We start from the raw sequence: 72,089 nt of genomic DNA on the forward strand, positions 1-72,089 counted from the left end.
TAACCTCGCTTGTACCCCTCCTTTTCGGCCGCCTCCACGCTCTTTTTTAGTTCGCTTATTTCGGTGTCTTTTCTCTTCTCAAGCTTCACCAACTCCCGCAGATATTTGTCCTTCATAGCAATGGCCGCTTTCTGCCTCTCTGCCTCCGCCGAACTAACCAGATCGGCAAGATGGCCGTTCTCCGCTTGTAGCTCGGCCATTCTCTTTTCGGCTTCTTCTAGCTCGGCCGCCTTTGCCTCGGCTTCCGCCATTGCTTGCCTTGTGGTTTTTCTCAGTTCTTGGACTTTCTTGTAAGTAATATTGTTCTTTTGTAAGGCCTGGCAAAACAAAGATTTCCTTTGAGCCGAAGTAAAAGCTGGAAAATTTAGGCAGAAAAAACAGACAGAGCTACTTACCAAGATCATAGACTTCGATGTGGACCGGATTGACTTCATTTCGGTGTTTAATTGCTTTAAGTGGTGCTCCATGTCCTTGGGGAGGCACACACTTTTGGCCAGGTTAAAGGCCAATTGGTGATCTTTTTCAGCCACGACCGAGTCAGTAGCTTTGATGTCTCGGCCGTTGAAGGTCAGCGGCGGAGCCCACTTCGGAGATTCAGCTCGGTCAGTTTGCTCCGGTTGGGGGGAAGGTTGAGGACTTTGGGGGACGGATTCAACCTCATCGACAAGTTGCTGTTCGGTCGATGTAGATCGGGCGCGTTTGGAAGGGCGAGATGAAGAAGGCCGTTGAGAAGGGAGGGCCACAACGGCAGGCTGCGCCTCAATAGTTGGTGGTACTTCGGCCCTGGTTGTTGCGGTCAGAAGGGCCCTAACTCTGTTTTTCTTTGCCATCTCTTCTTCAGCAGTTAATGGGACAAGTCGTATTTCGGGTAAGGTTGGGTCCGGTTCTGGTGCTTCCTCGAGAAGGAAATCGGTTACTCGAGCCTTCCGACGACCGCTATATCGGTAGGTCGATTCAAAGTTTAGAAGCTTGGCCCAACTCCTTTCTTTACACCGTAGTGCGGCTCGCAAAATCGCAAGGTTGGGATAGCTGTATAGGGAACGGAGGTGGGCGAAATCTGCAAAAAGAGAAGTGTTAGTTCGGCTAATAGACTAAAAAAACCGAAATAACATACAAGGAAGAAGACCGAAGTTAAATTACCGGGCTCTCCCTTTTTCCAATTTATAGGTCGGCCAGGAATTTGGGCTTGAAAATCCTCAAAGTTCCCAGAGACCCAGAAAAAATCATCGTCGTTAAGATCTTTGTCCGGTGTGTTTTTAACTATCTTCTCTCGGCGGCGGCGAATCCTAAGGTAATAGACTCACCCAGCATCTTTTGAGCCGATGGAGTATTGATGGAAAATTTCGGCCAGGCCGAGGTTCAGTCCGGTTTGGTGGTTCAGTGCGGCTATTCCCATTATGATGCGATATGTATTGGTGGACAGTTGGGTGGGGCATAATCTAGTCTGCCTAAGAAATTCGCAGATCAACGGTTGGACAGGAAACCGTAATCCGGTTTCTATTATGGATTGAAGGGTAAAAGGGACGAAGCCTTCATTTTCCCAAGGAATAACATCTTTTTTGGCCAACGTCAGATGGACGTCATCAGGAATTTGGTAATCTTTCCTAAATTCGGCCATGCCACCAGGGGTCTCAACTAGATACCTATACTTACCCATCTGATGAATAATTTACTTATAATTTATATCGGTGCAAAAATCGTGCTCAGTAGCTCGGTTGAGCGCACGCAGGAGTGCCTGGGTAACCTAAGTCTGCAAAGTAAAAAACAGAGGGGGTTAAAGCACTGATCAATGGACCGTGCTACAATTTAAAAGCAAGGTATAAGAGCCCTACTTCGACCTCAAGAAACTGGTTCTATCTCGGTTCATCAAAAGGTTTGGTAGCTCGGTTTGAGCAGTTTGCTCGGTAGACCGGTTTAACATCTAGGGGCAGCTTCCTAGTTCGGTCTAAAAAACTAAGAAAGCTGGTTTAGCCCCAAGGCCTAAATAGGTTGCAGTGTGAATAAAGTTACTTCGGTTAAGCCTCTAGGGGCGGCTTTCTGAGTTCGGTTTAAGAACTAAGAAAGCCGGCTTGGCCCCAAAAGCTTAGTTCGGTTGAAAACCTAAGTTCCTAGTTTGATATATTCAAAACTCGGTGATCTTATTTCGGCTAAAGTGAGTCAGGCTCTGGTAACCCTTTGAAACTTTCAAGTTCTAGTTCGGTTATTGACTACAGTGATCTACCTATTTGGGGCAAACAGGATCCTAGTTCGGTTGCTACCTAGTTTTGGATCTAAGGCAAGTTTTTTTACAGGAGTTCATGCATATATAAGCTCTGCTATTGTTTTTTTCGTGAAAGTACAAAAGCGAAGCGTCAAAAATGAAAGAAAATGTTTGCAAAAAACATACAAAACAAGATATACAGATGCGAAAGCAAAATAAAGGAAGCAAAGTGAGTCTACTTACCAGATGGAAGAAGTGGGATCTGATGATGGGGAAGTGGCAGCAAAATCAGTTCTCAAAAGTGAAGGAAGAACACGAACGGCAAGAACACAGAAAGAGAAGATGAAGAATGGGAGGTGAATGATCCAAGAAAAAGAAGGGTTGTTTTGTGAAAGAGGAGAGAGAAAAACGTGGCAAAAAGGGGCGGGACTGTTCAAAAAGTTCGAAGTACGAAGGCGGCGTGATGACAGCTCACGGCCTATCAGAGCCCGCCACGTGGCAAGGGAAAGGGAAGCGTTACAGTCGCGATTGAAGAGACGTTTTGACCGGATAAAGCAGAGTTCGGAGTAAAACTAGCTCGGCTGGATACACTGAAGGGTTTTTATCTCGGCTGGAAAGGTTTGTAGAACTTCAGCTCGGTTGAAGGATTTGTAATCTCAATCATGCTATGCAGATGAAATTAAGGGGCAATTGAGAGGGTAATTTTTGGGAAAGAATTGGGCCGAGCTGTGAGTTGGGCCCTGCGGCCCAAAGTGTGAAGGAATCGGTAAGAAGCCGTAATGTTATTTCGGCCCAGTAGAGGTATAGGTACTCCGGCCCAGGAGAAGTGAAGTTATTCCGGCCCAGGAGGGGTGTGGTTACTCCGGTTCAAGAATGTGCAAAGCAACTCCGGTCCGATAGCAGTTTGGAGTGAGTCCGGCCTTGCATTTAGTCCGGTCGTGACATATTATGGTTAGGTCGGTCAGAACTTGCCACTTGGAAGTTTTATCTAAACACACCATGGTTGAACAGGGGAAAGCCGAGATAAGGAGTTGGAGGAAAATACCGAGCTTAGGACAGTTCGGCCTTCTCTGTGGCTCTGCATAGCCAAGCCTATTTCGGTCATATAGTAGTTCGGCCATGGTGAAAACCATCCCACTTGGTTTAAGCAGTGGGGGAGGGTGTAAAAGGATAAGCATTATCCTTAGGAGTATGAATCCTAGGAGGACTCTGCATGGAGAAATAAAAGTCCTACTAGGATTGTGCCACTTGAAACCTATAAAAGCTCACAAGCACCACCTTGGAGGAGGTAATTGAACATAATTCTTTCTGAGAGCATAAAACTTTGTCTATTTGTCAAGCTTACTGACTTAGGCATCGGAGAGGTTTCCGGCACGCACCCGCCGGCTAGCTCACTTTTGTGTTTTCAGGTTATAAAGCGACGTCGTACGGAGGAGCGTGGACTTGGTCAACAGGATTATACGAGGAGAATTATTTCTTCCCCGTACAGTTTCTATTAAAAATTCTGTACATGTATGATTATATATATCTCTTTTTTCATATATATATATATTATAGAATGGCTCATTTATGTTTTGATGGTCTTTATTTGTTAAGGGAAATAAGTGGAGCCCCAAATGGAATTTTTTACTTTCTTGAAGAAAATTTTCTTGCAAAACAAACAGAGCACGTTTTAAAAAAATCCGATCCACTTTCTTTAGTTTTGAAAAGTGACGTGTTTTCCTTTTGGTAATTAACTGAAGGTTTGCATTCTTCGGCTTCATTTGTATCCCGAATGCTTGATTGAACAGACCATGATTCTTTTTTTGGAGCATAATTCTTCAGCTAAACCATTTATTGAGTAAATTAAGGTTATGTTCGATTTATGTATTTGGTAAAAGATTTGAAAAATAAAAATAAAAAGGGATTGAAATATGAATTAAATATGATTATATTATATATATTTTAATTCGTTATCATCTCCTGGCAAATTAATTGGCAATCACTTTACTAAATGTGATCCAATTTATTAGTAATTATGGTAAATTTTAACTCAATTTAAAATTAATTATTTTGTTATATTTTAAGCATTTAAACTGAGGTGGTGACGGTGATTATAGGCTAGTGGTGAAAGTGGAAGGGTTTAAACAAATTTCACACCAGTAATAAGTTCAGTTTCAAATTAAATTATAACATAATATTTTATTCAATTTATTTATTAATTTATTATTTTAAAAAATAACTTCAAATAATTAAAAATTTAGTTTTATAAAACCACAGATATAGAAATTGCTAATGGTCTATATACCATACTGAACAATATTTTACTTACTATTTCATTATACATGATTTATTATTCAATCAAATTCTATTTAGTACTTAATGAGACTTAACTTACTAACAAACTTCACTTACTATTCAATAATACTCCATTTGCTATTTCATCTAACTACTACTCAATTAAACCTTACTTACAACTCAATGATACTCAATTTGTAGAGCCATCAAAGAAATTAGGTGTAGGCAAGCATTCATTCGACCCGTCACCAATTCGCTACAAATTGGGCGATTTCAATGGTCCGAGCGAATGGATGAAAAAGTATTTTTTTCAATATGTCTAAGTTCATATATGTTAGACTTATTTATTTTAATGATTTATTTAATTATGTTTTAATTTATTTGGAAGAAAAAAATATAATCAAAATTTATTTTGATAATTTATTTGAAAGAGAAAAATAGAATCAATATTTATTTTGATGATTTATTTAATTATGTTTTAATTTATTTGAAAAAGAAAAATAGAATCAAAATTTATTTTGTCTCATTATTTCTCACATAAACTTTTATCCTAAATGTTGTTAGAATGTATTTAATATTTATTTAAATCAGGAGTTCAAACAACCCAAAAACAAAGGTTCAAACAGCCCAAAATCAGATGTTCAAACAGCCCAAAACAGAGGTTCAAAGCATAATTAAATAGAGGTTCAAAGCTCCGGACATCCGGGTGGACATCCGGTCGGACAACCGGCCAGGCCATTTTTGCCCAGTTCTGTTTCGTTTCGAATTCTTCTCTCAACGGAATTGAACTACAATGACTATTTTTTTAAAATAAAGATGTTCCAGACTAACCTTGTCTCCCACAAGATCAAATCAGTAATGATGGAATGTGTTTTATTCAAATGAGACGGAATGGTAAGTGTTGTGTTTTTGAATGGTAATTAAACTCATTTAAACCACACTTACTACTCAAAAAGACTATACTTACTACTTTATCAGACTTGATTTACCACTCATTTGAATTACACTTACTACTCAATGAAACTCTACTTACTAGGTGGTAAAATGGATGGTAAGTGATAAGTTGAGTCATAAAGAGTTGCAAGCAGAATGAGAAGGAATGGTAAGTGTTGTGTTTTTTAATGGTAATTAAATTCATTTAAACCACACTTACTAGTCAATAAGACTGTACTTATTACTTTATCAAACTTGATTTACCACTCATTTGAATCACACTTACTACTCAATGAGACTCTACTTACTACTTTATCAAACTTGACTTATCAGTCATTTAAACAACACTTACTACTCAATGAGACTCTACTTACTAGTTTATCAAACTTGACTTATCAGTCATTTAAACCACACTTACTAGTCAATGAGACTATACTTATTATTTCATCAGACTTGACTTACTACTCATTTAAACCACACTTACTACTCAGTAAGACTGTACTCATTACTTTATCAGACTTAACTTACCACTCATTTGAATCACACTTACTACTCAATGAGACTCTACTTACTATTTTATCAAACTTGACTTATCAGTCATTTAAATAACACTTACTACTCAATAAGATTCTACATCATATTTATAATAAAACATTGGATCTTGCTCTTCTTTACCACATAAGTAAGCCAAAGCACCTTCTGCGTCACCATCGACAACTTACGCTCTACGCTCAGTCCCAAAATGGTTGTACATGTCCTTCTGTATGAACCCAACATTCTCATAACCACCTGCTTGTTGTGCAGCAAAGTCCATAATGTGACTTGTCCTCATACCAATATGATGCATTGCATTGCCTTGTGCCTTGTCGGCACTCGTAACATTCCGGTGTGAGCGAAGAAATTGAACACCAAGAGGCCCTATCATGGAATGATTGTGCTCCTTGAAAAATTCATTCATTTCATATTTGGAAGTACTCCGATTGTATTTGATACGAAAACAAGCACGGCAACCAACTCTAGTTAACTGTTTTGGTTCTCTTTTACGTTCTTCAACCTCAAGGTATTTGGATTGTCTATATCCTTCTTTTGAACATACTCAACTCCTTGATATAACCATATTATTCTTGTCCTTATACAATTGATCCCTTCGAATACTAAAGCCTTTCACCTTAGCATACGAATTATAAAATCTTTCTCCGTTTTCTTCTGAATCAAATGTCATTTCAAACACATCCTTTTCAGTTAATTCATCTAGACGCTTAATATCTCTTTCGGTTGGAATATTATTAGAATTGATGATATTATATTCATTATGAATATTATACTCACCATCATTACCGTCATCATCAACTAGTTCATATATAATGTTATTCTTGTTTTGCTCAGTGTTGTCTTCTATCTGCAATAAGCATAAACAAATTAATTAAGAAAAAGCAACTAGAAAATGGTAAGTAAAATACTAGGTGGTAAAATAGATGGTAAGTGGTAAGTTGAGTCACAAAAAGTTGCTAGTAGAATGAGAAGGAATGACAAGTGTTGTGTTTTTGAATGATAATTAAACTCATTTAAACCACACTTACTACTCAATGAGACTGTACTTACTACTTTATCAGAATTACACTTACTACTCAATGAGACTCTACTTACTACTTTATCAAACTTAACTTATCAGCTATTTAAATCACTCTTACTAGTCAATGAGACTATACTTACTATTTCATTAGACTTGACTCACCACTCATTTAAACCATACTTACTACTCAATCAGACTGTACTTACTACTTTATTAGACTTGACTTACCACTCATTTGAATCACATTTACTATTCAATGAGACTCTACTTACTATTTTATCAAACTTGACTTATCAGTCATTTAAACAACACTTACTACTTAATAAGACTTTACTTATTATTTTATCAAACTTAACTCATTTAAACCACACTTACTACTCAATGAGACTGTACTTACTACTCTATCAGAATTACACTTACTACTCAATGAGACTCTACTTACTACTTTATCAAACTTGACTTATCAGCCATTTAAACCACACTTACTAGTCAATGAGACTGTACTTACTATTTTATCAGACTTGACTTACCACTCATTTAAACCATACCTACTACTCAATACTTGGCTTACCACTCATTTAAACCATACTTACTACTCAATAAGATTGTACTTACTACTTTATCAGACTTGACTTACCACTCATTTGAATTACACTTACTACTCAATGAGACTCTACTTACTACTTTATTAAACTTAACTTATCAGTCATTTAAACAACACTTACTACTTAATAAGATTCTACTTATTATTTTATCAGACTTAACTCATTTAAACCACACTTACTACTCAATGAGACTGTACTTACTACTTTATCAGAATCACACTTACTACTCAATGAAACTCTATTTACTACTTTATCAAACTTGACTTATCAGCCATTTAAACCACTCTTACTAGTCAATGAGACTGGACTTACTATTTCATCAGACTTGACTTACCACTCATTTGAATCACACTTACTACTCAATGAGACTCTACTTACTACTTTATCAGACTTGACTTACTACTCATTTAAGCCACACTTACTACTCAATAAGATTATACTTACTACTTTATCAAACTTGACTTATCACTCATTTAAACAATACTTACTCAATGAGACTCTACTTACTGCTTTATTAGACTTGACTTATCAATTATTTAAACTAAATTTAAGAATACATTTACTATTTCATCAAACTTGATTTTTTTTTTCTTACCACTTGAATCTCATAATTTTTCTTTTAACTAACTGAAATATTATTCCAACAAAACATAAAAATTTATAAATTCAAAATATAATGGAAGTGAAAGTAAAAAGAGAGAGACTTACCTAAGGAGTTCCAAATCAACAACAATTCTATCTTAAAATCTCCGAAAGATTTAGAAATGAACATCCTTGACTTATCAATCATTTAAACTAAACTTAAGACTACATTTACTACTTCATCAAACTTGATTTTTTTTTTTCCCTACTACTTGAATCTCATAATTTTTCTTTTAATTAGGTGAAATGTTGTTCCAACAAAACATAAAAATTTATAAATTCAAAATATAATGGAAGTGAAAGAAAAAAAGAGAGAGACTTAACTAAGGAGTTCCAAATCAACAACAATTTTATCTTAAAATCTTCGAAAGTGTTAGAAATGAACATCAAATTTTGTTTATGGAATCCTCAAATGAATTTGAAATTTTTCTATATTTTGTTAATCATATTTCTCATTAATTGCATTTATTGTGGTAGATGAAAAAGATACTAGGTTTCATTTATTGCCATTCATTGCCATTAAGTACATAAATAAAAAAAAATCATATTCCATAAAATGTAAAAAATTATAATAAAATTTATAAATTTCATATTTATTTTGTTTATATATATAAATTTTATATTTATTTTAGAGGGTAGGTGCATTTTATTAATGTTTGAATGGTAAGTGTAATTATGTGGAATAATTACAACTATATCAAGTAGTAAATGTGTTTTGTTGTTGTAATAAATTGAAAAACACTCATTTAAACCATACTTACTATTTTATCAGACTTACTTACCACTCATTTAAACCATATTTACTACTCAATGAGACTCTACTTATTACTTTATCAGACTTGACTTACTACTTATTTAAATAATACTTACTACTCAATAAGACTCTACTTACTACTTTATTAAACTTGACTCATCACTTAAACAACACTTACTACTCAATTAGACTCTATTTACTACTTTATCAAACTTGACTCATTATTTAAACAATACTTACTACTCAATGGGACTCTACTTACCATTTTAGTAGACTTGATTAATTAATCATTTAAACTAAACTTAAGATTGCACTTACTATTTCATCAAACTTGATTTTTTTTTTTTTTTTACCACTTAAATCTCATAATTTTTCTTTTAACTGGGTGGAATGTTGTTCCAACAGAATATTAAAATTTATAAATTCAAAATATCACGGAAAGTTAATGTTAAAAAAGAGATAGAGACGATAGAGACATAGATTCTTACCGAAGGAGTTCCAAATCAACAACAATCTTATCTTTAAATCTTCAAATATTCAAAAATTTTAAAAATAAACATAAAATTTTGTTCATGGAACCCTCATATAAATTATAAATTTTTCTATATTTTATTACTTATATTTCTTCATTAATTGCATTTATTATTTTCAAGTGTGATAAATGAAAAGGAAATTAGGTTTCATTTATTGCTATTAAGTAGATAAATAAATAAAAAATCATATTTCATAAAATATAATAAATTATAATAAAATGTTTAGAATTCAAATTTATTTTGTATATTTTTTTCTTTAATTCTATTTTATAAATTTTATATTTATTTTAGAGATTTTGAAAATTTACTATAACTTAATTTTTTAAGTTTACCTGTTACCTGAATAGCAGGTTAAGTGTATTTTATCAATAGTTGAATGGTAAGTATAGTTATTAATAATAGTAAGTATAATCACATCAAATAGTAAGTATACTTAGTTATTGTGGTAAGTTAAAAATTACTTTTTGGTTTCAAAACCATTAAAAACTACCTTATTTTTTACGAAACTACCTAGATTTCTTAACCTGGTTTTAATTATTATAAATCAATGGTTAGATTTAGTTTATTTTTAGATCTAATGGTCCAAAATTATTTATGTATGATACATCAAAACTACCTTCATGTATCATAGAAAAATCCCTATGCACACACGTCATCATTAAATAACAAATTATTTATCCTTCTAAAAGGTGATGATTATCCCAAAAAAAGTCTCCACCATAAAATAAATAATTAAAATAAAAATTCAAATGCAAAAGGCCATAATGAGAAATCCCCCACCAACTCAAAAGTTTTTTTTAATATTTCCAAAAAATCAAATTATTTATCAATCCAACTTACTTTTCAAATTATTTATCAAATTAACTTATTTTTAAAAAAATCTAAGTTTAAAATACAATTTTATTGAGAAATCAAATATTCAAAATGCGATTTCATGATGAAATTAAAATATGATTTTATATTGACATGATTTACTGGTGTGTTAATGTTGGCTATGTCAATATGAAATTACATGTTCAAGATGCGATTTTATCATAAAATTATATTTTAAATTTGTGATTTTAAAAAGTGAGTTAGTTTGATAAATAATCAAAAAAATTAATTATTTACATAAATAATTTAATTTTTTGAAATATTCAAACACCCCCCCCAAAAAAAAAAAAAAAAGAAAAGAAAAGAAAAAACTCCCAATTCACATATAGACACTGGCCTTTTCAAAAGTTCCCAATGGCATTCTCACAATAAAAAACCATCATCAGGGGCAAATATTTTTATAACATGAGATTTTAAATTTGAAAACCAAATTTTTGGAAATTGAAATTTTTTTGATTTAATTCATTTTTTGAAAAGTAGAAGTTTTAATTTTTAGTAATTTTTTTATTATTTTACGTAATTTTTATATTTGTTAGATATATCTAATCTAGATACACCTAAAAAGTATAGTATTTGTGAATTTTTTTTTTAAAAAAATATCACATATAAAAAAATATGTAAAAATGTAATATATTTTCATATTTTATTGCATTTAATGAATTTTTTATAAGAATTTTGTACAAATTTTATACCTTTTAAATATATGAAAATTAACTGAATCTAAAAGCTAAAAAAAATTACTTTAGTTTGTTTGGACAAAAAATATTTTTTGGAAAATATTTTATGTATTTTCTGATATTTAGTATAATGGAAAATGAAAGTTAATGAAAAACATTTTATATGGTTAATAAAAACAAGCCTAATATTGGCATAAAATATTTTTCACGTTTTAAAAATAGAAAATGTTTTTCAAACTAAAGTCTTACTAATATCATCTCATTATCACCGTTATTCTCACTTCCATCACCACACCATAGCCATTGCGACCATCACCGTCCCTATCACTACTACCATTGCCCTACCACCATGCCACCACCGCCACCTCTACCTTCGTTTGGCCACCACCACTATCACCATATATAGAAAAATATTTTTTTCAAAAAAAAATTCATATTTTTTACCCAAACAAAAGGAACATATTAAAATATTTTAAAAAATCATAAACAATACAAAAATATGAATTCAAAACTTAAAAAATAATATTGAGTAATATTGGGTTAGTTTGGCATCTATTATATAATTATTTTTTTATTTTTTTTTCATCACATCATCTTTTTACTTTTCTACACATTTTTTCATAAAAAGATAAAAAATATATTTTTTTAGAACATTCCAAACCAATCATCTTAAAAATTCTATCAAAAGTCTAACCGAGATGGGATTCACATGATGAATATCCTGATGTAAAAAAAAAATTTAGAAACTTTGTCATTTTTGAATAGTATTGGAAGCCTCGTTTGGAAAAAAACAAATAATTAATGGGAAGTTGTTAATACTAGGGTGCATCTAAAAGCACCCTAGAGAAAGGAACCTGGAAAGCGAGTCTCATACTTTGCTTGCCTACTGGCCATTGTCCTCTCTTTCTCCCGTTTCGTTTCCCTTTCTCGCCGACACAAACACGGTGAAAACACACACACACATACACACACGCACATACACATTTCTCTCTCTTCATTACTCTACTCTTCGAATCTCTCTCTCTCTCTCTACTCTCTCTGTCTCTTTCTTTAATGTCAACAACAACGCAACAACTACTACAATGGCGAAACCAACCCCAGACGACTTCACCCTCTCTCTCTTCTTCTTCTTCCTCTTCTTCTTCTCCAATCTCCCTTCCCTGGCTCTCTGACACAGTTTCTAACTCCGCATTCGTTCGCCAACTCTTGTGAAATTTACTCAAATGGAGAAGAATAGAGCTATCTCTCTGCTCATCGCGACGACGATCTTGGCTTTGAGTGTCGTTGAAGGGACTACTGATTCGTCTGATGGTACTTCTCGCTCTCTCTCTCTCTCTCTCTCTCTCTCTTCCTATCTTCGTTTTGATACTTCTGTTTGGATTTGTTGTTGATTGATTGATTGATTTGGTATGTGTTGCACGATTGATGAGTTTTGAAGTTAACTGTTTGTGATTTTTTACTTGTCAAAAAATGTTAAAAAGAAGTCAACTTTTAAAAGATTAGTGTTGACTCTGTGATTCAGTGGATCCTGATTTTGTGATTTACTCTTTTTCATATATGAAGGTTTGCTCTGAAAGTTTTGAGACGTGACACTTTTTAAGCAGTTGAATATAGATAGGGAAAAAAAAAAAAAAAAAAAACAACAAACTGAAGAAATAAAAGTAAAAATAAAAATTTAATCTGTTCAATGTAGACAGAGGGTGAAAAAAAATGAAGAAATCAAAATCTGGGGCAGTTGTATAGGGGTAATTTGGGCTTAAGAAAATTAGTGACATAAATTCAAAATTAGTGACATAGTATATCTGAATATATACTAGAAGCGGTGGGTGGCGCAGGAGATGCATGCACATATAATCATTTTGTTTGAGAAGATAAGATTGTAAACTGTATGATTGAATTCAAAATCTGAAAATTGAAATGAATTTGGAAAAATCAAAAGTTGTGAGATTTGAAGAAAAAATAAAAAATAAATAAAAAAATATGTAATTTGGTGTTGTTTGAGACATAAATATAGATAGATAGATAGATAGGTAGATAGATAGATAGAAGATATATGCATGTGTATAACATGTTGGTTCGATCTTCTGAATTTGGTGTTGTTTGAGTTGCAGTTCAAGCTCTTCAGGTTATATACAGTTCACTGAACAATCCTTCACAGCTAACTAATTGGAAAACGAATGGTGGTGATCCTTGTGGAGAGTCATGGAAAGGGGTTACCTGCCAAGGTTCTGCTGTTGTTTCAATGTGAGGGCATATAATGTCAAAGTAGGCTTAAATCTACACACACACACACACACACACACACACACATATATATATATATATATATTAATGAGACATTTTGTTGTTTTATAACAGCCAGATTTCTGGGTTGGGTCTCAGCGGGACAATGGGATACTTACTTGCGAGCTTCCTGTCATTAAGAACATTGTAAGAAACATTTTGTTTGATCTACTAAAATTGCTTTTAGCTAATTAGACTATTTAGTGACTTTTTTATTTTTTATGCAGAGATATGAGCAACAACAATATTCACGACACAATTCCGTATCAGTTACCACCAAACCTTACGACCCTGTAATGATGGATTGTTTATTGAAGTTTTCCTGATTCTAGAAGCTGTTTGAGTTAAATGCTTAATATGCCAATGCTTAATTGTTATACAATGCAGAAATCTTGGAAACAACAACTTGAGTGGAAATCTACCTTATTCCATTTCCAGCATGGTTTCTCTTAGTTATCTGTAAGTATCATACCTGGAATGCTATCAATACTCTGTTCCAAAAAAAAAAAAAAAAGAAAAAAAAGTAAAAAGAATGCTATCAATACTTTTTGCATGTTATATTTAATTTATTTACACAATTTTTAGTTACATTTCGGGAGTCTTTCCTGTTGCCTAACCTTAAATTTCTTGATTTTAGGAACTTCAGCCATAATTCTCTCTCTCAGGCAATTGGAGATATGTTTTCTAATCTTACTGGGCTGGCTACCTTGTAAGATATCATATTTAAATGCATTTGCAGTGTCATTTGGTTGTCTTTTCTCCAAATAATTATTGACGTTTATACTTCTGCCTAGTGACTGTAATATCAGGGTTTGTTATATTGAATTGATATTTGTTGAATTTTATGTCCTCTGAAACCTTCCGGAGTTGGTTAAACTTTGGTCACTTTTGGAAGTGGTTCTGATTTATTAGAAATTCAATCGAGTATCTGTTCTCCTTCATTTGGGAGTACCAAAGAAAAGCTAAACAATTACCTCCCAATGAACAACACCGAAGGAAAAAACACATTCTTTAGAAAGAAGAGAACACAATCTTAAGCTCATTTTATGGATGTTATGCCTCTTATGTTTCCTAGCGTATTGTGCATAAATAACCAACTTGTTCCTTATTTCAATGTGGTCTGGCCAATCATACACTGCTGGAAAAAGCACTTTCCATCATCTATCTGTCATTTGTTATTGTCTAGCAGCCTCTATAATATTTCCCTTATTACGTTCCAAGTCAAAATTTAGCCGGAAAATGACTATTGGATATCTCCTGGCAAACAATTTTCAACTTTTCTGTTTGTATTCTTCCTTCTCTACTAAGTTATTGCTCCATGTAGGTTTATGTTTGTTTATATTTGTGTCTTAAATATTGCTTACTCAAACCTTTGATTCTAACACGTATTTATTCCCATAATCAGCATATTTCACATTACTTTGGTTTTTTTTGCTGAAACTAATTTAGCACACAATATGAATTATACCCCTCAACTTGTTCTAGCCAACTTGAGTGGGTGGGTGCTTATAAGCTGTAGCCATAGACGCATGCTTAGTGTTCTTTGAGATACAATGGCATCATTCATGTCCTTTATTACGTGAACAAAAATCTGTATGGTATAGTTTTGCTTTCTTAAAAGACACCACATAATCTCTCAAGAGTCCTCCATGTTCTATTAGTAAGTTGAATGACTCTCTCTCTCTCTCTCTCTCTCTCTGCTCTTTGTTAGTTGACTGAATGAGGACTTAGCTTGAAGCCAAACTTGATAAAATCATCTTTGTTATAGCTTCATCCATAGTGTAGCTTGAAGCCAACTAATTATACAATTTTGTTGTAGTTTAGTAGTAATGGCTTAGCATGGGTTAAGAATTTAGCACCATAATTATTAAAACCAAAAAAAGAAAAGGAAAGAAAAGATTTACAAAATTGTAAAATCTTAATGTAAACCACAATAACTTGCTACTTTTAATGGTCAAAATAACTTGGGGGACCCCATGAAAGTTTTACTTACAGACTGCAAATCTGATTTATGAAAAAACAAAACGAACAATATATGATTGACATTTACAATTTTTAGTCATGATTTCTTCCTATGTGGGTGAATATATAATTGTCAAGCAATGTCTAGTGTGTCAGTTGTGTGTGTACCCTATGAAGAGCAGTTTCAGTTTCTGATATATACTACCAACAAAATATCTCCTTAGTTTTTTTTAAATTAAATTAATGTTTATGTATTGCATTGTAGGGATCTCTCTTTCAACAACTTTACCAGTGATCTTCCCAGTTCATTCATTGCGTTGACCAATATTTCTACTCTGTGAGTGTAATGAAGTGCTAATTTATAGTTGATATTTTATTTTTGGGGTTCAGTTCAGTTTGTTTGAACTTCTGCTGGTTTCTTGATTTTTGGCAGTCATGTGCAGAACAACCAATTAACTGGTTCTCTTAATGTTCTGGCTAATTTACCTTTGACAGATTTGTAAGTTCATTCCCTAACTCTAGGCCTTGAATTTTATATTTCTCACCAGCCTATTATTCTCATGCCTTGAATTTTTCATAGAAATGTTGCAAACAACCATTTCAACGGGTGGATACCAAGAGAGCTTATTTCTATCCCTAGATTTATGTAAGTGATGCATGCAATATAATATCATGCCTGTTTGTGTTATATTTTAGGACTTCTCCAATATGTCTAATCTAGCATTTTAAATAAACAGATATGACGGAAATTCATTTGATAATGGTCCTGCTCCTCCTCCACCACCATATACCTCGCCTCCCCCAGGTAGACCACATAATAATCGAAGTCATTCTCCTCCAGGGGCAGATTCACCACAGGGATCTGGTGGTCAATCATCCAATCCAGACAATGGAAATAAAAAGGCACTAGCAGCTGGTCCGATTATAGGCATAGCTCTAGGTTCTTCGTTGGTGGTCTTCTTTGCAATGCTTGTGATTGTGTTTTGCCTCCGAAAGGGTAAAAGGAAGGAACCCACTGCTGTTAGAACTTCTTCAGGAAGTCTCCCTGTTAGCACAGATAAAGGTATGTCCTTTTCCCGATTAAAAGAAAGAAAGAAAGGCAGAGAACTTCTTTTTGGTTAGTTCTTTTTATTAATTTGTTTATATCAAAAGTTCTTGCTATTTATTTAATATCAGAATTAACTTTAGGTTCAGTGCTTGAACTGTCTTCCAATTGTTTGGAAATTTAATGATAGCAACTTATTCCTTTTTGAAGTCTCTACACATATTATAACATCAGTTTATGCTTCTGAATTATTCAGTTGTACATTGTTCTAGATGTTCATATCAAGGTTAAATGTCCTAAAAGTATGATGAAATTTGTAATACTGATTAAGCTATCTTTTAATACCCTCCTACTTTCTAAGCCATTTTGTCTTTTAAATGTCCCACTCTTGATATGAATCTATCCACTCCAAAGTCGCATGCCCACTCACACCCTCATCGACACCAATCTACTTAGGCCAGCCTCCATTTCGTGGTCATGGGTATTGTTAGATACCTTCTTCAAGATCAAGTTCATGATCATATGCCTATGCCGCTTATTGTTATTAAGTAGATTGTTGATGTCCACCAATAGTTGTTGAAAGTTTAACTAATACCATTGGAAGGATTAATGACAGAATTTCATGATTGGGGACATGGCAACAATGCTTTGTCATTCTAGAAGGAAAAAAGAAAAAGAAAAAAAGAAACAAAAATATGTCGGAAGAATCATGTGTACCCTAAAAGTTGTTAGATAGTGTCTTGAATGTGATTGATTTATATTGTGGGGTCTATTATATTTATGTTGGTGTTTTGCTTAACAATATGGAAAGTAATAGTTGGTGATTGATGTGGGACACCACATGGCCATGCCACGTGATAACCTGTACCCAATTTTTTCCCCTCCAATAGGGAAAATTGTTATATGCAGGAAGGGTATCACGTGATATTGTCATATAGTATTCTAAACCAATCACCAAATGCCCTTCCTTCATGTTGATAGGCAAAACACTAGCATAAATATAATAGACCCTCCATTTAAACCAATCGCAACAGTGAGCAGTATGTGAGAATACCCTTTTGCTTATCCGATAACTCCTCCAATAAAGATGCTATATGCAATAATAAATGGTGATACAACATCTTCTATAATTCGATTTGAAATTTCATAGTTCAATCAATTTGAAATTTACTATCTAATACCAACATTAGACGATTACCACTCTTATGAGATGAATGTTTCACGAATTTCTTAATTTCAAAATGAGAAAAGTGAAAGTGTGAATTTTCTTTTACATATCAAAAAGTGTGAAAATTTACAGTTTTCATCACACAAAAAAATATGAAAATTCACATTCAAGAACTTGGAATTGTAAAATTTTAGAGTTCTAGAAACTGAAAGTATGAAATTGCGCAATTCATTTTAATCTTTTATGGCCCTGTTTGGTGTTGCTGTTAAAACAGATTATTGATTATAGCTTAACAGATTATAGATTATGACTTTAATCAGAAGCTGTTAATCTGTTTGGTGTGGCTGTTGGCTTATAGATTTAAGTTGCTGAGTAGTGTTTGTTAAATAAGCTGTGAAGTAGTTTTTTCAATTAACTTTTATTTTTTGCTATTCACTACTTATCTACATTTCTCATAAATAATAATAATAATAATAATAATAATAATAATAATAATAATAATAATGTATAGTTCATTTGGGTCTTTTTTTATTTTTTTAAAAAAATAAAAATAAAAAAAAATCTAAGAGTATAATCGTAAATCAACATGTCCACAGCAGAAACTGATAATCAAAAGTAAGGGGTGAACAGTTTTTCAGAATCAACTTTTTTGAATTGAAATAAGTTGTTAGAATCAGAAGTTGTTTGAAATAAGTTTAATCAAACAGTCCAAAATAGCTTTTCCAAAGCTAGAAGTTGTAAGTTGGCTCAAAAAAGCCCAAACAAACATTCCCATTGTGATTTATAACTCATTTTTAAAAGTGAAATTTTACACTTTCTAAACCAAGTTTCAGAAAGCATGGAAGTTCACAGTTCTAGACTCAAAAAGTGTAAAATTTCACACTTTTTTCTTTTTACATAATTACATGTTCAATTGAGATCTTGGTTGATAGATCTCGTTGAGTAGGTTTAAAATATATAAATATATATATTTATCAAAACCGGACGTGTACAATGAAAGTTACGGAATTTTAAAATTTGAAACACAAAAGGACAAAAGACGAGCCGTGTTAGCACGTGCATACCACGTTTCCAATTGGTGATTGTTTAAAAATGAAGGAGAAAAAGTCAAAAAATTTGCTAAAAATTAGAAAATGAGACTTAAGCGTCTAAACAATTTATATAATGGGATTTTATGGGTTAATAAAAATGTCATGGGATCTAATTGGAAACAAGTCCACCTGTTGGGACTTCCCACTAATTCTCCAGAATTAAATAGTCTAGAGAACGAGGATTAATAGGTATATTTGTTTTTTGGTCATGAAGGTCAAAAATTTATATAGATTCAAAGAATGTACATACTACAAGGGGCATTACCCTAGGCAAAACAAAAGGCCCTTCTCTATACCAATACATTTACCCTATACAAGGACCAAAGCTCATGAAACATAACAACTTGGGAAATAGGCACATTATCTCAACCAGCAAAATTGTTGCTCTAGCTAGTAAATTTTTGAGATGGTTTAATCACTGATCGATCTATCAAGACAAATTAAATTATTTTGATTGATCAAAATCTACAACAATATGGGTCCCACCAAAATTATGGGACATAAACCAATTTGGAAATATGGGTTAAACCAAAAGAAAATTGTCAACCCATTTTGATAGTACGATGCACAGAAAATTAGGTCAACTAGTTGCTGCAAATTCCATGTTTTCTGTAGTGCCTATTTGGATCTGAATTTGCAAAACAAGTCAGTTGCATCTCTCAACCACAAACTAAAGACTTAATTTCAATTAGTACTGTAACATCTTTGTATGAATTTCTGTTATTCCTTTCATTCCAGGTAATATAAACAATTTGGTATAAATCCACATGGTTTTTAATTATGATTGAGTAAGTGACGGAGGCGTGTCTCCTTCAATAGTCTGAAGTTTTTCTGGTTTTAGAAAATATAAAAATTAATAGGAAATGTTTGGATGTGTGTCTGACATGTGGTGGGAGTTATTGACGAGTGTCAGTGTCCAAACAAATCACCTTCTTCAAAGTGTATGTGCTTCTTAGTTGCAAATAGACTGAAGTACAATGATTAAAGTGGGATGAGATATTGGACAGCCTCAGCTTTAATGTGATGTGAAACATGTCCATTGTCCAACATTATGTTGAGCTGGCATTGCTATCAATTTAATGTGAATTGCATGTATTTGTTTCTTATAGTATTATATCCTGGGTCTTGTAAATTAATTTGTGCTATGTTACTTTGTGTGTTCTCTTTCATGTTATGCTATGGTTATGTGTTTGTTAGTAGGATGGAGCTGAAAGCTCTCCTGATGACAGCCTGACCTTTTCCGTCTTGCATTCTGCTTCTCTTTGTAGTGACTACAGAGATGCAAGAGCAGAGGATGAAATCCACAGCTACTGTGGCAGACTTGAGGCCCCCACCTACAGAAAAATTAATGGTTGACCGGCTACAAGGGAAAAATGGATCTGTAAAGAGAGTTAAGTCTCCTGTAACAGCTACTGCTTACACAGTTGCTTCTCTCCAAACAGCAACAAACAGCTTTAGTCAAGAAAATCTTATTGGGGAAGGTTCCCTTGGTCGTGTTTATAGAGGAGAATTTCCTAATGGAAAGGTAATTTCATTGTTTCTCAGTAAGTATCCCATGTCATTCTTTTTCTTATGATTATAACTTGCGATAGATTTACAATATATCCATTTAGAAAAGGGTGAGTCATTGCCACATCCTAGCTAGCCTGTTGAAGATTGTACTGTTGCAATTATTCTAGTCTTTCATCTTATCATAACCGTGGGTTTCAGTTGCTAGAACCATTGGCTGAACTGCTTTTAATTTATGTCGTGAATTACTTTGTTGTGCTCACTACTTGTCTCCGTTTCTTCGGGCTAGAAATGAAATAAATTCATATAGACCTTTTCACTTTGGTTGAGATGTCACCCTCTTTATGATACAATGCTATTATTCACCAATCGTGGCTCCGGCAATGATTAGAGTTCTTTCTTCTGCTTATACTTCATGTGTTTTGCAATGATGAACTAATTAATCTGATGTATTGTGCATTTTAGGTAGTGGCCATTAAAAAGATCGACAATGCAGCACTATCACTGCAGGAAGAGGATAATTTTCTCGAAGCTGTTTCAAACATGTCACGTCTTAGGCATCCCAACATTATTGTATTGGTGGGATATTGTGCAGAGCATGGTCAGCGCCTACTAGTTTACGATTATATTGGAAATGGGAGCTTGCAAGATATGCTACATTTTGCTGATGAAAGGGGCAAGATGCTAACATGGAATGCACGTGTTAGAGTAGCACTTGGCACTGCTCGAGCTTTAGAGTATGTTATATGTGTACAAGATTAAGAGTTTTGAAGTCTCTCTCTTTGGGTTTGCTTTTCCGAACAAGGGTTTTAATTTTTTTTTTTTTTTTTTTCCATCTAGGTACTTGCATGAAGTGTGCCTGCCTTCTGTTGTACATAGAAACTTCAAGTCGGCAAATATTTTACTTGATGAAGAGCTCAATCCTCACTTGTCAGACTGTGGTTTAGCTGCTTTAACACCAAATACAGAGCGACAGGTAAATTGATGGCTCTGGCACTTCTTTTCCATATTGCTTTTGGCAGCTATGTGCTTTGTCTGAGAGTTTCTCTTGAACACATTTGTGCAAATGAAGAATTTTTTTGGAAAGGGTGGTAGAAGAGTCTTTTTCACACACATAATTCAGAATGCCAATGCAAAATCTAATGGCTTTACAATGTTTCAAAAACACATAACTGTATAATTATAGAATGATTCCTATTGGTCAAGTGGTATATGCCCTAATGTAACAAGGAATCATAGGCTTATGAGCATGGTGAGCAAGCTTTATTTACTTTTTCAGCGTGGCTGTGTGACTTCTTGTCTAAATGCTCTCTCTCTCTGTGCATGCCTTTTTCACGCATCCCTGTCAGGGGAACTCACCTCACCCTCTGAGGATGGCAGGGGACACTCCTAAAGCTAACAGCTTTTGGTTTCTTTCCACTGCATGTCTGTCTGACGATTTGTTCCATTGTTCCTATAATGCTTGACAGGTTTCATCAACCCAGATGGTTGGTTCATTTGGTTATAGTGCTCCTGAATTTGCCTTATCTGGAATATACACTGTAAAAAGTGACGTGTACAGCTTTGGGGTGGTGATGTTGGAGCTGTTGACTGGTCGGAAGCCACTGGATAGGTAAAAAAGACTATCATTGTTGATTGAATAGTGTTACATTCTTGATTCCTTGATGTTTTATTCAGCCACTGATGTTGGTTTGTTTGTGTCTCTCTCGGAACTCCTGATTATTACGTTCAGTTCAAGGGTGAGATCGGAACAGTCACTTGTAAGATGGGCTACCCCTCAACTCCATGATATAGATGCTTTAGCAAAAATGGTAGATCCTGCACTGGATGGCATGTATCCTGCAAAGTCTTTGTCACGTTTTGCCGACATCATTGCCCTCTGTGTTCAGGTAATGGTCTTTGTACGTATTAAGCTGAAAAGTTGCTTGACTTTTGATACAATGGGGAAAAGGTTCAGCTTTTGACAAACCATAACTTCGAGAACAAATTGATCTTGTGTTCTGTAACTTCTGCCATTGTATGTTTGCTTGAAATTTTAGATTTTTGAGACGGGTTGAGTTCTGATCAACTTTTAATGCAATCATGCTGAAGTTGCCCAGCAACTTTTCATAGCGGATGCAACCCAGTGAAGAATTTTGCATGATATTAAATCTGATTTCCGAATTTTGCTGATCTTGTGATAGCTATGAGTCTGTGATAGATGCATTAAAATAAAATTGGTGTAGCATTTGAACTGCTTGAGTCTGTGATAGATGCATTAAAATATATTTTAAGGGATCATTTTGAAATGGATAGAAAAATGAGGATGGCTGATAAATGTTCCTTTTCTTTAAGTTAAAGTAGAAGCACATGCACACACCAACTCATCTTACAACAGACTTTTTACATTTATGAATTGAACTCTTCTTTCTTTTTTTTTTTTCTTTTTTTTTTTTTTTTTTTTTTTTTTTTAAGAAAAGAAAAATATTGAAGATATAGCAAATGATTTGTTAGAGCTTCGTGAGATTTTTAGGTCAGCTTTAAGATTTTTTTATTTTCAACTTCTTCCAATGCAGGCATGTATGTGTGCACCTGTACATTTGCCTACTTTTCTTAGTTTGTCACCTTCTTTTGCTGAACATATCACTCCTCAAAATGGATTATTGTATGATTTTTATCTTCCTATGCAGCCTGAACCAGAGTTTCGGCCTCCCATGTCTGAAGTTGTGCAAGCACTGGTTCGGTTAATGCAAAGGGCGAGCGTGGTGAAAAGGCGATCCAGTGATGAATCAGTTTTTATGTACAAGACTCCAGATCATGAGGCAACTGACTTGTAATACCAGATTACCTGAACTAGCCATAGCTATTGAGGCCTTCGCGATTTTTTGTATACAATTACGCGAAGGTCTGGGAGTGATTAAAGTGCACAAGGATCAGAGGAAAATTTATGAAAGCAATGATCAGTATCAGATCAAAGGATGTGTAATTATGTCTCTTACAATTTCTGTCATGGCACGCTGCTTTGCAGTGTGAGTTGAGGTGAATATTTTTTTTCTGAAGGTGACACTATTGTATTTACAACCATCATTGAATTTTATTTATTATGTCCAAAGGCATTGGCTGTGTAATAAAACCTTCCTGTGATCAAAATGAATTTCTGTGAATTACCTTATCAGTATTTGTCTGTCAAGGCCGAGGATCACCGGTTGCCTTCTTTCTTATCTTTTTGTTTTGCAACTCTTCTCTGCCACATGGTTCGATGTGATAGTGAGTATTTGGGACAGGGAAAAAAGGACAAAGGATCTGTACTCTGTACTCGCCTACCAAATCAACTTCAAGCATGAGTTGGACAAGCTAATACTCAAAAGCTTCTTTGATACTGGAAAGAAAAGAAATGCATTGTGAAGGGGGTCATTCTGAGCAAGTGAAGCCAGACTGGACCGAGCAACTATTCGATCCCCGCATGGACTAGGCCGAGTGCCTGCATGACCGAGCCTCAGATCACTTTCGATGATCTAGGGCCAGACATCTAGGATTGGGCCTTGGAGTGCAAATAAGCTCTGGAGTGGGGGCAAGACAGTACTGAGGTGGAGCTGGGCCAAGTGTCCTAGCAGCTTAGAGCTAGTCTAGAACAAATTGAGGCCTTGCTCAGTCGACCCTGCTTGGGGCACATGGGGTCCTTTTACTTTAGGCACGTTGATGACCTGAGTAGGAGGCACCTGAGGCGGTTACCCTCGTGGATTGTGGAAGCGCTAAAAAAGTTAATCTTTGTGGTTTTTGAAGGGCATAATTTTAATTTTTTTTTAACATTCTTTTATGCTATGTTTGGTTGAGAAATTTAAAGAAAGATTTGGAAAGGGAAAGGGAAAGAGAAAGGGAAAGAATAATGATACATCCCTCTAATTTTAGAGCTCTAATTGACCTCTAATGATGTGGCAGAGAATAAAAAAAATAAAACTAAGGCCAAAATATCACATCACAGTGGGATCTACTCTCATATCTCATTTGAGCTCTTTTATTAGAGTTCCCAATCATTTTAATTGAGCTCTAATGATGTGGCAGAAAATAAAAAAAATAAAACTAAGGCCAAAATATCACATCACAGTGAGATCTACTCTCATCAGATCTCATTTGAGCTCTTTTATTAGAGTTCCCAATCATTTTTCAAAGGAAAAAGGGGTGTGAAATTAGATAAACGGTAGATATATTTTATTCATATTTCACTTATTATTTTCATTTTTTTTTCTTCAAATTCTTTCTTAAAACTTCCAACCGCGCACAACATTACTCTTCATATCTCTACCCGAATTCTTGACTTTAGCATTGGAGGGATATCTTCAGCCAAACCTCGGCGGGGTTACATCTACAGTATTTTGTGCCTTGCAAGTCATGATTGTTATACATCACTTGGATCACTTGAGAAGTTTCGATTTTACTAGTGCAAAAATGGCGTGATCAAAGTTGAACTTGTTGCATAAAAAAATAAGGAAAATAAGTGAGAGCACTAATTAGTGCTATCACTAATGATGTAACAGTGGGCCCAACCAGGAATGATTTGATGTTTTGACCTTGGTGTTGTATTTTTTTTCTTTTTTTATTGATTGCCATGTCATTAGTGGTGTTGTTAGAGTTCCAAAATTAGTAGTCTCTATCATTGTTGAAAAAATAATAATAAATATGTCGAACTTGAAAATTGTTCAAAAGAAAGTTGAACTTGAAAAAGATGTGGAAGGATTACAATATAATAATATGACAACTTTAGCAGATCAGACCACGCTGTGCCACGTGAGTTGCTTACTTTTATGGTGAAATGAACTTGTGACTCCAATGTGTTTTTATTTTTATTTTTATTTATTTATTACTTATTCAGAACAAAATTAAATTAGTTAGATAACTTGAGAGTGTTTACAGTACTCATGGTTCTATCACCCGTTTTAATGATTTAAACAATTTATGTTGTTAGGTTGTTTGTATATATCATGTACTTAAAAAAAATTAAATTAATTTAATAATCTTAATATTTTTATTTTATTATATTTATTTCAAAAAAGAAATAATCTATTTTTATGTTATCATCCGTTTTTTAAGAAACAGATGATAATATAATTAAAATTTTAATGAAATCTAATATAATTATGCTAAAATTATAGAATTTATTATATAAAAAAATATCAAATCAATAATATTTTAAAAAATAATTAGAGATCAGCGATAAATTTTATAAATATTAATAATTACAATTTTAAATTCTAAATTTTTTCATGAATTTATAATTTTTTAAATTCTTTTTTTTGGGTAGATTATGCGCACTAATTTTTTCTTTCAAACCCTATTATTAATATAATTTTACATTTTACCTTAACTTTGACCTATATGCTCTTATAATTTATCCTACCCTATTAATACTTTCTCAAATATTTTTTTTATTAAAATAAAAATTAAACAAATGCAATGAGGTTGGGTATTATTAAAATAACAATATTACAAACTTTTCCTTATCAATTCAGAACTTACTTAGAAAAAAATTAATAATTCAAATTCATTTTATTCATAAGCCTCGTACTTCATCCATTTAATATGAACAAATTTACAATGTGTACCCTTTCAAATGATACACATTGTAAAAAAATTTATGATTTTTTATGATGAATGATATGATTGTTAGTAATGTGTGTTATGATATTTTGTAATAAAATTATAAATAATAAATTTATTATGTACATCCTAAATAGCAAATTTATGATGTGTGTTATGATTTTTTTTTATTAAAATAAAAGTAAAACAAATGCAATCAGGTTGGGTATTATTAAACAACCCCGGTTGGTAGCTCGAAATTCGTGGGTCGAATTTGGCTAGATACCAAAATGACGTCGTTTTGGTGTCTGTTTTCTTTTTTTTTTTTTTTTTTCTTCCTGTGTTTAATCAGAAACGAAGAAGAGTGGAGAAGAAGAAGAAGAAGAAGAAGAAGGGAAGGGAGGAAAAGAAGAAGGGAAGGGAGGAGGGAGGAGGAGGACTGGAGGGGGCTCAATTATTAGGGCTGAAGGAGGAGGCGGGGGACGGAGGCGATGAGCTATGAAGCTGCGACGAGGACGACGGGTGGAGGCGGCGAAGGCGACGAGCTCCTCGTGGCGGAGGCACAAGAGGGCTGCAACGAGGATAGCGAGGCGACGAGGCGACGGCGTCAGCAGAACCAGCACCCGCCGTCTCCCTCTCTTCGAATTCGACCCAAATTCGACTCACAAATTTTGAGCATCCACCCATTTTTTATTATCAAAACATCAACATTACACACTTATCAATATCAGCTCAAAATTTATTTTAAAAAAAATCAATAATTCAAATCCATTTTACACGTAAACCTCATATTTCAACAATTTAATATACAACAAAGTTGATACCATTTTTCTTATTAAAATCAAATTGAAACCGTTTGGATAAACTCCAAAATTTATGAGCGGACATCCCACCCCAAGATCTAGCTCTTCAATCGCTTTCGTTGTCCTAAAGCAAAGTGTGTTAAAATGGCTTGTTAAATTCCTTTCTTCTCAATTTCTAAATACATACATGTACATATATATACACACACACACATACATACATACATACATACATACATACATACATACAAAGCTGGTGAGCTATGGCTTCCATTGATGAAGAAGAGCAAAGTGGAGCTGAAATTAGGGTTTCCGATCAGACAAACGGATGGCCGACTTCCTTCCACGCTCGGCCCCCTTCCTCTGCCGCATCCGGCGGCGCCGCCACCCCTCCCCGGAGCTGGCAAATCTCTCCGAGGAATTCTTTCGGATCGTTACCTTCTCGCTCTTCCAGGAATTCGTATTCTTGTTCTTGGTTTGGAGTTTTGGAATGGTTAGGGTTTGTGACCGAATCGAAACAACGAGGATGGGTGAAGAGGAAAGCTGTGAAGAAGCGAGTGAAAGGCGTTGTGGTGGTTGTGATTGTGTTGTTGGCTTGTTTTGTGGTGATGGATTGGTGGATGCTTTCGCGGATTCAAGAATCGAGTCACGGTCTCAAATTCAAATACAAGGTCTTGAGAGCCAACTCTTCTACATTGTCTATTCGGGTATGTTTTAATTCAATTCCAAGTTCAAATCTAGTAAATTTAACATTTTTTGGTTGATTTTGGGGAAAAAAAATTTAAATAAATAAAAAAAGAAGTAAGAAACTTGAATTCTCAGTAAAATTTGCCTAATATATATGGCCACAACATTAATTTGTATGAGATGGAACAATTACTGGGTATGACTTTTATCTTGATCTCCAGCATAGGTTAAAAATGAAAATTAAAAATAAACATCAGGGATAGGGGTGCAGTGAGTTGGGCCAGTGCAGGCCTGCAGATTTTAGTTCATTTCATATGGCTTAAATCATCTAATTTTGTGTTGTTCCAATCTTGTGGACTTTCATATCTTGGTTTGATTTTCTTCCTAAGAAATGTTCATTATACCCGATTAACATGAGTACCATTTCTTCCTTGCACCTGTAGTATTCTGTTTTCTAACTTGAAGGATTTCCGCTTTCTCCTTTTAATTACATTTGTGTTTGGGCAGTTGGGTAAGAGTGTTAAATTAACGAGCTTTGGATTTGTTAGCTCACAAACCGAGTCTTTAGTTTCTAATTTATGGTCTTCTGGAAATTGTTACAGGAAGAATTGGAAAAGCTTGGTAAAGTGAAGAAGCCACAGAAAACTATTTATGCAAGACTGTTAGCTAAGGCTGCACATGCCTTAGCAGAGGTAGGCATTTATCTTAACACTCTGTTTGTCTACATTTTATTCTTATAATTGATGGGTTAGAGTCAATTCACTCACTATCTTTCCTATAATTTTTTGTAACGCACAGGGACAGAATAAACCTGAGCCTAGAGATCTGTGGCAGGAACCGTTTATCCTTGCATCTTCATGGAGGCCTTGTGCTGACCAACGTAACTGGGAACCTAGTGGTGACTCTCTCCCCCTCCCTCCCTGTGTGTGTGTAAATGTTCCATGACTCAGCTGATTATTTTATGTTGTGTGTCATACATTGTCAGAGGGAAATAATGGATACATTCTGGTTAGTGCAAATGGTGGGATAAACCAGCAGCGAGTAGCTGTAAGTTACGTCTGTGATTGAAATTCCTGCGTTAATGGCTTATTCTCCCAAAGCTTTAATTCTATTGAGTAATGAGAATTGTGTGTTGTACATGATATCAAATTGAATGCTTTTTTGAACAACAGGTCTGCAATGCGGTTGCGGTTGCTAGATTGCTTAATGCAACTCTTGTTGTTCCCCATTTATTGTACAGTAGTGTCTGGAGAGATCTGAGGTGATGTATTACTTTCTGTTTGGCATTCTGTCCTTACTTATTTGGACCTGTCTGTATCTTAATGATGTACTGTAATGGTCCACTGCCCTTTGAACAGTTAGGCCACTGATGGTCATAAGGGCTTTGCACTATAAATGTTTCAATTTTCATTTGTGCTTCGTTAATTACTCTGGGTTCCTATGATGTTCATGCAGTAAACACCTTCTCTTCACATGATTAAGGAAATTTATCGTTTTTCTTTTTTTAATGGGGTTATATGTTATATAGTAACAAATTTCTGTTTTGCTTCTGCATTATTTTCATTGTGCTCTAGAAATGCTTAATATTTTCCAGATTAATTTAGTCATGTTCACGTGCCATGAGTATCGCCCAGATTTTGATTACTTGACTAATTTGTGTATGTTTCTTCTTGTGTCAATCAGTTTTTTTCTTTAATATACTGTTTATCATATGTGATGAGTTGAGTTGTTTCACGGATTGGGCACCTTTACATGAATCCTATGCTTTGAAATTGTCTGCCGAATTCTTCTAGTATGCTTTTTGTAATTTTTAATTATGGCCTTGCAGATTATACAAGTTAATTTTAGTTTCACATTGATTTGCATCTTCATGTGAATTGGATGTGCTTCATGAGCTGGTTATTGAGTATTGCCACTGTGAACTATAAGCTTGCTAAATGATAATACTAACTGAAAGAATACCAATTTGTTTGTCTGTTGAAGATTGAGTAGTTGTCTGAGTTCTTTTTCATGGCACAACCATTTTATCCTCTTATCACTCTTTTAAATGGAAAAATGACTGTAAAATTCTATAATTTCTTAGTCAATTCGGCGATATCTATCAGGAGAAGCACTTCATCAACTACTTGAAACCTGATATTCGAATAGTGAAGGAACTTCCTCTGGAGCTACAGTCATTAGATCTGGAGGCAATTGGTAGTGTGGTCAGATTCTTACCTCAGTTCTATTTGAGAAGTTGTTTTAATGCAGTACTTCACTGCTTAATATCACGTATTTTGTATTAATAGATGAATTTCTGTTTCAGGTGACTGATGCTGACATCATGAAAGAAGCCAAGCCAAGTTTTTACTTGAAATACATTCTTCCCATCTTACATAGACACAGAGTTGTTCATTTTGTTGGATTTGGAAACCGTCTGTCATCGGACCCACTACCATTTCAATTGCAGGTAAATCTCTATACTTCGACATGTTAATCCATTGCTAGCTTTAAGAGAAGTTTAGCCATGGCTTTATCAACTTTACAGGTTACTTCATTCTTAATTTGATAATATTCGTCTTTTCTACCTTGCTTCCTAATTGTGGGACTTCATCTAGAGACTCCGGTGCAGATGTAATTTTTATGCCCTGCAATTTGTTCCCAAAATACAAGAAACTGGTGCTTTAATGCTCCGAAGGATGCGTCAGAATGGAACACACTTTGGACCATTAGATCATTACCTTGTAGGTCCATTTGCAGAATCAAAAGTGAAGGGTAAAAGTGATCGTTCCATGAAAGGATCCAGATACTTAGCTTTACACCTGAGGTTTGAAATTGACATGGCAGCTCATTCTTTGTGTGATTTTGGTGGTGGAGAAGAAGAAAGACGAGAATTGGAAGCATACCGTGAGATCCATTTCCCTGCATTGACAGCGCTAAAGAAGACAACAAAGTATGCATCATTTTGTCTCTGTCAAGTCTTTACTCTTTTGTGTACACATATGTATGAATTTTTACTGGCTTACACTCAGAAAGGACACAAATTTAAATGATAATAAAAAATAAAAAAATAGTAGTAGACACCCTCTTTTATTGGGGGATAGTAGAATCTGCTTGCAATAAACTATCATGGATTGAGTTTTGATGTGAACATGGTAGAGTTGAGAGCTGTGTTACCTGGAACTTGGATGGGTCCGGTACATGGAACAAGCTCAACCACATGCTCTAAAATGTGGTACAATAAGAATAGACTTTTATCGACAAAACCTAGAAACTGGACTGATCTGTATCTCACATTTTTTATGCATTACAGTTTTGGAATATGGAGCATTGATCTCGCATTTAATTCTGCTTTCTCCTTTCGGGGTTGCAGGTTACCATCTCCAGTGGCACTTAGAGCAGAAGGATTATGTCCACTAATGCCTGAAGAAACACTACTTATGCTTGCTGCCCTTGGTTTCAACCGTAAGACACGCATCTTTCTTGCAGGTGCACATATTTACGGAGGGAAGTCACGGTTGGCTGTCTTGACAAGCTTGTATCCTAACTTGGTCACTAAAGAGAACTTGCTTTCCTCGTCCGAAATTGAACCATTCACAAATTTCTCTTCTCAGGTAATATTCAGTATTTCCTTTTGGTGAGTTTGTTTGTGGCATTGTTATTTTTTACTTAATTAGCTTCCTGTCAGTTTTGTTAACTATAGGTTAGAATCTTTGTTATGTACTAAACTAAACCAAATCAAACCAAACCAAACCAAGAAAAACCTTAAGTCCCATCAAATGGGGTTAGCTCTTAGTTGCAGGAATCGTGCAACCTGATGACGATTCGGAGTCAGAATCGCGATTCCGCGCTTCCTAGAAAGAAACGTGTAGGAATCGTGTTTCTGTGGAGACAGAAACGCGATCCAGTCCAAGATGGGATCGCAAGGGGGAGAGAGAGAGAAACCTGAACTTGCTGCTACCTTCTCCTTCGACATCGCCTGGGCCTTCGAGATCGACCTTCGACATCGCCTGGACCTTCGATCTGCTCCTGACCTTCGATCTGCTCTCGCAATCTACTCGCGATCGATCTTCTCCACATCGCCATCGCCATCGCCATCGCCATCGCCATCGCCTTCTCCACATCGCCTTCACCATCGCCATCGCGATCGATCTCGCCTTCGAGCAGCTCGCCTCCTTCTGCTTCTTCTTCTTCTCTCTCTCTCTCTCTCTCTCTCTCTCTTCGATCTGTGCTGCTGCCGTTTCTAACGTATAATAAATAATATAATTTGTTATATAATAATATAATAGATAATATACTTTATTATATAAATAATATAATTTGTTATATAATAATATAATAAATCTAATTAAATCAAATATAATAAAAAAAATCTAATAAGATTTATAAAATAAATTATTATTTTACTATTTTTTATTACTTTACTGTTTTTTAACATATTTTATTATTTTACTGTTTTTTATTTATAATATATATCAATTAAAAATTAAAAAATATATATATAAACAAATTAAAAATATTATGTATAAAAATAATATCTAAGATAAAAATAATAAATATATTTAAAAATAATTATTTAACTCACCTTTATATAATAAATATATTTTAGAAATAACTATTAAAAATATATATATATTATCGCTTCCCGAGGCGCTCCCAACCTAAGAAACTTCTATCCGCTCACGCTTCCCCGCTCCGGCTCCGGCTCCGTGCAACTAAGGGTTAGCTACATGAATCCTTCTTTTCCAAGCGGCCCTATCAAAGGCCAGTTCATTATTCAAATTAAGTAGATCCATATATCTATTTACAACGCTAGCTAACGTTAATCTAGGCCTGCCCTGTCCCCTAACACTTCTATCTACCGTTACAGTATCGCATCTCTTCACTACTGCCTTTATTGGTCTTCGTTGAATATGACCAAACCAAACCATCTCAATCGATTCTCTCTCAACTTATCTTCTATCGGTGCTACTTCTATCTATTCTCGAATACACTCATTCCTAATTATATCTTATCTAGTTTTGCCACACATCCACCTTAGCATCCTCATCTCAGCCACATTCATCTTGTCTACATGTTGTTTTTTGGTTTCCTAATATTCCGTCCCATACAACATCGCTGGTCTAATAGTCGTTCCATAGAACTTATCTTTTAGTCTAGTGGGTATTCGTTTATCGCACAGTACCACAGATGTATTTCTCCACTTACACCATCTCGCCTTAATCCTATAGGCCACATCCACGTCAATCTCCCCTACTATTGTGATAATCGACCCTAAATAACGAAAATGTCCACTCTTAAGCAGTTTTTGGTTCTCAATCTTCACTACTCCTCTGCTTTCATTGTTACTGTTACTATATTTACACTTTATGTACTTTATCTTAGTTCTGCTTATTCGGAATCCTTTAGATTCAAGAGTGTTTTTCCAAATCTCAAACTTTGTATTAACTCCTTCTCTAGTCTCATCCACTAGCACGATATCGTCTGCAAAAAGCATACACCATGGCACATTATCCTGAATATTTCTCGTCAACTCATCCATAACTAAAGAAAAAAGATAAGGATTTAAGGTAGATCCTTGATGTATCCCTCCAGTGATGGGAAATTCATTTGTCTTTCCAGCAAGCGATCTAATAGTGGTCACTACCCCTTCATACATGTCCCTAATCACGTCCATGTAATCTTTTATCATCCCTTTCTTCCCTAACACTCACCATATTATATCTCAGGGCACTCTATCATATGCTTTTTTAAGGTCGATAAACACCAGATGAAAGTTTCTTTTCTTTTCTCTATACTTTTCTATTATTCTCCTCAAAAGATAGACTGTTTCCATTGTTGACCTGCCAGGCATAAATCCAAATTGATTCTCTGACACCTCTGTTATATCTCGCAATCGGCGTTCCATCACCCTCTCCTACACTTTCATTATATGACACATTAGCTTGATTTCTCTATAATTGTTGTAATTTTGGACATCTCCTTTATTCTTATAGATTGGCACTAAAATACTCTTCATCCACTCATCTGGCATATTTCTAGTCAACAAAATTTTGCTAAATAACTTAGTCAACCAAGCAATTCCCGTTTTACCCAAACACTTCTAAGCTTCAATAGGGATATCATCGGGTCTTAAAGCCTTCGGACATTATTTGAATTTGTCCCCAACCAGAAGATAAAAACAAAAACTTAAACAAATAGTGATTTATAAAAATTGTTGTTGATGTATCTGCAGTTAGCAGCATTGGACTTCATCGCTAGCACAGCTGCCGATGTATTTGCCATGACGGACTCGGGAAGTCAATTGTCATCGTTGGTGTCGGGATTTAGAGTATATTATGGTGGGGGGAAAATGCCATCGATTCGGCCAAACAAACGCCGTCTTGCAGACATCTTCGTGAAGAACAACACAATTGAGTGGAAGGTGTTTGAGAAGCGAGTTAGAAAAGCAGTAAGACAAACTAAACGTGTCCGTGCACGGCCCGTTGGACGGAGCGTTTACAGGTATCCGCGGTGCAAGGAGTGTATGTGCACTACAGAAGAAGAGGAGTAGTGTTGTGATTATACATGTCTCATAGATCTTGATTTGAGATTTTTTGCCAATATCACATGTAACATTCATTGTTGTTGTACTGATATGGAGTATAGTGTGGTTATACATGTATCCATTCTTTGTTGTTGTTTCATCGATTTTGATTCTGGCTCATTTGCCAATCACATGTAACATTCATTGTTGTTGTACTAATATGGGTTCTAATATATGATAAAAAGGAAGATTTTTCATTTTTCTTTATATTCATTGAAAGCAATCTCTCTTCTTTTTTTTTCTCCGGAGTTTTCTTGTGCTGATAATGTGAATGTTGCTCTGTGTTGGTTAGTAGTCCCTAGCTCAGGAAGTGACAACAATACTATGTCCACACTCATGATAGTTTGTGTCTATTATTGATGAGCAAATATTGGATATAAAGGTAATATTATACAGTCATGTCACTAATTAATGAAAATTCTCATATTGCAATAGTGATATGATATATATATATATATATATATATATGATTGGATAAGTGGGAGATAAAGAATGTCTATCTGATTTCATTTGTGATATTTTATTGATTGGTGACATCACATAAGGCTATTTATTCATCAATGACAAATGTGTTTCACTATTCACTCTTTGGAAGGTTAATTCATTATAATACACATTGCATTTGCAAAGTTGGAAACAAATTATTTGGTGAATCATTTCCAAAAACTATTTTTGAAAACAACTTACTACTTTTTAGAAAAGGCCAACAAGTTGTTTTGATTTTCAATGATGATCTTGTACAAAAATGAAAACTGTATGGAAATGATGATTGTTTTTTTATCCTTTCATTATTTTTATTTTTAAAAACACAAAAAACAAAAACAAAACAAAGAAAATGAATACAAAATCCACAGACCCCTATTTTTGAGAATAGAGAAGAAATTTTAACAAGAATATGGTCAATGGTTGCTTCACAGTATTCTCTCTCTCTCTCTCTCTCTCTCTCTCTCTCCATTACAGAGTATACATAGGTGTAACAAAAACTACCATCAACTGGGAGGCAATTAAGAACCTTCTTTTTTTTTTTTTGCATATGGTTACTAAACATGTTCTGTTTAATAGTGGCTCTGTCTCCAAGCTTTTGAGTATATATGCTATTATTTCCCTCATTTTCAGGACATCGAAACCGGCCAAACCGACAATGTTATTGTGACAATGTGATTCAAATTCCCAGTCAACACAATCTCCCCAAACCTGAAACCATCTTGTGGTTTTGTCACATTGAGTTCTATCCCCAACTCTTGACTTCCCTGTGGAGCAATTGTGAACCATGATGGATTCAATTTCACTGTCACCCCCTCTGGCACTAGCACCGCGCAGAGGTATGTCTCTGGCTTGGTTCCTACGTTCTTGACGATTCGTCTGACTAATCGGAAACCGCTGAGTGATGAGATAGTGACTGAAGGGGTGTTCAGATCAGATGGGTTGGCAAAGGGGGTGTTGCATGATCTGCCAGTTGCTGTCTTGATTTTTGATGGATCAGTGTTTGGAAGAGAGCACAAGAAGTTGATGTAGTCCTCGTATTCTGTATATGTATAGCATGATATTGGTGAAAAGTGTAAGAAAGTTTTTGCAACTCATATATGATTGTTTGTTTTCAATTTTTTGCAAAAATCACAAGGAATGGTTTGTCCTTAGTAGGATTGTTTTTGGATGAATGAGAATAGAGATGATCCATTTTTTACCGTCTACTTACAATGAGGTTGGAGCTCACATTATGATGATTGTGTGAGCCCCATTCCTATTGTGATATAGAAAAATGGTATGCTTGTAGTAAGACTATTTTTGGATCTCGTTTCTCTTTGGTTAGAGAAAAGTTTCAGTTGAGCCTGTGAAGCACACAATAATTCTTACTCCAATAATCTGAAAAAATAGATTTACCTAATAATCATAATTATATAATTTCATTAGAATGTCATCAAAAAAAATAAACAAGCATGATTTTAAAATAAAATTGATGAAATTATATTTTTTAATATAAAAAATTATATTTTATTCATATAAAATAAAAAATAAAAAAAATTGATGAAATTATATGACTACACTTATTGAATCAAACTAGATTTTTTAATAGATAATCTATACACAGCATCCTAAAAAATAAATGGTTAAAATCACCAAAATAAGATCCATGTTAACCTCACACACTTAACTTGACTACAACTATAGAGAAGCCATATATATATATATATATTTAATGAAAATAGCTAGTTGTTATCCCTTTTCTAACAATTTTCTCATAATTTTTTTTTTCATCAAATACATACAAGAAATTAAATTAAATTAACCATGAATTGCAATTTATTTACCTGATGGAAAGACCAGTCCCGGATCCATAGCCTTGGCAGGGTTGACAAGACCCGACCCGAAATCAAAAGGAGTTGAAGGATATAAGCTATAGATATCCGATCCTTGGGCCAATATGGGATCTCCATTAATGTCATACTTAGTAGCAGTGGTTGAGATTGCTGAAGCTATCATAGATGGGGTCCAACTAGGGTTCTTTTGCTTGATGAGAGCTGCTATACCAGCTATATGAGGTGTTGCCATGCTTGTACCAGACAACAATGCAAAATTGTCACCTAAAACACACATTAGTAAGCTTAATGGTTCGAAATTGCATGCAACATAAGTCAAACAACAATGTTACAAACATTAACAAGTGAATCAATAAATCTATCAACTTAATATAATATTAAGAGAGTCCCATCAAATAGTGGATGTCATATACATGTATGGTGTTTTTATTAATATACTAGTTAGTGTTTTTGGCAATACTAGACATGATAAAATAATCAAAAGAGTATAACGTCTCTCCAATTAATTTTTTTTGGACATTTGTCTACAATGGGCCTCAAAGGTCTACCATGAGCTTAGCTCAAATGATTTGATTTATTCTTTTTGTACGCCTATGTGTGTAAATTATCTATAAAAAAAGATTGATTTAATAATTATAAAAATAAAAATTCAAAAAAGAACGGTAAGAATGATATTGAAAACAAATCGATTTAAAAAAGAAAAGAAAAGAAAGACAAATACAACAAAATAATATGATTACAATATCAAATCAATTTGATTTTTTTTTTTTTTTAAATGAATGATCTACACATAAAGACTCACACAATGAACACCCAACTAGATAGTCCAATCTCCAAAATTAAACTAGAGAGAAAACTATGATGTAATCAAAACCCTATTCTACTCAGAATTTGAAATATGTGAATTAAATTCATTTTAAGTATAACATTCATCACATCAAATTTAAATGAATAAATTATAGTGACCTCTCCTAAAGTTAAAAAAAATACAATAAGTCCCATAATTTTGATACAATTACATCATTTTTTTTTTATTTTTTATTTTTGTAAATCTAAATGAATTAGAATTAATGCAAATGGTGTGAAGATACAAAATAATCAAAATAAAATATATATTTCAATGAAAAATAAATGACGTCATTTTTTCATCTATATGACTAACAAATTATTGATGGAAATAAAATTAAATATATATTATGTAAATTAAAACTTCAAGAAAACTCAATATAATTATGTCAAAACTGTAACTCTTACTATATTTTTTCTAATTCTCATGAAAAGCCAGTGTAATTTACCCAATTTAAAATTTGAACTATAGTATCAAATTTTATGCATTTTTCAAAGCACCCAACATTTCCAACTTACCGAGGAGGATGGGATCCAAAACACTGAAGGGGCTCCAAGCTGCCCAAATTTGGTGACCAGGAGCCAAAATATCAGGCTTGAGAACATCAGTAGGAGTCCTATTGAGGTCAATGAAGTCAGGCCCTCTTGAAGAGAATCTACTTACAATTGGGGCTCTTCCTCCCATGTATGAAGCAACTCTTCCATCACCTATGGCTGCTCTCCCACCATATCTGGTTACAATCCCCCTTTTGTCCCTCCATGTTTGCTGTTCATAGTACTGTGATATAATCTACCACACAAAAAAATATGGTTAATTTTGTTTCAAAATTTGTGTCTAAGGTTTGTTCAAAACAAATGGACTAGTTATACTTTTGTCTCTAATTTTGTTAATTTTGTTCTTAAATCAAAAATGTGAGTTTAAATGGTTATTAGCACTCACGCTACTTAAATCGATTAATATTTTCAGAGTGGACTAGATATTGTTGTTGGAGTTCATAGAACTTATAGTGTGTCTCACTTTGACGATTTAAATCATTCATTTTGTAAAATTTAATTTGAAGATCATCGATGAATTTTTTTTTTTTGGATTGATTCTATAATCATACCCAAGTTATTTTATTCTATTTGTCTTCAAAATATAAATCAAACAATTCTAATTTTAAAAATAGACTAATTATTTTTTTGAATATAAATATAATATAATAAAATCATATAATTAGGATTATTTGATCAGATTTTTTTTTTCATGAATGAGCTATGGATAGAATCCAATAAAATAAAAATTATTTGAATTATTAAAATGAAGCTTGTGATAACCCATGGGTTCCAATAACAGATTAGAGAGAATCCTCACCGTTTTTAGGATTTTACCTGAAACTTCAATAAAATCAAATTAATCAAAATATTTCTTTTTTTTAATAAAAGATTAGAGAGAATCCTCACCCTTTTTAGGATTTTGCATTTTGTTTCCAAGCTTTTTATCTTGTCATTTTTCTTTTCTTTTTTTTTATATTTAATTTGTGAAATTCTAAAAGCACCTAACTCGAGGGGTAAGCATGGTCTGGATTGATTTGATTTGGGATAAAATCAGGACTAATTTGTTATCTACGATTCCATAAAAATTGGAACCAAACAAATTTATATTAATCATGTAACCAAACCATTTAAATACGGTTCGGCTCGATTTAGAACTACAATTTCACATAATATATAATCACATAACATTTTTATTTCAATACTAATCTACCCATCATTTTTCGTAACATAAATATACATATTGTTCTACCATTAATTTAAACAAACATAATATCAAGTAAATAAATATATTAGCAAGCATAAAACTCTCATCAAACAAATATTTTGTTTGTGATAACAATAATTACAAAACTATAATTAAAAACAGCAACAAAAATAGCACTGTTTGACAATGTGTATGGTATATATATGGTTTAAATAATATACAGTCTGAATTGGTTCTAATTCTGAATCAACCTATTCAGAAAAAATAATTTCTCAAATTTTCAAACTAGAACCGAATTACAGATTTAAAAAATCAAACTAAACCTACCAAATTGGATTAAACCAGTTTAATTTTTACGATTCTTTTAATTGCTCAGCCCTACCTAACTCTTGTCAATCAAGACAATTTGGGATTTAGTTTTGGCAAGAACTTGTAGAAAAAGTAAAAATGAATAAAAAAAGGACAAAAATGTAAGTTAATTTTTTTTGGTAAACTATAAATATACCCTTGAAATTTGCTTAAAATACAATTTACTCACTATAATTCTAAAAATTGTATCCCGCTCCATTAAATTTTTATTTTCATAACAAATGGGTCATTTTATTAGTAAATTATCAAGTTAATTAATAATTTTTAATAATGTCATAAATTTATTTCAATTAATAATTCAGGTAATTTTATCATTGTATATGACAATAGTTAGGAATTTAATTTTTTTTTAATTAATTCTGTCAAATAAAAAATTTTGACGAGATATTTAGAATTTTTCAAACTACAGAAAACAATCCATATTTTGAGCAAATTTTAATATATATATATATATATATATATATATAGGGCAAATTACATATACCTCCCTTGAGGTTTGGCTAAATTACAGATACCCCCTGAGGTTTCAGAAATTACATCCTGCCCCTGAGGTTTGTATTTTCATAACAATTTACCCCCTGAGGTTTAAATTTCATAACAAATTACCCCCTAATTTGTTATGCAAATATAGCATTCAGGGAGAAATTTGTAATTTAGCCAAACCTCGAGGGGGTGTATGTAATTTGTATATATATATATTTCTCAATATAATTATTTTCTATCCCCAAATCTCCATTCAGATCGAAGATCAAAACACAGCTAATTAGTCCAAAACAAACTAACATTCTTCTCTGTTGCAAAAACACTTACCCGTGCATCGCTGGTTCTTGGGATCATGATTCCAGGAACAGATAATGGAATTGGCTCTGCAATGAAATCACCAAATGCTGGGTTTGCAACTAACACAAAACCCATGAATCCAAGAGTCCTTGCTGTGTCGATAATGGCTGTGACTGAAGAAGTTCCATTGTAAAACCCATCTGAGAAAGTGCAGATTACAACACTCCCTAGCACTACAAATGGATCAAGTGCCTCGGGGTATTGACACTCTTCTATGTATGGTGCTGTTTTTGGGAATGAGTGGTCTGCCCTAACTGCATCTCTAGCTAAGACCAGCTTGTATTGCAGTAAGCCATTTCCAAAACTTGGTCCTAAGCAACGATAACATAATCAGCTTAGGAAATCTAAGGTGCAGTTTGTTTAAGGAAATCTTAGTAGAAGGTGGATGATGATTTCTGTAAAGTTGTGGGGTTCTTGTATTTTCTTCAAATTTTAAGAGAAATCAATGTAATTTATCCAAAAGAGTAATTGCAGAACACAAAAATCGGTAATAAAACAAGATACTGACTATGTTTGATTGTTCGAATTAGATATAAGAGGGTAAAGAGTATATGTAATACTTAGAAATATAGAATGTAATATAATATATTTAAGATACGAGACGAATTGATTATGTACACTATGTAATCATTTTTATTATATTTGATTAGAGTAAGATATAGTATAAAATAAAAAGATAGTAATTATTTTTTAGAAGGATGATGTCTTTTGGCGGGGGATATGCAATATCATAGGGAGTTAGTATTACATATCATTCATTTTTGGAGGATATAATACATCATCAGATTTCATATCAGATAACCAAACAAATGATATAAGAAATGTGAGACCCATACGTTTTTCTTTATCCCCTACGTCCAATGAAAAAAGTATATTTCCCTCTATATATCCCAATATCAAACATGACCAGAACATATATGGGTGGATAAGTTTTTTCAAAAGTGGGTTCAGCTAACAATTTAAAAAAAAAAAAACTTATTCATTCATGTATATTCTGTGTTTTATTGCATGTTTGTAGGGAAAAAAATAAAATAAAAATGATACTAACAAATTTTTTTAAAAAAACTTATTCATTTATGTATATTCTATGTTTTATTAGGTGTTTATAGAAAATAAAAATGATGAAAATGATGATTGATTATGAACTAGCTTTGGAAGCCAGGATCCAAAGCAAAAGCAAGAGTTTTACCTGATAATCCCACCCCACCAAGCTTTTGACCATTGCCAAGGACAAGAGTAGCAGTGTAAGTTCTGTCTGTGGTGCAAGCAGCCACACCCATGGCCCAAGGGCTATAAGACACCACCGTGTAGGGGCTCGGACCCTTGTTGCCAGCGGCTTGCACCACAAACACCCCAGCCTTCCTTGCAGACAACATGAATATATCAAACACATTCAAGAAAGTGAGTGTTTTTTCTGGTAGCTCATCTGGTCCAATGGACAGTGATAAGATATCCACTCCATCTTGTGCTGCCTGCAGTAGTTGTAACATGATTTAGACTTCATTTGCCTACGAATAAACATGGTGTTGTTTATAGGACTAACTCAACTAGCGACACAAAATTCATAACTTTGTGAGCGTTTTGTGTATGCTTAGGCCTAAAAGTGAGCAATGTGAAAGCTTTTTGGTTATGAGTTAAAAAAAAAAAAAAAAAAAAAAGCTTTTTGGTCAAGAGCTCATGAGACTCACTCAAGCAGTTCCTAATCAAAAGCTATCATATTTGTTGATCAGCCTCAGATTGACGAGTGTAAAAGTTTTTGATTAGGGGCCGATGGGGCCAATTCAAGCAGTTCTCAATAAAAAAATTGTCACAACATGTATAAAAATACTAATTATATAATTATTTTTATAAATCAAACTAAACCAAATCAAGACTTAAATCTCATCAAAAGAGATCGGTTGTATAAATCCTTCTTCTCCACTCGATTTTATTCGAAGTCATTTCAGTAGTCAAATTAAGGAGATTCATATATCTATAATTATTTTTATACCATAAAAAAAAAGTATTAAATGATGTGCCATTGTGATATTTCTACATGAGTAATAATTAAGAGTTCTAAAACTAAAACTTTAATGATGTGGCATTCAAAAAAAAAAGCATAAATATCACATCATATAATGGGTTCCACTAGAGCTCCTCATAAAGTTTCAAAATTAAAGCTCTCATTCATTTTTGTTTCTACCATTACAAACAAAGGGATGGATGGAGAAGAGTGCTTTACTTGATCAATTGCAGCAACCACATCTGCAAGAGTCCCCAAGCTCGGATATATAGCCTTATAAACAGCAATTCTGTTGTATGAAAAGGATCAAAGAGATTACTTGTACCTCACATTTACATGCTCTCAATAAGGGTCATTCAAATGAGAATGATATTACAAAATGCAAAAGATAGCAGAAAATGTACCGTGCATGTGGCGCCATTCCACTGGCTTGCCCATAGCAGAAGCCATTCACAACCACCGGAACTCCTGAATTCCCAGCTGCTGTCGATGCCACGTGGCTGAACAAATCATATGTTTTTTTTTTTTTTTCCATGCATGTCAAAGCTTGGAATCCATAAAAATAAGTCTATGAACCCAAAAAAATTATATAGAAAATGGTCTAGAAAATACCTCTCCCATTATACATTTTTGGGTTTCTGTTTATTTTTTTGGATGCACATTTTAACTATCTCTACCCTTGCCAGCACCAATGACACAACTACTAGTTGTACATAATTTTTTCATAAAATGAATTACAGAAGAAAGACAAAGGTGTGGCCCACATGCACAGAATGTATCACAGAGAGGGTCTTGTCTCTCTGATTGATTCTGTAAAAAAATTATGTGCAGCTAAACTTTTTGAACTAGGTATAATATTACAAGTGTGATCATTGTTACCTGCCATGTCCAACTGCATCAAATGGTGAGAGGAAGTCCACTGAGGCATTAAGAGTAACAACTGCTTGAGCTCCAGCTGAGAAAAACCTTGCAGAAACTATCTTACCATTGCAGGAATTTGCAGGGAATCGAGGACCGTCCTCACAAGCACCCGAAAAGTGAGAACGATTCGACGCGAAAGGACTCATTGGATCATAGGCAAAGCTTGGGTGAAAAGGGTTGATTCCTGTGTCAACGAAACCAATCACCATACCTTCACCTGAATTTCTCTCTCCTCCTTCCACTTGCTGTGTCCAAACTCCTTCTGGTAAACCCAGGAATTGAGGGGTGTAACTTGTCATCATCTTGGCTCCCCTATCTCTCTCCACCAACTTCACTCCCTGAGTGCGTTTGATCTTTTTGACCTAAAATTTTTACAACACAACCCCTAATTTTACGTAGAATAAAGATTGAGAGTTTTAATTTTAGAACTCTAAGTTTAAAGAAAACTCTAGTGATGTGGTAAGAAATAAGACCCACATATGATGTGGTGTATGTACTCATGTTTTTGTTGTTCTCTCTTGACATATTACTAAAGCTCTCTTTAGAGTTTCAAAATTAAAATTCTTATCATTATTGTTTTATGTAACAAAAAAGCTACATGCACATAGTCCACAAAAATAAATAAATGATGCATAGAATAGAATAAAGACAAGATTCTACATGTACAACTAAAAATGCAGAGAACAGATAGAGTCCGTAGTCTATGTGCAAAAAAATTGTGCAAGAAGAAATGCACAAAGTAGAGACCATCTCTATTCTATTAATTTTTTCTTGCACGAGTTTTGTGTCTGTAGCAAAACTATTCATGTAATGTAGAGCTTTACAAGATAGAATAGCAATGCTACCCAGAAAATTTGCCGAAAAAATACCCATAATTTAAAATCCAAGGACAAGATTCCTTCTAATTGTGGCCTCACGAGAAGAAGTTCAAATCTATACGGTAGATTTCGAATTCAGAGTAGTTTCTGGGTAACTTTCAGAGATTTTTGAAGATGGAATGGAAAATTCTTTGACCTGAAAGAGGGAGAACCTGAGAAAGAGAAGTGTGGACTGCAAAGCCATTGACAATGTGTTTGAAGCTGTAAAGCTTGTTGTAGCTTCCTGTAACTAGAGTCCTTTGTAGGAGTTGATCATGTGACTCCACCAAGTGCTTTGCATAAGCCTCAGAAACTTCACTATCAATCCGTCATCCATACAAGATTGAGTAATCATAAATTAATAGAAAAAATATATATATTTAAAATTTATATACAGAATAATATGATTGTATTAAGACTTATTATTTTAAAACAGAATGTCATTAAAATGATATTTAATTATAAAAATATCACTGCCATATTATTCTAGTAAAAATAAAAATTGTATAAAAAATTTGTATGAGCTCAATGTTACTACAATATTTTACATATTAAACAATCAACCATTGTGCATAAGACAAAAACTAACTTACAAAAATGAAATGTTATCAGTTCTCAGCTCATAGTTCACACTCATTTGATCATGATATTCACATTCACTATGAACTGGACTGAAAACAATAAGTCTATCAATATAAAAACAATCATAGAACTGGATACTAAAAAAATATATTGATAGACAAGATTTTTCAAAAGTGGGCCCAACCCACAAATCTTATCCATTCATATGTTCTTTTATTTGAGCATGTACCTGTAAGGGTCGAGTTTTCTTCCTTCTTCAAGAGGCATCGGACCTTGATAAAACGCGACCGGGTCACCTTCCATTAGAACCAAGTATATATCTCTCTTTTCTGCAATGCAAGCAATAACAATCATGAATAAGAATACCACTCTGTGTGGCAATGAAACCAATATTACTTCCTCTTCTGCCATGGTAAGGGAAGACAAGAGAAGAAAGAAACTGATTCTAGGGTTTCAGTTTGTTTTGAAAATGAAGGGTGATAAAGATAGAAGCTTTAAATATTGAACTGTAAGCCAAGTAAAAAGGGTTGGTTAAACACATTACTAATGTGAATAAAGTTGGGTTTTGACAGTGGGTTTTAACGAGAAAGATCAGCAAGTACATCTTGTAACCGTTGAGCTTAAATTAATGGAAGGACAGTATCTAAAACGTGTGTCTGTGTGCATATTGTCATTGCCCTCTCTGTCATTCAAGCCTTGAAACTAATCAACTTTAGCATAGCTTTAAGTGGTTGTACTTCTAGGTTTACGAGAGTGATGGGTTGTACAGTCACGTTTCTGAGAGAGATTTGAGCTTCGAGTTTATGCAAAAATATTGCGTTTGATTATATTAACCTAACTTACTAAGCTGTTATAGCTTTCTACCCATGCAAAAAAAAAAAAAAAAAAAAAAAAAAAAAGAGAAAGATAAAGAAGGAAGGAAGGAAAAACATTTGCATAGACAATCTAAAGATCTTCTTGCTAGTAGTGATGATGAAGCATATTTAGAGGCACTTCTCATTTTGTTGTGAAAATTATCAATTCTATTTGTTTAATTCATTCCAAACTTGTGCTCTCTTGTGTTCTCTATTTTTTTTTTTTTTTTGTTGTCAATACCAGCACCTTAAGAGGGGGAAAATAGAAAAACAAACGACCTCATAAATTTTTATTCTTTATCCATGAAGCTGTTTAAGCAAGCCAAAATTGCTGTTTCAATTTTTTTAAAAAAAAATTAAAAATCTATGTAGTGAAAAATGAGAAAATTAATTAAAAGCCGACTTTGTAATTAGTTATATTGTACCTAGTTCTCAGTTACACAATGAGCACAATCACTACTCATTTGCAATTAGTTTTTTTTTTTTTTTCTCTCATTTTTCTAATATTCCCACAAAAACAATAAATCTAACAATTCATAAAACATATTTAGAATTTTATCCAAAAAGACTATGATTCAAATTTATTCTAAATACAAACCTTATAATATAATAATTAAATTTGAATGATACTTTATATATATATATATATATAAATGAAGTTGTTAATGCTTTTTTCTAAATACATAGTATAATTTTTATTTTTATTTTTTAAATTCTAAATATAACCCTCAAATGAATTCGGACCACATTTAAAAAAATAAAAACAAAGTTCATAGTTCTTTTTCTAAATAAGTAGACTAAATTTATAAATTAAAAAAAATAAAAAAATACGCAAGCGGTCATGAAAAGTCACCTAGGTGTAGGTGCAAGTATTAAGTTTCAGATCTGAGTCTATAGAGACATTAGCCTACGTAATAATTTAGCTGTATATATGTATGTGTCTTTTTTATAAGTCTTCACGGGTACAGCAGATCTGTATTATCTTCAGTGGACCTCAGCAATGGTCCACATCTGCAACTTGAAGGGAGAAAGCCCTAGTGTCAGTTGCCCACCTTCCAGTTCAAATGCAACATAGATGACACAAACAACAGCACAAGAAATCATAACAAACAGCTCTACACTGTCAATTTGCCAGATGACTCACAGAAGCACTAAAGAGATTCAAAACCAACAACAGTTTTCTGAAATTCTGAATCCCAAGATTTAATTACTGATTCATCTTTCTGCACATAAACATGTACTTACAAAAGTCATATTCTAAATCTAGCACACACATACATTGACATTGATATCAAGACACAAAAGTACTAAAAAGCACTAGTTTGATTTAGCAGAGCACCAGCATGGTTTTGTTCTGCACTGTACAACACCCACAAGAACTAACTAAAAGCTAACACAAGCTCATAAAGTCACGGCGGCTCTTCATGCATCGTCAAAATCCTTCCTCTAAATGCAGTCACTTCTTCCGGCGCTTGGGCTCTACCTGTGAAAAAAGATCAGTGGCAATATTCATCAATATTTTTACAGAAGAGATGAGGCAATAGACGGAACTTCCACGAAATAACTTATTAGTCGATTAATACATCACTTCCGAATAGCGCATATAAATCACAATTCCTACATCAACTAAATACAGTACTTTGGGTTTCCAGTAAGCCACTGTACATCCATTTCAATAGGAATTGATGATCTTTGAACAATACCTTCGAAAGGATGGCTAGCTCAAGATGCTGAACAACAAAGTTTTGATTTCAAAAAACACCACCATTATGGGAATGTAGATGCGGTTGAAAAATTACGTCAATCCATTGAGATATTTGTAAGCCACAAGTGAATATTTACGACAAGAAATGAATGCAGATGCAAAAGGGGTGTACATAATATAGCCATCTTTCATGCAAAGAATTATGATAGGTTTTTCAAAATCTTAATGCGATGAACTCTAGTACAAAGAAAGGGCAGTCCATTAAATGGTTAAGGTAATCATAATCCAAGCCTGTATGAACTCACCTGCAAGAGAATTTCAAAACGTACAAAAACTTGGCACATGGTATATATATAGTAAAAACCCATATGACAAAATTCTAAGTTCATGGAAGGAATCAAGTACACATGCAAGAGGAAATTAAGGATATTTAGCGGGACAGACGCGAAGAAACTTTTGGTAACAGATTTTAGGATAATTAACTAACAAGCACCACAATCAGTCATGTTTGAGTCATCACAACACAAGGAAATTTAGACAAAGAATTTGTGCAACTAAATGAATTTATTAAACAAAGTTATATCAAGACAATGTCTGAGGTTAACTTTGAGGGGCAAGGAAACAACGAGAAGTACAGATATATCTATTACAGGGCTAGTGAAAATATATTGGTCTATTAAAAATGACAATCTAACCTAATTTACAAAACTTACCAGAAGCTACCATTATTGACACCGGCCTCTAGGTGAGTTAAATAACAAAGCTGAATATGCACACAGGAAATGGAACAAATAAAAAATTGAAATATATCAGAAAAAACACTCAGAATCTCTGCTAAACGTTGCAAGACCGGGGAAGAAGAAATTACATGTCCTCTGCATCTTCCGATTAACAGACATGGCATCACCCGTTACAGTGTTGTACTACAATAACAATGACAAATGACGAAATCTAATTATGACATCTTGCAGATTAGGTCCTCTAGTGTTACAGATCTATGCAGGAGCCACTTGATATAAAGATAGAAGACGAAGAAACAACTTGCATACTTCACAATATGCACAGGAGCTATAAAACTATACAGTTCAATTGTGGACTATTTCTGAAAGTAGTCATATAAATTAATTTTCAAATATTAATTTTTAGAAATAATAAATTAAGTATAGTAACATGATAGTCCGCTCAAGCGCAGTCACATAAAATGGCAATAAACCTAGAAACACTGAAATAAAATAGCAATAAAACTTTAGTATATTTTGTTAGTGGGCCTTTGGGATAAAGTAGTAAAACACTCTGTGATATGTCAATCAAGAAAAGAATTTGACACCAAATGAAGCTGCTTGAACATTTTTAGGCAAGAGAAACGCATCACCATCCAATCCTTGTCTTAACTTGTGAAGTCTCATTACTCAAAAAAAATTAAAAGAGCAAACTTCACCTTGCCCCCCTATTGTTTTAACCATGTGCAGTTTATTCCCTTGATGTTTGGAAATGACCATATAACCTCCCTTATAGTTTGTAGACTAAAGTGCACCGTTAAGCCTGTTAACGATTTAATAAAAAAGACTCAAATACCCTTGTATATAAGTAACTTAAGTGTGTGAACTATGGATATTTTTGTCATTTGTTTGGAAGACAAATTGCACTTTAACCCCTTGTGCTTTAGTCCATGTGTGATTTACCCTTTTGAAATTTGAAAATAAGCATATAACCCCCTTATACCTACCACATGTTTCACACTTACTGTTAAATTGGATGGAATGTTTAACTGTGCACTTTAGTCCACAAACCACGTGGGGGTTATGTCGTAATTTCTAAATGTTAGAAGGGTAAACCACACATGGCCCAAACCACAAGAGGCTAAAGTGAAATTTGCTCAAATTAAAATAAATAAATAAAATCCTATACAAGGCTGACGTAGAACCACAAATTTTCCCATCCTACAACAAGGAATTCATCCTCCAATCATGTTCTACCATGACACAAGTTTCCTACAACAAAGTCTATTACAATGGAAGCAAAAATTCTCAACTTCCGAGAAAAACTATCAATTCATCACCCACTAATAATTTCCAGCACATGAGCAATTTTTGCCTGCTAATGCCAACTTAAAGTGTCTTAACAGTTAATGACTAAAGATTTGAAAACTTCATCTCAAGCACCAGCAACAGAATACTGGAAGCTGTGGCTAAAGGTTCAACAACAAGGTCATGAATTAAAGGCTGGAAGTATCTGTCGAATATATAGAGCTGCATCTGACTTGTGCTCCACCATAAATTCATAAAATAAATGTATGGCAGCATACAAAGGATAATCAGTATTCCCAGAAAAATAATCAAACAAAATGTTGGAAAGCCAATGGTAAAAACTCAAAACAACAAATGGTCAGCAAAAAGTAGTAGACAATAATTACGATGCAAAAGGCAATGATCTAGAGATAAGACAGGAAACTAACTTCTCTAGGGCAAAGAACATGATGTCAGCCTTATAGGTCAGGACTGTCAATAATGCAGCAACAAAATGGAAAATGTAAACAAAGATGCCAATCATTTAATACTATACTAGCCTACGGTACCATACAACATTGTCTAAGATAAAAATCCATTATGATCAATTTCTCTATTGATCAAACTTTTGGCCATGGATGCACTTCAACATCATGAAGAAGAACTCACATGACCTATGTATATTTCTAAAATCCTGTAAGAATGTTTAACAAAATGCCAGCTAAAAATCCATAATGTCAATGTCAATCATCATCTCTCTCTTTTTTCCCCCCTTAATGGGTTGGTAGTCCATAGAAACATGTTATCTACAAGGCAAGGTAAGGCAAAATTTCAATAAATAAAGTTGTAGTCCCAAGGGAACAAATTTTAACAAGCAGCCTAATCAGCAGTATAACCAGAAAGTTCCTTCTTAAAATGGCTCACATTTTTAGATTTATACTTATGTCTTGTTCTTTGGTATTAAAATGCTACTAATTATAATACTAGCAGATCAATTCATCTTATGAAGCACCAACACATCACAATGGGTACTGTCTATTTTGGACACGTATGGGACACCAACACACTGGGGACACAGGTCCACGTGGCGTGTCAATGATTTTAGTTCTTATGTTTTTCAGTAAGACACTTTGAGGAGGACACTTCAGGAACATGCATGGTTTGTGTTTGGACACGACTCAAGATACCTTTGTGAGTTTCTTTTTTATAATTTTAGAAAGTTGATTTGGTGTCGAGGGAAAATATACGAAAACAAAAAGGGCGGAAATTGAAAAAATAAAATAAAAATAAACCCAAATATACATTGATGCATCTTGTATCCCTATGCCCTAAAATTATATTCATATATACATAGCAAATAAGTGAGCAATCAACCCACATATCCGTGTCTGTATTTGTGTCTATGCTTCTTAGAATTCATCATTCCTTCTTCATCAAACAAAGCTAGAAAAAGTCTTCCCCATTGTCTTATAAATGAATTTAATCACAATTTGATTTAAAGAAAAATAACTCCAGGTTATTACAATCGATCAATTTGCATTTTTTTAAAAAGGTTATGACTATAGACCAGCCTAGAAGACAAGAAAGCAGTGGGCAAGGGCGGAAAATATAAAATATACGAAAACAAAAAGGGCGGAAATTGAAAAAATAAAATAAAAATAAACCCAAATATACATTGATGCATCTTGTATCCCTATGCCCTAAAATTATATTCATATATACATAGCAAATAAGTGAGCAATCAACCCACATATCCGTGTCTGTATTTGTGTCTATGCTTCTTAGAATTCATCATTCCTTCTTCATCAAACAAAGCTAGAAAAAGTCTTCCCCATTGTCTTATAAATGAATTTGATCACAATTTGATTTAAAGAAAAATAACTCCAGGTTATTACAATCGATCAATTTGCATTTTTTTTAAAAAGGTTATGACTATAGACCAGCCTAGAAGACAAGAAAGCTGTGGGCAAGATTAACTCATGCAACAACCAACTAATTGAAGCAAACTAAGAAACACATACAACTTCAATCATTCAAATTGGGGAAAACGTAGACTCACCTTGCCATTAGTCAGCGGAGAGGAGGGATATGTATTCTGAGGTTTTTTTATATCATTATCAGATGAACAATCAGAACACATGAAGTGATCTAACATTTTTGCTTGTTCAATGGTCATGTTCACACAAGCAGGATGATACCTACAAGAAACCACATTATACAACATATAATACACTACAAACATACATATAACCAAAAAGAGCATAAGATTGCCATCAGTTAATCCAATCCTGTGGAACAATTGACTTAAAAGCTAAAGCAGCATCAACAATAGCTGTGCATAGAGGTATTTTATAGCTTTATCCACAAACTGAGTTATACTATCACTAGCACTGGCAAACTACATTTTTCATCAACAAATAGCCAAACAATTAACATAAAGTGATGACGGCCCAGGATTAAGCTACATGCATACATTAAAGTGGAAATGAATAAGAAAACAAACAGATCAGCATATGAAAAAGGAGCTAAGAGAAGCCACAAGGAGAACTGGTGCAAATTATCTAGCAATAGACTGATACACAGTCAAATCATCTCTTCATATTCTTGTGAATTTTTTTATCCTCTTTTCACCTCCATGAGACGTACAATGATAGATCATATTTGGGCATTCATTGGCATTGGAACTCTGTCATCTTTACATAATCTAGTTTAAATGTCAAGAAGAAAGTGACTAAAGATGTTTACTAGATTTTTCTTTTCTTCGAATGTTCGTCTTGATTTTCACACTTACATACAAACTTCTAAAAAAATAGAATACATCAAACAACCTTTATTTACCCTCTTCAAATGATGGAAAATACATTAGAAATTTTAAATTCAATTTGTTTTCAATTATTTGAAAACCAAAAAAGTAAAATGCAACTTGTAAGACCTTCCCTGATAAATGCATACATATTAAATGAAATAAAAGAGCAAGAAGCTCAAATGCCATTTGTGTTAACTAATTCTTTTACAATGGCTTTGTTGATCAGATTTTCTCATCTTTCACACAACAAAACAGATAAAACAAGCCCAAACCTTTTATTTTCTTTCAGTTTCCTCCAGTTTTCCGGTGCCCATGAAAGGGTTATGGAAATTAAACGAATCACAAAATTGTAACAGCAATCCACCATCAACAAGGATCAACAAATTGAAAAAAAACAGCCACGTGCACAATGTACATACCAGTCCTTGCACCCCTCACACTGTACCATCAAATCATCTGGGTTATATGGCATTTCACATTTGCAATACCTTCAAAAACAAAACCCAAAAAGCATTGCTTAAGCCACAAACACCATCAACAAAATTTCAATCAAAAAACCAAACATAATAATTTAAAAAATTAAAAAAAAAAAAAAAAAAAAAAAAACACTCACACTGCAACACGGTCAGGTGTGAATGCACCCGTGGCGGCTTTGTACTCAAATCGGCAATAGTAATCTTCAGTCCCAACATTTTCAAGCTTAGTGTAGTTCTTGAAAGAATGAACAGTACACTTGCCTTCAATGGTGTGAGCACTCTGAACATCATAGTGGTCCGACAAGAACAACTCTTTCGCTCCATGGAACTGTCTCCGACCACCCATCGACTCCTCCGGCCGGTAGTACCACCGCACCCTAACCTTGATATTGCTCCGATTATCCGCCTCAATCTTCTCCACAAGCGCCACGTATGGGGCTGTATTGTTGTCCGATGGTCGCATCAACACGCAATCCCCAGCTTCAAAAACCCACACCCCAAAAATAACCAAAAAAACACTATTCAATCACCGAAAATCAAGCTTAATAAACACAAAATCCCCAGCTTCAAAACCCACACCCCAAAATTATCAAAAACAACACTCAAATCATTCAATCACCCAAAATCAAGCTTAATCAACACAAAATCCCCAGCTTCAAAACCCACACCCAAAATAATAAAAACAACACTCTATCATTCAATCACCCAAAATCACGCTTAATCAAACCAAAATCCCCAGCTACAAAATCCACAACACCCAATCACCCAAAATCAACATGCACAAGCTTTATCAATGAAAATGTATAGATACATAGAAATGTATATGTATGTATTACCTCTGACGACTTTGTTGGTGCCTCTGATGGTATAAGAGTCCAAATCTCGTCTGCCTGGTCTGGTTTTGGCCATTGACAGGAGCAAAGAGTGAGCCCTTTTTTTCTCACAGAGAGCTACAGATAGATACAAGGAGCTATATGTATAGGTTTTGAACTGTACTTTAATGGGGGAATCGAAACCCTAGGCACATTGTTGGAGATGGTGAGGTGGTTCTGGAGGTGGGTTCCATTGATTTGAGGTGAAAATGGTTTCTTTATAAACCCTAGATTTTGGGGAAGAGAACAGAATAGAAAACCCTAGAGAGCTTAGATTTGTATAGCCAGCTACTTGAGAAACATTAAAAACAAGTGGACCAAGATAATCAAAGAAAGCACATTTAAGAGATTTTGCTTTGAAAAACAGTGAATGTGACCTCCCATTTTTCACCCCCATAAACTATCATATCTCTTAGGACATGATGAGCTTTGTAAGAGAGGTAGTAATATTGGTCTGAGAAGTTGGTGTTTTTTATGTAATTTTTTTTTTTAACCCAACCACCCCCCCCCCCCCCCCCCCCCCCCCCCCCCCCAAAAAAAAAACAATGGAAAAAGGAAAAAGGACGTATTGGGTTTAGTTTGGTTTTGTAGGATTGAGCAAAGAATTCATGAAATTCGTAATCCGATCTAGTCCAGTCCAATCTGATAGGTTTGGATTGGTTTTTTGAATCCGCAGTTCGGTTCCGGATTGAAGAATTAAAAATCCGTAGTTCACGGATTGGTTCCGGATTGAATCCCACAGTTTCGGATTGGAACCGATCCAGACCGTATACAAATAGTCTATATTTTTATTTTACATCATTCCCCATAGTATCTTCTCTTATTCTATGTAAAATCTAAACTCAAACCTAAAACCGTATAATATCTTCTTTTATTACTTTTGTTTGTTAGTTTTAAGTTTTAATTTGCAATGATCTAAATACTTATGGTGAAATCAGTTTTCTTATGGTTGTTTAAATTCTAGAACAGTATGTCGTTATTATAGAAAAACATGTTGCTATTATGTAACTAATATAGCACTATGTTTATATTTTTATGAAATTCAAGTGTTATATATATATATTTTTGTTATTTAATTATGTGAATCCGTGGTCCTAAACCGATCCAATCCGTATTTAAATGGATTGGTTCGGATTGGTTCCATGATTTAAACGGATTGGATTGGTTCCAATTTTTCAGGAACCGTAAATAATGGATTGGTCCTGATTTTATCCAAATTCGGTCCAATCCGGACCATGCTCACCCCTATGGTTTTGGAATCTGTTTTAGAAAATATATATATATATATATATATAAATTAATTTTGTGAAAAAATAAAAACGAAAATACATTATTCTTAAATAATTTTAGCTCTTAATAATATTTAAAATATTTTTTTAATATTTATTTTCATTAAACTGATTTTAATTTTTTTTTAATAAGTCTGAAAGTAGTTTTTGAAAATCAAACCAAAAATCGCCTTTTTGGGATTTATTTTTTTTTACCAAAAAATGTGTAAAAAATTGAGAGAAAGTGAATAAATCTTTGATTTTTTTTTTGTATAATTTTTTAATTTTTCACCATGAGCCCACTTTGATAATTCAAACTATTTATATTTTATATCACAATATTTGAATCATTCATAAAAAATTTAAGTTGAACTGAGAACCCAACCATGTTAATTTATGACATATATTTATATAAAAAAAATAAAAGATAAATATTATTTGAAAACTAAACATTTATTTTTAAGAAGACAAATGCAATGAATTAACATAATTATGATTATTGAATCAATTTGATTTTTTATATGATTTAAAAAATAAATAATTTAAGCCTCTGTTTGGCAACTTAGGTTTTGGGCTTTTTTGGCTATTTTAGCCACAAAAGACAAAATAGGCTATTTTAGCCATAAAAAACAAAACATCACATCCAACCCATAATCATTACACTCTTCTCTCACAAAAAAAGCCAAAAAATCCAAAAAGCCAAAAAGCCCTTCCCAAACCAAGCTTTTTAGTCCAGGCTAAAATAGCCAAAAAAACCAAAAAGCCAAAAAGCCAACCCACTTCCCAAACCAACCCTAAATCATTCTCCCAGCCTGAACAAAATGAATTGGAGAGAATCTACTCCTAATAATTTACACAGTGAAAAATGTGAATTTTGCAGGAATAAAAGTCATTGATTTGGTAGAAATGGGAGTTTTATTTTATTTTTTTCCTTTATGAAAATATGTGAAAAAGTTATCTTTGCATTAAATTATTGTAAGCTCGTATTAGATTCTACCCATCTCCAACATTGACCAAAACTTACAGCTGTCCGTAATCATTTTCCTAGATTGTTGTTGTTATCACTGTCTCTATTTTACGTTGCAATCGACTATAAAAATACGACTTGTTTAAAATATTAATTATTTTTTGTGATTTAAAAAATTATAAATATTTTTTATTAAAATTTTTTATTTAACAAAATTAATTTAAAAAATAAAAAAAAAATTTAACCGTTCATCTATATAATAATAAAATTATTTAAATTATTAATTGAAGTAAAATTTTAACATTATTAAAAACTGTTAATTAACTTGATTTATTAATAAAATGACCTATTTATTTTGTTATGAAATTAGAAATCTTAGAAAGCATAATATAATTTTTAAAATCACAATAAGTAATTTATAATTTAAGTAACTCTCAGAGAATGTGTTTGTAATTTACCCAATATAAAAAGATATTTTTATAAAAAAAACATTTTTTAAATTTACAAAAGAATGTTTTTCATTGAAATTTTTTAATCGAAATAAATGAAACATAAATGAGTCATTATTTGTTTGACTTTTGGTTCTTGTTTTATTTTGATTATTTAGTTTGAACAAAATTTCATTTTAATTCTCGTAATTTTAATTTAAATAATTTGATTATTATATTTTTAATTTTGTTGTACTTTGGCCTGTCTATTAATTTTGGAATCACATTATAACAAAATTGAAATGTAGCGATCAAATTATTGAAATTGAAACTACAAAACTTAAGTAACATTTTGCTTAAACTATAAGGACTACTAATGTAATGTATCTTAAAAATTAATTCCACTTGTACAACCATTCCAACATTTTCGTAACAAAAATGTTTTGGAGCTCTAATAGCTCTAGTGGAGTGTGGATTCCATTGTGACAGTGATTTTTTTTTTTTTTTTTTAAACTTTCCATGTCATTAGAGCTCATTAGAGCTTAGTGATTTAGAAGAATGTATCATTGTTGTTTTCGTAATTATATTTTCAATCCTGCTAGAGACCTCTAAAACACCACCTCTAACAAGAACTCTAAACAGGTGACACTACTACAAAAACAGATAAATATCACACTTTTTTTGTGTGATGTATGTTATTTAATCACATCTTTTAAATTTTATTAAAATGTGATCTTTGGGAGTGTAATTAAAAAGGGTCATTTTTAATCACACATTTTAAGTGTGATTAATAGTATTTAGATCACACTTGATTAATAACATTTAGATTACACCTTTTAAGTGTGATTAAAAATATTTAGATCGCACCTTTTAAGTGTATTTAATAATATTTAGATGTGAAAAAAAAAAATTCACTCACTAGCTTCTCATTTGCTCTTGTAGAGATTCAAACCATCAACTCTCTCACACCATAAACCTTATACAACACACTCTTTCCACTACACCTCTATAACACCATATGATTATATATGCAACATATATTATTTATATAGTACATAGACCCGTATTAATATAAAAGTATATATATAAAGATAATTATTTTTTATTGAACATAATTTATGTAAAAATAAATTATTTACCAAAAAAAAAGAGACCACTTTTGGCCACTAAACATAATTTTAGTCGCCAATTCTATACTTTTGGCTACTAATTATTTTTTAGTCGTTAAAAAATTTAATTCCCGGGCTAAAATTACCACTTTTGGCGACTAGACTTCTTTTTAGTCGCCAAAAAGCCTCACTTTTGGCTACTAAATATTTTTTTCGTCTCCTAATGCCTCAGTTTTGGCTACTAAATTTTTGTCAGTCACCAAAAAATCTCACTTTTGGCTACTAAAATTTTTTTAGTCGGTAAATGCCTCACTTTTGGCGACCAAATATCTTTTTAGTCACCCAATACCTCACTTTTGGCTACTAATTTTTTTTTAGTCGCCAAAAAGCCTTACTTTTGGCTGCTAAAATTTTTTTAGTCGGTAAAAGTCATAAATGGGCAACCAAACAGATTTTTAGTTGCCAAAACCTATACTTTTGGCAACTAAATTTTTTTAGTCGCCAAAAATCTTTACTTTTGGCTACTAATGTTTTTTTAGTCGCCAAAACCTATACTTTCAGTGACCAAATGTGTTTTTTTAGTCGCCAAAGATATTTTTTCTTGTAGTGGAGTGTGATTAAAAAGTAGTAATGTATATATAATCACACTTTAATTAGAAGATGTGATTAAAAAAAATATATATATAATCACACTTATTTAAAAAGTGCGATTAAAAAGTAGTAGTGTATATATAATCACACTTTAATTAGAAGGTGTGATTAAAAAATATATAAATAATCGCACTTTAATTAGAATGTGTGATTAAAAAATATATATCTAATCACACATATTTAAAAAGTGTGATTAAAAAGTAGTAGTGTATATATAATCACACTTCAATTAGAATGTGTGATTAAAAAAAATATATATAATCACACTTAATTGAAAAGTGACATAAAAAATGAATATTATCACACTCAATCAAATTAAGTGTGATTAAAATATCAATCTAATTTTTTTTATCACACTTCCAATAAAAGTGAGATATTTTTTTTGTCAAAGTGTGATCTTTAACTATTTTTGTAGTAGTGTGAGAACCTCAAAAAAAAAAAAAAAAAAAAGACATGGCAACACTGTGGTAGTGGGTATTAGTGGTGGCTCTAATTAGAGTTCCCAAGCATTTTTGTTATATTTTAGGGTGGTGATAGAGAGCTCTAAAAGTAGAGCTCTAAATTGAGCTCTACTTATGTGACAATGAGAAAAAAAAAAAAAGAAAAGGAAAATGGTTGAGACCACTAATTAGTGGTAGCACTAATGATGTGGCAGCGGGTCCCATCCACTGCCACAGTGTTGCTGTGTTTTTTTTTATTGAATAATACTTGGGACCCCCTTTTGGGGGTCACCCCCTCACCCCTTTGCCATGTGGCGGGTGGTGATTGGAGGAGTAGGAAAAAAAAGAAAAAGAAAAAGAAAATGTAACCAATGAGAGAGAGAGGGGGTCAAAGGGGGTGGGAGGAAAAGGGGGGATGAATCATTGTTGTTTTTTATTATTATTATTATTTTAAGTGTGTGCCAACTCACTAGTGGTGCTCTAAAAAGCATCACTTTTAGTGGTATGTATCATTGCTGAAAGAAAAAAGAAGAAGGCCAAAATATCACATCAATGGTGGGCCTCACTCATTAGAGCTCCTTTAGAGCTCTTGATTTAAAGCTCTAACATTTTTGTGATATTTTCCAAACTAATTTCTTTAAAATGTGTAAAGACTTACAAATTAATATAAAAAATTATGTAAATAAGTAGACTTACGTATAATAGATGGATTTATTGTTCAATATGTCTTGTGAGAATTAATGGAGATTTTCATCAAACACTATAAAAAACCAATACTAATTGTTAATTTTCAACAACAGTTTGAAAATTTTATCACAACTAATGTCTCATTTGGGAATAAGCCATTTTAGTACCTTTTTGATTTTTTGGTTAAAATATGAGGTAAAAAAAAATAGTAAGTTTGGAATGAATTTTTGATTTTTTACTAAAAGATGTGTAAAAAGTAGAGAGAAATAGGAATCTTTGACTTTTTTTGTATAGATTATAGACTTTTTGATTTTTTTAGTAACTTTTTGAATTTTAAACTAAAACTCTCGTATACCAAATGAGGCCTAATTATAAGTTTTAGTGACAATTTCAAAAAACGTTACTAATTTTTAACTTTCAGCGACAGTTTAAAAATTTTGTCACATAAAAATGTCACTAGTTATAAGTTTTAGCAAAAATTTATAAAATCATGACAAAAAAAATCACTATTTGTCAATTTTTAAAGATATACACTACAACAAATTTAGAGACGAAAACTAATAACGAAATTTTTTTTGGTCACGAAATACGTATCTTTTAATGACGAAAATCATATTTCGTCTCCAAATGTACCATTTTTGGAGACAAAAATAAAATTTCGTCACCAATCTAAATCATAATAAAAAAAATAGGCGATGAAATTATATTTCGTCATTATTTATATTTTTTTTGTCACCAAATATTTTCCCGCTAATATTTTCGGAGGGCGCCAAAATTAATAGACTTTTGGTGACGAAAAAATTTGTCATCAATTATAAAATTGTTAATGACGAATATATTTTTGTCACCAATAATTTTTAATATTTTAATATCATTTAGTGTCAAAACTATTTTTGTGGCCAATATTTTTATCTTTGGTGAAGAAATAATTTTGTCACCAAAATGTAATTTAGTCACTAAATATTTTAGGGGGGAAATAAAAATGTTTTGTTACAATCGGTTCTTCTCAAACACATACAATAATTTCTCGGTTCAAACCTATTTCACACACACACACACACACACACACACACACACACACACGTTATACTCATTCACACACAGGGCCCTCACCGCCGCTGCTACCATTGCATCAACCCACCGCCACTGCCCTCACCTCCGACAGCCCTCACTACCGCCGCCGTTAGCCCCTTCTTTCCTTACCGCCGCTGCTGTGCCGATCGGAGAACACCACCGCTGTTAGTTTGTCTGCCTGTCTCTCTCTCTCTCTCTCTCTCTCTCTCTCTCTCTCTCGATGCTCCCTCTGATGTATTTGTCTGATGTATATGCTCTGTATTCATATGAAATATGCTTTATATACATATAAAATATGCTTTGTATAAATTTCTTCAGGTAGATAGTTATGTAACTTTTTGGTGTTCAAACAAAGTTTTAAGACTTGTACATTAGAGAAAACTAAAGGACTATTGGAGTAAATACTAATGGTGGGGTGAATAAAGGTTTTCCTTAATCCGTGATCAAATGAGGATTGGCTAATGGAGTGAATGGACTACATGGGTTTACTTTCAAACTGAGAGATCAACTTTCCAACCAAAGGAGAAAGGCTATCGTCTTGACTAGAATAAGGAAAATATTTTTGTTTAGAGTTTGAAATTTTCTAAGAGCATGGATTAAAAGGAACAAGTGGACCTTGTGGTCCAATGTCAACAGTGTCAGCCTTCTCTTTGTCAAGAGTTAGCTACAAGTTGTGTTTCATACACCAAGCTGATGTTGCGATGCTTTTCTTTTTCTTAAGTGACTGATAGTTTTGGTGCTCCTATGAATGGGGCTGCTAAACTTGCAGTTGCTGTAAGGAGCAGTGATTTAAAAAAAGGAATAGGAATGAGTTATGGAAAAATTCACTTGTATATGACTGCTATTTCTCCAAATATTTTTTGTATACCATGTAATGGTCCCTCCAAACTCATTCTAGTGCTGCCAAATTTTTTGGAAAGCTCACTCTGTGTAAGAGTTGCCCTTCAAAATTTGATTACTCATGTAATGGCCCCTCCAAAATTTAATCTGACTTCCTATTAAAACGCCCTTGGTGACTATATGTTAAAAAAACTTGCAATAAATAAGAAATATAGTCCACTTGATTTTTGTGAAATCATATTTTTTTTTTTAAAAAAAAAAAGTTTACTAAAGGCAGTTAAATTGTGGTAGAGAAAAGAGATTTGTTTCTTACGTAGATTCCTATGGTTTTTTATTTTATTTTATTGGACCACTAGTAAGGCTTTATGGCCCTAAAAAAATAACTATAATTGGAGAACACCACCGCTGTTAGTCTCAATTTTTTCTTTTTCGGTTGATCCCCACCTTTCATTCCTCAATTTCCCTCTCATTGGTTACAGATTTTTTGACATATAAAATATATATATATATATACAACCTGTTATATATATAGGCTGTTATGTTTCAATCCCATCTGGCTGTTATATATATACAACCTGTTGATACTTCAATTTCAATCCCATCTGTTGCATATATATAGGCTGCATATTTTAGGCCTTTTGGCAGTGGCAGTGCATTACATGTATTAGAAGCCATGCCTCTTTGGTCTCTGTAGTAGTAGTAGTAGTAGTAGTAGTAGTAGTTGTAGTAATGTTATGTTTAGGTAGTAGCAAGTATGCTCTTGCACTAGCTAGTATGTTTTTAGAAGGGGCCTAGGTTAGTAGGTGCAACATTAGTAGCCTTCAGTGTGGGATTTCTGCTGGTGGAGTATGTTGGTGTTATAATGGTGGAGTATTTTGCTTTTGTATTGCAGTAGGAATGGTGTTAGAATGGTGGTATTAGAATGTTAAAATCAATAATGACCATTTTTGTTAGTTTTTATTCCTTACTTGCATATAACATTAGAACTTGCATATTTCGTCTCCAAATGTACCATTTTTGGAGACAAAAATAAAATTTCGTCACCAATCTAAATCATAATAAAAAAAAAATAGGTGATGAAATTATATTTCGTCATTATTTATATTTTTTTTGTCACCAAATATTTTCCCGCTAACTATTTTTGTGGCCAATATTTTTATCTTTGGTGAAGAAATAATTTTGTCACTAAATATTTTAGGGGGGAAATGAAAATGTTTTGTTACAATCGGTTCTTTTTCTCAAACACACAATAATTTCTCGGTTCAAACCTATTTCACACACACACACACACACACACACACAGACACACACGTTATACTCATTCACACACAGGGCCCTCACCACTGCTGCCACCATTGCATCAACCCACCGCCACTGCTACCATTTCCAACAGCCCTCACCTCCGACAGCCCTCACTACCGCCGCCGTTAGCCCCTTCTTTCCTTACCGCTGCTGCTGTGCCGATCGGAGAACACCACCGCTGTTAGTTTGTCTGCCTCTCTCTCTCTCTCTCTCTCTCTCTCTCGATGCTCCCTCTGATGTATTTGTCTGATGTATATGCTCTGTATTCATATGAAATATGCTTTATATACATATAAAATATGCTTTGTATAAATTTCTTCAGGTAGATAGTTATGTAACTTTTTGGTGTTCAAACAAAGTTTTAAGACTTGTACATTAGAGAAAACTAAAGGACTATTGGAGTAAATACTAATGGTGGGGTGAATAAAGGTTTTCCTTAATCCGTGATCAAATGAGGATTGGCTAATGGAGTGAATGGACTACATGGGTTTACTTTCAAACTGAGAGATCAACTTTCCAACCAAAGGAGAAAGGCTATCGTCTTGACTAGAATAAGGAAAATATTTTTGTTTAGAGTCTGAAATTTTCTAAGAGCATGGATTAAAAGGAACAAGTGGACCTTGTGGTCCAATGTCAACAGTGTCGGCCTTCTCTTTGTCAAGAGTCAGCTACAAGTTGTGTTTCATACACCAAGCTGATGTTGCGATGCTTTTCTTTTTCTTAAGTGACCGATAGTTTTGGTGCTCCTATGAATGGGGCTGCTAAACTTGCAGTTGCTGTAAGGAGCAGTGATTTAAAAAAAGGAATAGGAATGAGTTATGGAAAAATTCACTTGTATATGACTGCTATTTCTCCAAATATTTTTTGTATACCATGTAATGGTCCCTCCAAACTCATTCTAGTGCTGCCAAATTTTTTGGAAAGCTCACTCTGTGTAAGAGTTGCCCTTCAAAATTTGATTACTCTTGTAATGGCCCCTCCAAAATTTAATCCGACTTCCTATTAAAACGCCCTTGGTGACTATATGTTAAAAAAACTTGCAATAAATAATAAATATAGTCCACTTGATTATTGTGAAATCATATTTTTTTTTTTAAAAAAAAAAAGTTTACTAAAGGCAGTTAAATTGTGGTAGAGAAAAGAGATTTGTTTCTTACGTAGATTCCTATGTTTTTTTTTTTTTTTTTATTGAACCATTAGTAAGGCTTTATGGCCCTAAAAATATAACTATAATTGGAGAACACCACCGCTGTTAGTCTCAATTTTTTCTTTTTCGGTTGATCCCCACCTTTCATTCCTCAGTTTCCCTCTCATTGGTTACAGATTTTTTGACATATAATATATATATATATATATACAACCTGTTATATATATAGGTTGTTATGTTTCAATCCCATCTGGCTATTATATATATACAACCTATTGATACTTCAATTTCAATCCCATCTGCTGCATATATATAGGCTGCATATTTTAGGCCTTTTGACAGTGGCAGTGCATTACATGTATTAGAAGCCATGCCTCTTTGGTCTCTGTAGTAGTAGTAGTAGTAGTAATGTTATGTTTAGTTAGTATCAAGTATACTCTTGCACTAGCTAGTATGTTTTTAGAAGGGGCCTAGGTTAGTAGGTGCAACATTTGTAGCCTTCAGTGTGGGAGTTCTGCTGGTGGAGTATGTTGGTGTTATAATGGTGGAGTATTTTGCTTTTGTATTGCAGTAGGAATGGTGTTAGAATGGTGGTGTTAGAATGTTAAAATCAACAATGACCATTTTTGTTAGTTTTTATTCCTTACTTGCATATAACATTAGAACTTGTATAAGAATCTTCATTAAAGATCTGGACATATATTTGGTGATGTTGTTATTGAATTCTTCAATTTAATTAGTTCATAAATACACAAGTCTACATTATACTATATTGTTCCTAATCTTTCATTTGTGATCAGACATGGATAAAAGTTGGATTGCCCTAGGTTGGATGGCTGATGAAAGGATGAGTAAACCATACAATGATGGGGTGAAGTTATTTCTTCAATTTGCAATGGGGGTTATAGACCAGAATGGTAATCTGTTGTGCCCATGTATAAAGTGTGTGAATGTTTGTAGACAAAATCTTCAAAATGTGGAAATTCATTTGCTCCAATATGGGATTATGCAAACTTACACTGTATGGCACCAGCACAGGGAACCCCGTGTTTCAAACGAGGCTTACCATGATGATGAGATGCGACTTGATGGTGATGAAATTGTAGGTGGTATTGAAGCCTTAGTAGAAGATCGAATAAGAAGGGAATCGACTGATACAACCCAGGGGGAGGAAATGAGAACTTTTGATCAATTATTGACTGATGCCAAGCGTGAGCTGTTCCCAAATTGTACAAATTATACTTTGTTGAAGTTTGTGATTGAGGTGCTTAATATGAAGGTAACAAATCATTGGAGCAATAAGTCAATTGATATGATTCTAGAGTTTTTAAGTAGACTTTTACCGAAAGAAAATTTGGTTCCAAAGTCAACTTATGAGGCTAAGAAAATACTACGTGACTTGGGCTTGTCATATGAGCTCATTCATGCTTGCGTAAATGATTGTGTATTATTTTGGAAGGAGAATGCAACACTAGATAAATGTCCAACTTGTAAGACATCTAGATACAAGATCAATCGTGGAAGGGGTAAGAAGATCCCTCATAAAGTATTGCGGTACTTTCCTTTGACATCAAGGTTGAAAAGATTGTACATGTCAAGGAAGAGAGCTGAGGACATGAGATGGTACAAAGACAAACGAGTGGATGACGAGATATTGAGGCATCCCGTTGACAGTGATGAGTGGAAGGAATTTGATGCACAATATCCCGAGTTTGCCTTGGAGCCTCGAAATGTGAGGCTAGGGTTGGCCGTTGATGGGTTTAACCCTTTTGGGAACATGAACAACTCTTATAGTTTGTGGCCCGTCATACTCATTCCATACAACTTGCCACATTGGTTGGTTATGAAGGATCCATTTTCTTTGATGTCATTACTTATTCCTAGAGAATCGCAACCAGGGATTGATGTTGACATTTATAGGCGACCGTTGGTGGATGAGTTGAATGATTTATGGACAAATGGTGCATTAACTTACGACGCCTCCACCAATGAGACTTTTCAAATGCATGCAGTTTTGTTGTGGACAATACATGATTGGCCTACATTTGGTGACATATCTGGGTGGAGAACAAATGGTCATTATTCTTGTTACAGTTGCAATGATGAACCGTATTTTGAATCTCTAAGAAGTAAGATGGTGTACACTAACCATCGATGTTACTTGCCTGAGGACCACCCATAAAGGCGAAAGAGTAGGGCTTACAATGGTAAGATTGAGAAACGGAAGAGATCTTTGAAGTTGCCGACGGAAGAGATCTTTGGATACAAGACCAGTTGGACAACGTGGCAGGTGTCATATATGGAAAGCATCCAAGTAATAGAAAAAGGCCCCATCAAGCACCTAATTGGACAAAGGTAAGCATCTTGTATGAGTTACCCTATTGGAATAAGTGAAAACTTCGACACAGCATTGATGTCATGCATGTGGAGAAAAATTTTAGTGAAAATGTTTTCGGAACTATGCTAGGCATTGATGGAAAGAACAAGGATACAGACAAGGCATGGTTAGACTTGGAAGATATAGGTATAAGGAAAGAGCTATGGCTAACACAATGATCCGATGGATCATATGTCAAGCCTCGAGCAATCTTTTCATTGACACCTGCAGAGAGGGAGAGTTTCTTTAAATTTTTAAAAACTGTCAAGTATCCAGATGGGTATGCGGCAAACATATCTAAATCAGTGAATGTAAGAAATGGTAGACTAACAGGCCTAAAAAGCGACGACTGCCATGTACTAATACAAAGAATTCTTCTCATTGGAATGCGTGGCTACGTGGATAAAGAAATTAGCACAACACTTTTTGAGTTAGGTAATTTTTTCCAAGACCTATGCTCTAGGACACTAAGGCAGAGCAAACTGGAGAAATTAAAGGAACGTATAATACACATTTTATGCAAGCTTGAAAAGATCTTTCCTCTAGCCTTCTTCGATGTGATGATCCACTTGGTTGTTCATTTGCCTCGTGAGGCTATTCTTGGAGACCTGTACAATATCGATGGATGTACCCAATTGAAAGGTATTTTTTACACTTATACTTGTAAATGAGATTTACGTAAGTGTGTTGCATATGTAATTATACTCCTAATTCGATCTCTCTTGAAGGTTTCTTAGAGCATTAAAAAAAATGTGACCAACAGAGCTCGACCAGAAGGTTCAATTGCCGAGGCTTACATTGTCAAAGAGTGCATTACTTTTTGTTCAATATATGTTGATGGGATTGAAACCATGCATAATCGACCAGAACGGAATGAAGATCGCGGTGAACGTCAACAATGGTTGACAGTATTCACAGAAACTGCACGTCCAATTGGTCTAATCACACGAGATGCTGAAATGCCTCAAGAAATTCGTGATATTGCTCATTGGTTTGTGTTGTACAATAGCCCAGAGATTGAAAAGTATTTGGAGTATGTGTTTCATTGAATTATGTTTATGCTTAGCTTTTTTATTTGCGAAACTACGTAGTAATCACTTTTTTTTTTCTTTTTTTTTTTTGTTTTTTTTTTTTGAGTAAGGAACACAAAAATCTATTACAAACTCAAGCTGGACATGACATAACCCACATACAACGACAAGAATTTCCCAAGTGGTTCAAAGAGAGGGTAAAACATTTATAATTTTTCGACATTTACAACTTTAACAAAATTAAAGTTTTATGAAATGTTATCATTCATAAATTATTTATTTATTGTTTGTTACATGTAATTGTAGATAAATAGATTGAGAATGGAAGAGTCATTAGAGGCAACTGATGAATTGTGGTCATTAGCAAATGGTCTTAATTTGCTAGTGAAAGAATACTCAGGTTGCATAATCAATAGCAGCCGGTTCCATACTCGAGATCTAGACAACCGTCGTATGAGTCAGAATAGTGGTGTGCTTACACACGGGGATCACGAAGGAAAATTGCATGACTTCTACGGTCACTTGTGCAAGGTTTTGGAATTTGACTACATATGTGGTAAAAATGTTGTTTTGTTCCAGTGGGAATGGTACAACACCGGTAACACTGGTAGAAACAGAACAATACGATTTGATACATATTGCACAAGCATTGACGTCACAAGTCGGTGGTACCAATCTGACCCATTTATCCTACCTAGTCAAGCTAAGAAAGTCTTCTATCTGAATGATACCAAATTGGATGAACCTTGGAATGTCGTACAAATGGTGCAACATAAGGGTGTCTTTGATGTTCCAGACACTAGTGATGGAGAATTATTGGATCCTTTAGAAAATAATGATGTGTTCCAACAAGAAAACATTACTGATGTTGTTCCAATTAACATTGACCCAATTGTTCGATACTGTAGGGATGATGTTGAATTCAATGTTATTTCGGAAGTAGGGTCATCAGATGCGATAATGGAAGAGAATAGAGATAATGAAGGAGATGAAGCACATAATATTCCTGATGTTGATATGGATCCTGATATGGATTATGATATGTAATTTTTAGTATATCACTTTATTTTCGAGCAGATGTTATTAATTAATGTAATTTTTATTTTATATGATTATGTTACTTTCTTTTTCTTCTTTTATGTAATGGTGCATGATGACATTATCTATATTTTTCAATTAAAGTTGAATTATGTTATATAGTTGTAGAAAATGGTTCGAGGCAAAAAACAATGGCTGAAACCAGGTGATTTGAGAACTAAGAAGCTAACAGAATACGAGAAACAAAGAAATAAGCGAATCAAGGAGAACTGTGAGGTAATGAACAATCTTGGAGTGAAGAATATTACAAATTCTTTAGGGAGTGCGGTTCAGCCCAAATGTGCAACTGCAAGGGAAAAGGGAATTAGGGTTGAGGTAGATGATGATGTTGAGTATAACCCTTCTGAGAGTGAGGATGACAATGATGATGAGTCATTGGGTTCCTTTGACCGCGAGGTATTATACACATTATTTTTATATTTGTGTGTGAACATGTCTTTTACTTTTTACATTTCTTCTTCACATATCTTACACATCATATCTTTTTTAAAATATATTTTAACTGTTTTAAATATCGTTTTCACTGTTTGATTATGTTCTTTCAGGAACAACAAATGGCACCAGGACTATGTTTACGGTCTCATTCAAGGCCATTAACTCCCACCCCAGAGGAAAGGATGGATCCCCCAACTGAGGAGGTCGGTACCCAACCCTTACCACCTCATAATGTGCAACCTGAGGACAAGGTGACTGCATCTACCATCGTTGGTAAGTTTGCAAAGTTGTATTTAAGGTTTAACTTGCATTTGTTTACTTACTAACTCAATTAATATTATATCCTTATAGCATCACATGACAAACGTGGTCGTGGCTCGACACGCGGCATACAGGCCCATCGCATTGTCGAGAAGGATGGGAAGATGTTAGTTCATATACCTGAACAGTTTCGTGCACCAGTAGGAGACAACGCCTCCAAGCTAGTCTCCAAGATTGGTGTAGAGGTTCGAACGCAGTTACCAGACTTGAGCGTTCGTAGGTGGAAAAAGGTGAATGTTGCTGATAAGGAGCCGATGATCCAACGCTTAGCGGTAATTATTGACAAACTCTTTTCATGTTTAGGCTCTGTTTCTTTGTAATTTTTAATTTTTTTTCATTTTGCAGGATCAGTTTGATCTACAAGGCAATCGGACTAATGTAGCAAAGGCTTTAGACACACAGTTTGGTTGACGATTAAATGGTTTCACCTATAAGTTGCACAAACAATACAAGCAACTTAAGGATGCAAGAGGGGAGGATTATGCAAGAAGCCACCCACCTGCAAGAGTTACTCTCAATCAGTGGACATCTCTAATTGACAAGTGGAATAGTAAAAAATTCAAGATAAAATGTTTTATGTATGTTAATTGTCAATAATTAAGTTTTTTCTTACTAATGTTATATTTTCTTGTTTGTATTGGTGTTTCAATTGTGTAGGAACAATCACTAGCTAATGTGAATAATATGGTGCAAATGAAAATAAAACATCGATGTGGATCAAAATCAATCCCGGTCTGGGTACACAGCTTGGTGTGTTCTACTAATTTATTTTATTGGGTTAGTAGGCTTTGTTATTTAAATCATTGAATTAACATTGACAATCAAATGAAGCAGATAATTGCAAATGGCAAAGTGCCCGATTTAGCAAAATTTTACAAGTCCATCCACTACAATTCGGACACACATGAATGAATTTCATCGGAGAGCCAAGTTAATTATGTATGTACAAGGCATGCCTTTCAATTTTGATAATATTATTTATTTTGCTGTGTAGGGTAGAATAACTAATACTTGTTTGATTTATTTCAAATTAATGAGACAACATGATACAGATGCAAGCAGAACACCTTTCGTAGACTAGTGCGATCCCCTTGACCCCAGAGGAGTTGTCAGTCAAGGTGCTTCAGCCAAGGCCAGGTTATGTGAAAGGACTCGGTATGAGGCCTTCTTCTTCTGTGAATACAACTGTTACACCTGCTGAAAATAGTGACTATGTTCAATGCCTCGAGCTACAAATAGCACAACAAACTGAACAAATTGCAAGGTTTGAAAAGTCAGAGAATAAACAAAGCAAGAAGATACAAAGTATCATCGAGTGTTTGAGGCAGAAAGGTATCACGGGAAATTTTGAGGGTGGGGAAAGTTTAGATTCTGATGGACAAGCTTCTTGGTTAGTATATTATGTTTCTATGTTAATTTAGTAGAAATTTTTTCTTCAACTAAGATAGTGAACTATGCATGTAAAAGCCTGAGAAACATCACAAACACTGAAATATGCACATGGCTCCCAATTAGGAAACTTGTTTGAAAATTTGCACTATTCCAACATGTAGGCATGGAACTAGTCGAAAAATAGGCCACCGGAGGCCAAAATCGTGCAACAGCCACAAGATGGCCCAGGGAACACCTCAAACACCTCGGGAGGGACCAATGTGAGTTGTGGGAACTTATGGAACTAACACGGGACTCCCGGTTTGAAAACTAAGTCAAAAAATGTAATTTTTCACACTTAAGCTTGAAAATAGGCCACCGGGAGCCAAAATCGTGCAACAGCCACGAGACGGCCCGGGTACCACCTCAAACACCTTGTGAGGGACCAATGTGATTTGTGGAAACTTACGGAACTAGCACAAGACTCCCGGTTTGAAAACTAAGTACAAAAATATAATTTTTCACACTTAAGCTTGAAAATAGGTCACCGGGGGCCAAAATCGTGCAACAACCACGAGATAGGCCAGGGATCACCTCAAACACGTCGGGAGGGACCAATGTGAGTTATGGAAACTTACAGAATTAGCACGAGACTCCCGATTTGAAAATTAAGTCCAAAAATGCACTTTTTCACACATAAGCTTGAAAATAGGCCACCGGGGGCCAAAATCATGCAACAGCCACGAGATGGCCCGGGGAATACCTCAAACACGTCGGGAGGGACCAATGTGAGTTGTGGAAACGTACAAAACTAACACGGGACTCCCGATTTGAAAACTAAGTCCAAAAATGTACTTTTTCACACTTAAGTTTGAAAATAGGCCACCGGGGGTCAAAATTGTGCAACAGCCACGGGACGGCCCGGGGAACACCTCAAACACCTCGGGAGGGACCAATGTGAGTTGTGAAAACTTACGGAACTAGCACGGGACTCCCGGTTTGAAAACTAAGTCCAAAAATGCACTTTTTCACACTTAAGCTTGAAAATATGCCACCGGGGGCCAAAATCGTGCAACAGCCACGGGACGGCCTAGGGAACACCTCAAACACATCGGGAGGGACCAATATGAGTTGTGAAAACTTACGGAACTAGCACGGGACCCTCGGTTTGAAAACTAAGTCCAAAAATGTACTTTTTCACACTTAAGCTTGAAAATAAGCCACTGGCGGCCAAAATTGTGCAACAGCCATGGGACTGCCCGGGGAACATCACAAACACGTCGGGAGGGACCAATGTGAGTTTTGGAAACTTACAGAACTAGCACGGGACTCTCGGTTTAAAAACTAAGTCCAAAAATGTACTTTTTCACACTTAGCTTGAAAATAGACTTTCGGCGGCCAAAATCGTGCAACAGCCACGAGATGGCCCAGGAACCACCTCAAACATCTCAAGAGAGACCAATGTGAGTTGTGGGAACTTACGGAACTAGAACGGGACTCTCAGTTTGAAAACTAAGTCCAAAAATGCACTTTTTCACACTTAAGCTTGAAAATAGGCCACCGGGGGCCAAAATCGTGCAACAACCACGGGACGGCCCGGGGAACACTTCAAACATCTCGGGAGGGGCCAATGTGAGTTGTGAAAATTTACGGAACTAGCACGGAACTCCTGGTTTGAAAACTATGTCCAAAAATGCACTTTTTCACACTTAAGCTTGGAAATAGGCCACCGGGGGCCAAAATCATGCAACAGCCACGGGACGGCCGGGGGAACACCTCAAACACATCGGGAGGGACCAATGTGAGTTGTGAAAACTTACGGAACTAGCACGGGACTCCCGGTTTGAAAACTAAGTCCAAAAATACACTTTTTCACACTTAAGCTTGAAAATATGCCACCGGGGGCCAAAATCATGCAACAGCCACGGGACGGCTCCGGGAACACCTCAAACATATCGGGAGGGACCGATGTGAGTTGTGGAAACTTACGGAACTAATACGGGACTCCCGATTTGAAAACTAAGTCCAAAAATGCACTTTTTCACACTTAAGCTTGAAAATAGACCTTCGGGGGTCAAAATCGTACAACAACCACGAGACGGCTCGGGGAACAACTCAAACACATCGGAAGGGACCAATGTGAGTTGTGAAAACTTATGGAACTAGCACGGGACTCCCGGTTTGAAAACTAATTCCAAAAAAGCACTTTTTCACACTTAAGCTTGAAAATAGACCTTCGGGGGCCAAAATCGTGCAGCAGCCACGAGACGGCCCGGGGAACACCTCAAACACCTCGGGAGGGACCAATGTGAGTTGTGGAAACTTATGGAACTAGCACGGGACTCCCGGTTTAAAAACTAAGTCCAAGAAGGCACTTTTTCACACTTAAGCTTGAAAATAGACCTTTGGGGAGCCAAAATTGTGCAATAGCCACGAGACGGCTCGAGGCACACCTCAAACACCTCGGGAGGGACCAATGTGAGTTGTGGAAACTTACGGAACTAGCACGGGACTCCCGATTTGAAAACTAATTCGAAAAATGCATGTTAAATTGTATATTTTATGGATAAGATAATAATTGTCTAACTTGCATTTTTTTTTGTGTGTGTGTTTCA

The 72,089-nt window shown here is 34.1% G+C and overlaps 5 protein-coding genes across 6 annotated transcripts; 3 read left to right on the forward strand and 2 right to left on the reverse strand.

Annotated features, from left to right (window-relative positions):
• Positions 1-11,881: 11,881 nt before the first annotated feature.
• On the forward strand, positions 11,882-23,279 carry SRF8 (STRUBBELIG-receptor family 8). The gene is made up of 16 exons (XM_028207328.2): positions 11,882-12,378; positions 13,179-13,311; positions 13,426-13,497; positions 13,578-13,643; positions 13,738-13,809; positions 13,988-14,059; positions 15,578-15,649; positions 15,746-15,811; positions 15,893-15,958; positions 16,050-16,375; positions 19,885-20,141; positions 20,591-20,862; positions 20,966-21,101; positions 21,595-21,737; positions 21,858-22,014; positions 22,795-23,279. The coding sequence occupies exons 1-16, from the start codon at positions 12,291-12,293 to the stop codon at positions 22,939-22,941; spliced, it is 2,145 nt and encodes a 714-aa protein (XP_028063129.1). The 5' UTR covers positions 11,882-12,290; the 3' UTR covers positions 22,942-23,279.
• Positions 23,280-25,990: 2,711 nt separating this feature from the next.
• On the forward strand, positions 25,991-35,365 carry LOC114266435 (O-fucosyltransferase 15). 2 transcript variants are annotated; one of them, XM_028207327.2, is made up of 10 exons: positions 25,991-27,188; positions 27,771-27,860; positions 27,967-28,066; positions 28,154-28,215; positions 28,341-28,429; positions 29,252-29,372; positions 29,474-29,617; positions 29,766-30,100; positions 30,521-30,761; positions 34,850-35,365. In XM_028207327.2, the coding sequence occupies exons 1-10, from the start codon at positions 26,745-26,747 to the stop codon at positions 34,892-34,894; spliced, it is 1,671 nt and encodes a 556-aa protein (XP_028063128.1). In that variant the 5' UTR covers positions 25,991-26,744; the 3' UTR covers positions 34,895-35,365. The 2 variants fall into 2 exon arrangements, with proteins under 2 accessions (XP_028063128.1, XP_028063127.1); XM_028207326.2 differs by lacking the exon at positions 34,850-35,365 and adding an exon at positions 33,383-33,940.
• Positions 34,651-45,073, reverse strand: ALE1 (PA-domain containing subtilase family protein). The gene is made up of 10 exons (XM_028207325.2): positions 44,439-45,073; positions 43,801-43,945; positions 42,729-43,132; positions 42,254-42,349; positions 42,069-42,138; positions 41,037-41,319; positions 39,818-40,158; positions 37,417-37,687; positions 36,043-36,315; positions 34,651-35,258 (listed from the first exon to the last, which is right to left on the reverse strand). The coding sequence occupies exons 1-10, from the start codon at positions 44,618-44,620 to the stop codon at positions 34,846-34,848; spliced, it is 2,478 nt and encodes an 825-aa protein (XP_028063126.1). The 5' UTR covers positions 44,621-45,073; the 3' UTR covers positions 34,651-34,845.
• Positions 45,074-46,240: 1,167 nt separating this feature from the next.
• LOC114266432 (chromatin remodeling protein EBS) lies at positions 46,241-53,406 on the reverse strand. Its single transcript, XM_082888312.1, has 5 exons — positions 52,893-53,406; positions 52,194-52,536; positions 52,000-52,068; positions 50,834-50,972; positions 46,241-46,546 (listed from the first exon to the last, which is right to left on the reverse strand). Exons 1-5 carry the CDS (start codon positions 52,963-52,965, stop codon positions 46,520-46,522), a joined length of 651 nt encoding a protein of 216 aa, XP_082744438.1. The 5' UTR covers positions 52,966-53,406; the 3' UTR covers positions 46,241-46,519.
• Positions 53,407-63,643: 10,237 nt separating this feature from the next.
• LOC145800010 (uncharacterized) lies at positions 63,644-65,023 on the forward strand. The gene has a single exon (XM_082889665.1). The coding sequence runs from the start codon at positions 63,644-63,646 to the stop codon at positions 65,021-65,023; it is 1,380 nt and encodes a 459-aa protein (XP_082745791.1).
• Positions 65,024-72,089: the final 7,066 nt, after the last annotated feature.

Source organism: Camellia sinensis, chromosome 9 (assembly GCF_055761805.1).
Source record: "Camellia sinensis isolate YWXY chromosome 9, ASM5576180v1, whole genome shotgun sequence".
In the NCBI taxonomy this organism is placed as follows: domain Eukaryota; kingdom Viridiplantae; phylum Streptophyta; class Magnoliopsida; order Ericales; family Theaceae; genus Camellia; species Camellia sinensis.

Bases quoted from the DNA above. Each gene is read 5' to 3' on its own strand.
- LOC145800010 (XM_082889665.1), top strand. From the start codon at position 63,644: ATGGATAAAAGTTGGATTGCCCTAGGTTGGATGGCTGATGAAAGGATG.
- ALE1 (XM_028207325.2), bottom strand. From the start codon at position 44,620: ATGGCAGAAGAGGAAGTAATATTGGTTTCATTGCCACACAGAGTGGTA. The intron at 37,688-39,817 runs GTAAGTGTTTTT...TTTGTGTGGTAG, and splicing joins CAAGAACCAGCGATGCACGG to ATTATATCACAGTACTATGA. The intron at 36,316-37,416 runs GTAAGTTGGAAA...TGTGTGTTTTAG, and splicing joins TTTGGATCCCATCCTCCTCG to GTGACAATTTTGCATTGTTG.
- SRF8 (XM_028207328.2), top strand. From the start codon at position 12,291: ATGGAGAAGAATAGAGCTATCTCTCTGCTCATCGCGACGACGATCTTG. The intron at 13,644-13,737 runs GTAATGATGGAT...TATACAATGCAG, and splicing joins CCACCAAACCTTACGACCCT to AAATCTTGGAAACAACAACT. The intron at 21,738-21,857 runs GTAAAAAAGACT...TATTACGTTCAG, and splicing joins GGTCGGAAGCCACTGGATAG to TTCAAGGGTGAGATCGGAAC.
- LOC114266435 (XM_028207326.2), top strand. From the start codon at position 26,745: ATGGCTTCCATTGATGAAGAAGAGCAAAGTGGAGCTGAAATTAGGGTT. The intron at 28,067-28,153 runs GTGACTCTCTCC...ATACATTGTCAG, and splicing joins ACGTAACTGGGAACCTAGTG to AGGGAAATAATGGATACATT. The intron at 29,373-29,473 runs GTCAGATTCTTA...TTTCTGTTTCAG, and splicing joins TGGAGGCAATTGGTAGTGTG to GTGACTGATGCTGACATCAT.
- LOC114266432 (XM_082888312.1), bottom strand. From the start codon at position 52,965: ATGGCCAAAACCAGACCAGGCAGACGAGATTTGGACTCTTATACCATC. The intron at 52,069-52,193 runs GTGAGTGTTTTT...TTGTTTTTGAAG, and splicing joins ACACCTGACCGTGTTGCAGT to GTATTGCAAATGTGAAATGC. The intron at 46,547-50,833 runs GTGAGTCTACGT...CTTTTTTCACAG, and splicing joins CTCCGCTGACTAATGGCAAG to GTAGAGCCCAAGCGCCGGAA.